Below are 65823 nucleotides of genomic sequence, written 5' to 3' on the forward strand. Positions count from 1 at the left end.
CACTGATTCACCTGTAACAGGGCTTTAAAATCTCTAAAGTCTCAGGGCACCTGGGTGGCTCAGTTAACTGCCTGACTCTTGATTTCGGCTCAGGTCATGATCTTGCGGTCATGGGATCAAGCCCCATGTCAGGCTCTGCACTGGGCATGGAGCCTGCTTGGGATTCTCTCTCTCTCTCTTCCTCTGCCTCTCCTGCACTCATTCTCTTGTACTCTCTCTCTCAAAAAATAGAATAAAAAAATAAGAAATGAAATCTCTAAAGTCTCAATGATCACAGGCTAATTAAATACTTAATCATGGGAGATGATTAGAGGAAAGGAATAAAAGTAGAAAATGTAATTCTTAGAGAAGCTCTCCCAGATGGAGAGATGAAGTTCAGCAAAGTGTTTCTATATTTAATGCTCTCAAAGTTAAGTTTAAGGTAACGGCTATTTTAAACCCCCTTTTTTTCATACAATTTAAATACAGGCTTTGGAGTCAGAACTGAGTTCAGATTCCATCTCTGCTTCTTGACTGGCTTGACAAACTGGGACAAATTATACAACCTCTCTGTACTTCAGTTTCCTCACTTGTAAAATGGGGTAATGATGTGTCTATCACATAAGGTTATTGTGAGGTTTAAATGTGAAATGCTGATCACAGATGCCCTATAGCTCAATAGTATCGGTTGTGATGATTATCCTTATAATTTTGCAAAAGTACAGTGATGATTCTTGAGCAGAGTCAACCTAAAGGCAGATTTTCTTTTCTTTCTTCCTGTTTCCTTCACTTTATTTTTGCTGTAAAGAACTGAGAAGAAAATCTACTCAGCATTTTGGAATAAAAACTTGTGTCAAGCAGTGACAAAATGTTATTTATTCAACAAGCCTTCACTAAGTAACTAGTAAATAACAAGCACTCTGTCAGGCACAGGGACAAAAATGACAATAGAGTATGGTCCCTGCCCTCAGGGAGCTGGCAGTCCAGGAGATGGATAAGGAAACGGGATCATATGCCACCTAACAAAGGCTGTCATAGGAGAATGAATACACATGGTGGGGGTATAGCTTTCACCATTTCCTCTTAGATTAATCCCTTTGTCTTTAGCCCCCAAACTGAGGAATTGGTCCTATTTTTGTCTTTAACCGGGTGTTTTAAACTGTGGAATTTTTTACATTTCTAGAGATAAAGGAAAAGCACCTAGAATTATAGAGGACACTAGAAACAGTATTTCCTACAGAGCCTGGGCTTCCTACCAGCATAGTCACTTCTAGGGTTTTCAGCCCAAAAAGTTCTTTGGCATATCTTTGCTTTGCTGTCCACGTAAAAAAAAAAAAAAAAAAAAAAAAAAAAATTTTTTTTTCTCTTTCTGTTCTCCACTTTATCGTCCAGAGAGCTGGGTAGTTCCCAAAGGAAGAGTGCTTTACAGATTCTAAGGGTGATTTATAGGCAAAGGCAGAAAATGATTAGTTTTAACCTTCCAGTTCCATACCCCCAAAATGAACATAAACTTTCATGGTAGTCATTACTGGAAATGCAGATCATTTTAATTCCATTGCATTTTTCAGAATTATCAGCCGTAACCCTCTGTCAGCTGTTGAAGATTCCTATCTTTTTAAGTTGCCAGCATTAAAATATTTGTAAGTATTGCAACAATCTCATGGCTCATGAGATGATTTCTGATCTTTTTTGTTGTCATCAAAAGATTAAGTATTTTGCGTTTTGGTTAAAAAGTCCTAATTTAAGTATTAACTGGGTTATTGAAATAAGCATTATTAGCAAAGAAAAAACGTATATGGGCAAGATAGCCTGCAGAGGAAGGCGTAGTAGTGAAGAACACATAAGAGACATGGGACTTGCAGATGTAGGTAGAAATACCATTTATCTCAAAGTGGAAAGTGGAGTAAGGTGTATATTAAAAGAAAAAAAGAGTAATCAAGAGAGGTGGATGCAATTGAGAATGAAAATGAGGATAAGAGTAAAAAGGATTGTACTGTTGAGCACCAAGGTGATTAATTTGATGATGCACATAAAATGTCTTCATTGGGAGTTTTCTGAAATTATTGTCCATAGCAAGAAAACTCTTGAGCTGACTTGACAAAGAAGCCAGAATCGAAGTAACCACATGTTGTTAAGTATCTTTTTAGGTACAGAATTTTTATCCTTGGGTTCAAATCACGCATGTTTGGGCTTTCTCCTTCAGAGACATGGGATCAACACAGGTGTCACTTACAACAGTTGAGAGCATCCTCATGATGACCCTTGAATTTGGAAACACTGTAAGTTGATTTTTCTTATGTGTATTTTCACTTAGTTGTTGATTTAGATTTGTTTTATTGTTTTCTTAAGTCAGATTTATTGAGGTATAAAATTTACTCTTTTTAAGCGTACAGTTTGATGAGTTTTGACAAACGTGTAGTTATGTAAGCACCACCACATTTGAGACGTAGACCATTTCTGTCACCCCAAAAGGCCCCTATGTGCCTTTGCAGCCAATCCCCTTTTGTCACCACCAGCCCTGGCAACCACCAACCTAATTTTTGTCCCTATAGTTTTGCCTTCTCCACAGTGTCTTATAAATGAAATCATACAAGGGGCACCTGGGTGGCTCGGGCAGTTAAGCGTCCGACTTCAGCTCAGGTCATGATCTCGCGGTTCGTGAGTTCAAGCCCTGCATCGGACTCTGTCCTGACAGCTCAGAGCCTGGAGCCTGCTTCGGATTCTGTGTCTCCCTGTCTCTCTACCCCTTCCCCATTTGCCCTCCATCTCTCTCTCTCTCTCAAAAATAAATGAACATTAAAAAAAATAAATAAATGAAATCATACAGTATGCAGTCTTCTGTGATTGGTTCCTTTCAGCATAATCCTTTTGAGATTCATCCATGTGTTTTTTTAACTTTTTTAACGTTTATTTATTTTTGAGAAACAGAGAGCATAAGCAGGAGAGGGGGAGAGAGAGAGAGAGAGAGAGAGACAGACAGACAGACACACACAGAACCCGAAGCAGGCTCCAGGCTCTGTCAGCGCAGAGCCCAATACAGGGCATGAACCTGCGGAACATGAGATCATGGCCTGAGCCAAAGTCGGTCACTTATCTGACTGAGCCACCCAGGCACCCCAGAGACTCATCCATGTGTTTGCACATGTCAGTAGTTCATTTCCTTTTTATTGCCGAGTAGTATTGCAGTTGTGAGGATATACCAGTTTGTTTATGCGTTCATCAGTTAATGGGCATTTGAGTTGTTTCTAGCTTTTTGGCCTTTATGAATAAAGTTGCTTAAAACACTTACATGCAGGTCTTCGTATGAGCATATGTTTTCATTGGGGGAGGGGGGGAGGGGGTAAAATACCTAATGGCAGGATTGCTACATCATATGCTAAGTGTATATTTAACTGTTTAAGAAACTGCTTACCTGTTTTCTAAAGTGGATGTACCATTTTGCATTCCAGCCTGCAGTATATGAGATCTTCTATCTATCCTTTCTTCTAATGTCTTGATCTATTTTTCATAAGGTGAATGTTGGCCTTAAAATTGAGTTGGGAAGTAGTCCCCTCTCTTCAATTCTCTAGTACAGTTTGTGCAGAATTGGCATTGTGTTTTCCTTAAATGTTTGCTAGAATTCACCAGTGAAGCCATGTGGGCTTGAAGCTTTCTTTGTGAGAAAGTGTTAAACTACAGATTTTATTTTTGTAATAGTGCTACTTAAATTACATACTTATTTTTTGGAGTAGTTCATGTCTTTCAGGGAATCTATTTCATCTTGAAGTTATTGACATAAAGTATTTTATAATGTTCCCTTATTATCCTTTTAGTATCTGTAGAATTGTAGTGATGTCATTCCTCTCATTTTTGATATTGATAATTTGTGTCTTCTCTTGTCTTTTCTTGATAAATCTGGCCAGAAGTTTATCAGTTTTACTTATCTTCTCTAAAAAGTGCCTTTTCATTACACTGACTTCTCTATTTTTGTTTTCCTTTTTAAAAATTTCTGCTTTGATCTTCATCATTCCATTTTCTCTCCTTACTCAGTGATGAATTTCCTTTTCTTTTTCTAGTTTCTTCAAAGTGGACACTGGGGGGGGGGGGGGCGCCTGGGTGGCGCAGTCGGTTAAGCGTCCGACTTCAGCCAGGTCACGATCTCGCGGTCCGTGAGTTTGAGCCCCGCGTCGGGCTCTGCGCTGATGGCTCGGAGCCTGGAGCCTGTTTCCGATTCTGTGTCTCCCTCTCTCTCTGCCCCTCCCCCGTTCATGCTCTGTCTCTCTCTGTCCCAAAAATAATAAATAAACGTTAAAAAAAAAAAAACTTAAAAAAAAAAAAGTGGACACTGGGGAAGATGAATACTATATGAGCAACATCCCACATGTTGACATGTGTTTTCAGTTTCAGTCGGTACAAAATCGTTTTTAATATCCATTTTGACTTATTTGACCAATAGGGTTCCTTAGGAGTGTGTTGGTTAGTTTCTAAATATTTGGAGATTTTACAGATCTGTTAATTTGTTATTTAATTCCATTGTGGTCACAGAACAATATGTTGGATGACTGAAATCCTTTTAAATTTATTGAGGCTTGTTTTATAGCCAATGAATTCTGGTAATAGATGAGAATATGGTCTATTTTGATAAATATTATGTGCCCACTTGAAAAAAAATATGTAGTCTGCTGATTTGGTGTGGAGTATTCTTAAATGTCAACTAGGTCAAGTAGGTTGGTAGTATTTTTCAAGTCTGATGTATCATTACTCATTTTCTATATATTTTTTCTGTCAATTATTGAGAGAGGGATATTGAAATCTCCAACTATAATTGTGTACTTTTGTGTCTCTCTTTCCTATTCTCCTTAATATATTTGGAAGTTCTATTATCAGATACATAAATTTTTAAGTTATGTCTTTTCTATTAGTTGACATTTCTATCACAATGGAATAACCTCATTTATCCCTGGTAATATCTTCGCTTTGAAATTGACTTTGTCCTATAGTAAATATAGCCACTCAAGGTTTCGTTTGATTAGTGTTAGCAAAGCATAATTTCTTCCATATTTTTAACCTACTTATATCTTTGTATTGAAGATGAATCTTATAGACAGCATATAGTTGGCTTTTGCTTTTTTATCCAGTATGACAACTCTATCTTTTAATTAGGTGATTGCACCATTTATAGTTAATGTAATTATTTATAGGATTACATTTAAAGCTACTGTCTACTCTTTCTATGTATCCCATCTGTTCTTTGTTTCTTTTCTTTTTCTTTTTCTTCCTGCTCTTCGGTTGATTTAGTACGTTTTATTATTTTTTGGTGGGGGGATAAATAGTTACAACTCAGGTTTTGTTATTTTAGTAGCTGTTTAATGGTTTGTAGTGTTCATGTTTAACTTATCACAGTCTATCTTCAAATGATATGATATGATTTCATGAATAGTATAAGAACCTTACAATAAATAGTGTACTTCCATTGTTCCCCTCCTGACCTTTGTGCTATTGTTTTCATACGTTTTACTTTTAGCACACCATATTATTTTTTTTGTTTAAATAGTCAATTATCTTTTTTTATTTTTTATTTTTGAGAGAGACAGAGTGCAAGTGGGGGAGGGGCAGAGAGAGAGGGAGACACAGAATCTGAAGCAGGCTCCAGGCTCTGAGCTGTAGACACAGAGCCTGATGTGGGGCCTGAAATCACAGACTATGAGATCATGACCTGAGCTGAAGTCAGATGCTTAACTGACTGAGCCACCTGGGTGCCCCTCAATTATCTCTTTTATTGAAGTATATATAGATCATGTAATATTAAATTAGTTTCAGGTGTACAACACAGTGATCTTTTATATACATTATGAAATGCTCACCACAATAAGTATATTACAGTATTATTGACGATATTCCCTATGCTGTACTTTTCATCTGGTGACTTATTTATTTTATAACTGCAAGTTTGTACCTCTTAACCCTTTTCACTCATTTTGTCCATATCCCTAGTTTGTTCTCCATATTTACAAGTGTTTTCTCTTTTTTGTTGTTGTTTATTCATTCATTTGGTTTTTTGTTTATTTTTTGTTTATTTTTTACCTTGTTTTATATTTTATTTTTTATTTATTTATTTTTTTAATATATGAAATTTATTGTCAAATTGGTTTCCATACAACACCCAGTGCTCATCCCAAAAGGTGCCCTCCTCAATACCCATCACCCACCCTCCCCTCCCTCCCACCCCCCATCAACCCTCAGTTTGTTCTCAGTTTTTAACAGTCTCTTATGCTTTGGCTCTCTCCCACTCTAACCTCTTTTTTTTTTTTTTTCCTTCCCCTCCCCCATGGGTTTCTGTTAAGTTTCTCAGGATCCACATAAGAGTGAAATCATATGGTATCTGTCTTTCTCTGTATGGCTTATTTCACTTAGCATCACACTCTCCAGTTCCATCCACGTTGCTACAAAAGGCCATATTTCATTTTTTCTCATTGCCACGTAGTATTCCATTGTGTATATAAACCACAATTTCTTTATCCATTCATCAGTTGATGGACATTTAGGCTCTTTCCATCATTTGGCTATTGTTGAGAGTGCTGCTATAAACATTGGGGTACAAGTGCCCCTATGCATCAGTACTCCTGTATCCCTTGGATAAATTCCTAGCAGTGCTATTGCTGGGTCATAGGGTAGGTCTATTTTTAATTTTCTGAGGAACCTCCACACTGCTTTCCAGAGCGGCTGCACCAATTTGCATTCCCACCAACAGTGCAAGAGGGTTCCCATTTCTCCACATCCTCTCCAGCATCTACAGTCTCCCGATTTGTTCATTTTGGCCACTCTGACTGGCGTGAGGTGATATCTGAGTGTGGTTTTGATTTGTATTTCCCTGATAAGGAGCGACGTTGAACATCTTTTCATGTGCCTGTTGGCCATCCGGATGTCTTCTTTAGAGAAGTGTCTATTCATGTTTTCTGCCCATTTCTTCACTGGGTTATTTGCTTTTCGGGTGTGGAGTTTGGTGAGCTCTTTATAGATTTTGGATACTAGCCCTTTGTCCGATATGTCATTTGCAAATATCTTTTCCCATTCCGTTGGTTGCCTTTTAGTTTTGTTGGTTGTTTCCTTTGCTGTGCAGAAGCTTTTTATCTTCATAAGGTCCCAGTAATTCACTTTTGCTTTTAATTCCCTTGCCTTTGGGGATGTGTCGAGTAAGAGATTGCTACGGCTGAGGTCAGAGAGGTCTTTTCCTGCTTTCTCCTCTAAGGTTTTGATGGTTTCCTGTCTCCCATTCAGGTCCTTTATCCATTTTAAGTTTATTTTTGTGAATGGTGTGAGAAAGTGGTCTAGTTTCATTCTTCTGCATGTTGCTGTCCAGTTCTCCCAGCACCATTTGTTAAAGAGACTGTCTTTTTTCCATTGGATGTTCTTTCCTGCTTTGTCAAAGATGAGTTGGCCATACGTTTGTGGGTCTAGTTCTGGGGTTTCTATTCTATTCCATTGGTCTATGTGTCTGTTTTTGTGCCAATACCATGCTGTCTTGATGATGACAGCTTTGTAGTAGAGGCTAAAGTCTGGGATTGTGGTGCCTCCTGCTTTGGTCTTCTTCTTCAAAATTACTTTGGCTATTCGGGGCCTTTTGTGGTTCCATATGAATTTTAGGATTGCTTGTTCTAGTTTCGAGAAGAATGCTGGTGCAATTTTGATTGGGATTGCATTGAATGTGTAGATAGCTTTGGGTAGTATGGACATTTTGACAATATTTATTCTTCCAATCCATGAGCAGGGAATGTCTTTCCATTTCTTTAAATCTTCAATTACCTTCATAAGTTTCCTATAGTTTTCAGCATGCAGATCTTTTACATCTTTGGTTAGATTTATTCCTAGGTATTTTATGCTTCTTGCTGCAATTGTGAATGGGATCAGTTTCTTTATTTGTCTCTCTGTTGCTTCATTGTTAGTGTATAAGAATGCAACTGATTTCTGTACATTGATTTTGTATCCTGCAACTTTGCTGAATTCATGTATCAGTTCTAGCAGACTTTGGTGGAGTCTATCGGATTTTCCATGTATAATATCATGTCATCTGCAAAAAGCGAAAGCTTGACTTCATCTTTGCCAATTTTGATGCCTTTGATTTCCTTTTGTTGTCTGATTGCTGATGCTAGAACTTCCAGCACTATGTTAAACAACAGCGGTGAGAGTGGGCATCCCTGTCGTGTTCCTGATCTCAGGGAAAAAGCTCTAGTTTTTCCCCGTTGAGGATGATGTTAGCTGTGGGCTTTTCATAAATGGCTTTTATGATCTTTAAGTATGTTCCTTCCATCCCGACTGTCTCAAGGGTTTTTATTAAAAAAGGGTGCTGGATTTTGTCAAAGGCCTTTTCTGCATCGATTGACAGGATCATATGGTTCTTCTCTTTTTTTTTTTTTTGTTAATGTGATGTATCACGTTGATTGATTTGCGAGTGTTGAACCAGCCCTGCACCCCAGGAATGAATCCCACTTGGTCATGGTGAATAATTCTTTTTATATGCCGTTGAATTCGATTTGCCAGTATCTTATTGAGAATTTTTGCATCCATATTCATCAGGGATATTGGCCTGTAGTTCTCTTTTTTTACTGGGTCTCTGTCTGGTTTAGGAATCAAAGTAATACTGGCTTCATAGAATGAGTCTGGAAGTTTTCCTTCCCCTTCTATTTTTTGGAATAGCTTGAGAAGGATAGGTATTATCTCTGCTTTAAACGTCTGGTAGAACTCCCCTGGGAAGCCGTCTGGTCCTGGACTCTTATTTGTTGGGAGATTTTTGATAACCGATTCAATTTCTTTGCTGGTTATGGGTCTGCTCAAGCTTTCTATTTCCTCCTGATTGAGTTTTGGAAGAGTGTGGGTGTTTAGGAATTTGTCCATTTCTTCCAGGTTGCCCAATTTGTTGGCATATAATTTTTCATAGTATTCCCTGATAATTGTTTGTATCTCTGAGGGATTGGTTGTAATAATTCCATTTTCATTCATGATTTTATCTATTTGGGTCATCTCCCTTTTCTTTTTGAGAAGCCTGGCTAGAGGTTTGTCAATTTTGTTTATTTTTTCAAAAAACCAACTCTTGGTTTCGTTGATCTGCTCTACAGTTTTTTTAGACTCTCTATTGTTTATTTCTGCTCTGATCTTTATTATTTCTCTTCTTCTGCTGGGTTTAGGCTGCCTTCGCTGTTCTGCTTCTATTTCCTTTAGGTGTGCTGTTAGATTATGTATTTGGGATTTTTCTTGTTTCTTGAGATAGGCCTGGATTGCAATGTATTTTCCTCTCAGGACTGCCTTCGCTGCGTCCCAAAGCGTTTGGATTGTTGTATTTTCATTTTCGCTTGTTTCCATATATTTTTTACTTTCTTCTCTAATTGCCTGGCTGACCCACACATTCTTTAGTAGGGTGTTCTTTAACCTCCATGCTTTTGGAGGTTTTCCAGACTTTTTCCTGTGGTTGATTTCAAGCTTCATAGCATTGTGGTCTGAAAGTATGCATGGTATAATTTCAATTCTTGTAAACTTATGAAGGGCTGTTTTGTGACCCAGTATATGATCTATCTTGGAGAATGTTGCATGTGCACTCGAGAAGAAAGTATATTCTGTTGCTTTGGGATGCAGAGTTCTAAATAATCTGTCAAGTCCATCTGATCCAATGTCTCATTCAGGGCCCTTGTTTCTTTATTGACCGTGTGTCTAGATGATCTATCCATTTCTGTAAGTGGAGTGTTAAAGTTCCCTGCAATTACCACATTCTTATCAATAAGGTTGCTTATGTTTATGAGTAATTGTTTTATATATTTGGGGGCTCCGGTATTCGGCGCATAGACATTTATAATTGTTAGCTCTTCCTGATGGATAGACCCTGTAATTATTATATAATGCCCTTCTTCATCTCTTGTTACAGCCTTTAATTTAAAGTCTAGTTTGTCTGATACAAGTATGGCTACTCCAGCTTTCTTTTGGCTTCCAGTAGCATGATAAATAGTTCTCCATCCCCTCACTCTCAATCTAAAGGTGTCCTCAGGTCTAAAATGAGTCTCTTGTAGACAGCAAATAGATGGGTCTTGTTTTTTTATCCATTCTGATACCCTATGTCTTTTGGTTGGCGCATTTAATCCATTTACATTCAGTGTTATTATAGAAAGATACGGGTTTAGAGTCATTGTGATGTCTGTATGTTTTATGCTTGTAGCGATGTCTCTGGTACTTTGTCTCACAGGGTCCCCCTTAGGATCTCTTGTAGGGCTGGTTTAGTGGTGACAAATTCCTTCAGTTTTTGTTTGTTTGGGAAGACCTTTATCTCTCCTTCTATTCTAAATGACAGACTTGCTGGATAAAGGATTCTCGGCTGCATACTTTTTCTGTTTAGCACACTGAAGATCTCGTGCCAATTCTTTCTGGCCTGCCAAGTTTCAAAAGAGAGATCAGTCACGAGTCTTATAGGTCTCCCTTTATATGTGAGGGCACGTTTATCCCTTGCTGCTTTCAGAATTTTCTCTTTATCCTTGTATTTTGCCAGTTTCACTATGATATGTCGTGCAGAAGATCGATTCAAGTTACGTCTGAAGGGAGTTCTCTGTGCCTCTTGGATTTCAATGCCTTTTTCCTTCCCCAGTTCAGGGAAGTTCTCAGTTATAATTTCTTCAAGTACCCCTTCAGCACCTTTCCCTCTCTCTTCCTCCTCTGGGATACCAATTATGCGTATATTATTTCTTTTTAGTGTATCGCTCAGTTCTCTAATTTTCCCCTCATACTCCTGGATTTTTTTATCTCTCTTTCTCTCAGCTTCCTCTTTTTCCATAACTTTATCCTCTAGTTCACCTATTCTCTCCTCTGCCTCTTCAATCCGAGCTGTCGTCGTTTCCATTTTGTTTTGCATTTCGTTTAAAGCGCTTTTCAGCTCCTCGTGACTGTTCCTTAGTCCCTTGATCTCTGTAGCAAGAGATTCTCTGCTGTCCTCCATACTGTTTGCAAGCCCAGCGATTAATTTTATGACTATTATTCTAAATTCACTTTCTGTTATATTATTTAAATCCTTTTTGATCAGTTCATTAGCTGTTGTTATTTCCTGGAGATGCTTCTGAGGGGAATTCTTCCGCTTGGTCATTTTGGGTAGTCCCTGGAGTGGTGAGGACCTGCAGGGCGCTTCCCCTGTGCTGTGGTGTATAACTGGAGTTGGTGGGCGGGGCCGCAGTCCGACCTGATGTCTGCCCCCAGCCCACCGCTGGGGCCACAGTCAGACTGGTGTGTGCCTTCTCTTCTCCTCTCCTAGGGGCGGGATTCACTGTAGGGTGGCGTGGCCCATCTGGGCTACTTGCACACTGCCAGGCTTGTGATGCTGGGGATCTGGCGTATTAGCTGGGGTGGGTAGGCAACGTGGGTAGGCGTATTAGCTGGGGTGGGCAGGAGGGGCAGGCTTAGCTCGCTTCTCCTTAGGTGATCCACTTCAGGAGGGGCCCCTCTTCTGTGGGCCTCTCATCTGCGCTTGGCTCCGGAGACTCCGTTCTGCTAATCCTCTGGCGGCTTTCTGGGTTATTTAGGCAGGTGTAGGTGGAATCTAAGTGATTAGGTCCCAAGTTTAAATGTCAAATCTTTCCAAAGAAATTGGAAACTGCCCAACCGCAGGAGAAGAGCCTAGACGAGGTTGAGAGTGTGGGGAAAAAGTTCCTGAGAGTGAACAAGGTCATCAAGGGCCCAAAGGGCATACGGAAAAGGCACTTAAAAGAACTGAGACGTCAGAACATCCAGAGGAAACAGAACGCCCAGCCGTCTGTGGAGAACATGGCCAAGGAAAGAAGGCTCAGGAGACCATCCCCAGGGGAGCTTCACGTGGCGCACAGGCCCAGCAAATTAATGGGAAGCTCCTTCAATACAGAGCCTTCGTTCGTAGAGGAGCACAAGGCAGCGGTCTCTTCTTTCCTGAAGCAATACTCTTTGGGCAGGCCTTCTGCCACCCCCGCTCCAAAATCCCCACCTGACGTGAAAAAAAAAAATCAAAAGACTTCATGTACAGCGTTTTTGTTTTAGAAGATGCAAATGCTAGAGTTAGAAATATGAAGGCTTTCGGGCCAGCCTCACACCCCAGAAAAACACACCGCTTTCATAAAAGTCGCTCCCATGTGGTCCACAGAACACCCTAGGCCAAACTGAATCGAAAGTCCAGAAAGGAAAGTTCACTCAGTAATAGACAGCTGCTTGCAAAGAGGCCTCCATCCTCTGCAGTCAGGAGCCTCATAAATTCCCCTTCACGAGAGGATTTTTCATCTCCGGGAGAACTGAGTCCTCAGAAAAATCCTTTTCCAGAATTATTTGCTCCTTCAGGAACTTACAGAGAAAACACTACTGCAGAGAACGCTACTGCCCAAAATGTTTCTGACGAAAATATTTCTACAGGAAACACTACTGTGCCAGCACAAACCCTCCCTGAATTCACAAACCGTAAGAATCTTTCCACTGCTAATTCTACTGTTACTGCAGACAACTCTATGCCGACCGTTAAACAAACCAATGATACACAATGGGAATACCACAATGCGGGCACTGGCTTGCCCCCAAAAGCCACAGGCTTCACTGTGTCAAAGGTGATCTGTTTGAAATTCCGTTAAACCAGCAGCTACAGTCCCTCATCCCCAACAATGACGTGAGAAGCCTCATTTCTCATGTTATCCGGACTTTGAAAATGGACTGCTCCGAGACCCACATGCAGCTGGCCTGTGCCAAGCTCATCTCCAGAACAGGCCTCCTGATGAAGCTTCTCAGCGAGCAGCAAGAAGTAAAGGTGTCCAAGGCAGAGTGGGATACGGACCAATGGGAAAATGAGAACTATATCAGTGAGAGCACAGAAGTCCAGAGTGAACAGAGAGGGCAGGAGTCAAGGGAGGTGAGGATAAATCCCAAAATGTGGGGTCTCGACATTTAGGTGGTTTAGGACATGGACCCAAGCACAAGGACCAGGGGCTCCTAGTCCGGGTCTTGTCTTGGCCACATAATTTTGCCTAAGGCAGTGATCTGCCACTTTGCTCATTCAGGAAAGAGTGCCGCTGTTCCCAGAGTAGACAAAAAGAGGACCTAACATACAAGATACATAAATTCTTGAAGAAAATGCTAATGATTAAGATTACATATCACATTAGATTTGGTATATTCCTTAAGAACCTATAAGCGATTCATCGGAAAGAATGGGGTTTTAGAGTCGTTAAAGAATAGTTAACTTTCATCCTATCTCTGTTTTCTAAAAACATTGTTCTTTCCCTTTTTTTAGCTCACAAAAGAAGTTCCAGGCTATGGCTATAACAACAAACTCATCTTGGCAATATCTGTGACTGTAGTAGTGATGATTTTGATCATAGTTTTCTGTCTCATTGAGGTAAGGACAACAATTAATTCAGATTCCCAGACTATATTCCTTCTTTATAATAGATTCAGAACCCACAAACTGAAAATCAAAGCCACTTTCCCACCTATCACGACCTGATATCCCTCTTCAGTCTGGAGGAAGGAGATAGGCTTTGTCCTTTCATTGCAAAGTATATTCCAGGGATTTTAAAAGGAACCCCACTGCCGGGAGACATCTGTGGATTGTAACCAAGATAACAAGCCATTAGCTTGTTCTGAGACATTAGGTCTAAGAAGGCCACAGTTGACACGATAGTAAAATTTCTTCAACTCAAAAAAATTATGTCGATTCGATGCACTCACCAGTCATCCTCCTCCTACCACTGATTTCTTTCCTCGTTGGCTAAAATGGTGAGAGAGAAATAGTCTTCACCTTCATGGAGCTATCAGTCATCTCGGAAGAAAGGGCATGGCTTAGAGATAAAAGTGTCATCTTGTTGATTAATTAGATGTACCTACAGCTCTCTCCTCCACTTCGCAAGGCATTGTGTAGACAGGTTCAGTTAAAACCCTGCAGCTAAAATCCTGCATCAGGCTACTCAAAGCTTGTCATAATTACAGTTGCCTATTCCTGGAGCTTGCCTGTTTACCTTTTATTCAATTATGTATGAATTGAATATATATTCAATATATTTATTCAAATATACATATGCTTATTATATATATATGTATATGTATATATATATATGTATATATATATATATATATATATACATATATATATATTGCCATCTGTCATGGCAACCCTCCATTTCAGCCAAAGCAGCCCCCCACCATCCCCTAGTCAGACCATGCCCATTCCTACTTTTGTTGGTGACTTTGCCCACTTGAAATTCCTTTATTTCACTCTGCTGGTGGAAGTCCCATGAGCCTTCAAAAGCCAACTCGAGTTCATCTTTCTTCACAAAGCCTTCCCCGAATACTGTAATACTCCTGGACCTAGTCCTTCTGTGAGATTGTCACCATTTCTTAGGGTCTACAGTGACGCATTCCCCTCCCCTGATAACAAAAATATGCTAAACAGTTTGTTAAAAGGCAGCTCCTCAAGAGAGAAATATCAAGGTCATGGATCAGAGCAGAGATATGTAAGGCTTCCTGGTCTCTCAGACTCGAGTAAAGCCTGACTGGATGTATTAACTGCTAAGGAGAAACATGTCTGTCTTCTGGAGGGTTGGTCAGTAGTAAAGGCATAGAAATGGTGAGGAAGAGACCAACATGGGCAGTGCCCACCTAGCCTTGCCTAAGAGTAGAGATGGCACCTCAGGCAGCAGATGAGAGTCAGGCCCACCAGCCGGGCTGTGCCCGCGGGGCAGATGGATGGATCTAGCTACCTCAGTCCTTTCCATTAAACACTGGATTCAGCTAATTACTTTTCTTCCACTTCTCTTCTCACCAAATAGCCTTCTGATTATACTTCAGCGTGCCACAGAGGCCTGTCTCCACAGGAGGTAATGCCCAATCATGTAGACACAGATGCCCTATCTATGGAACGGATGTTTTCCTTATTGTCAAGTCTTGACCTGACATTCTGATTTTGATCAATCCTGTGACATTGGTGAGGTGATATTGCCTCCATGTAGAAAGAAGTGCGTTCTCTCTTGATGAGATCAGGGTCTGATTTCTCAGCCTAAGAGCCTAGGAACTAGCGTGGGGTCAGCTTACCATGACCTCTGGGAAGAGAAATCATTGGCCATTGTCCAGTCAGTACTCTGCATCTTGAGGTGGCCTGCAGCCTTTTGCTTTTGGGGAAGTTCTATAAACTCCTATTGCTGTTTTAAATTCCTATGTGGTTTAACCTTGTGTGTATATTTTTTTATGTGGTTTCATTATTTCCTCTCCCTACTTAGATGATACACTTTTTGAGGTCAGAGACCATGCAGTTTTTTTCCTGTAGTGGACAATAATGATGTTCAAAGGAAGAGATGAGGCATTGTGTCAATTTCACAAGGAGGAATAATGCAACCTAATATTTATGTGAAGTAGCCTACAGAGTCCAGCAATAGACAGATCCGTGGGTGACTAGGACTTTTGAAATGTTACCTTTTAGAGGCGCCTGGGTGGCTCAGTTGGTTAAGCGTCCTACTTTGGCTCAGGTCATAATTTCATGGTTCAGGAGTTCGAGCCCTGTGTTGGGCTCTGTGCTGACAGCTCAGAACCTGGAGCCTGCTCTGGATTCTGTGTGTGTCTCTCTCTCTCTTTGCCCCTCTCTCACTCTTACTCTCTCTCTCTGTCACTCTCAAAAATAAATAAACATTGAAATGTTACCTTTTAGTATTCAAATCAGTGGACGAAAATAAATAAGTGGTAGTAGAACAACTGCTTAATTATTTGGGAGGAAAATAACAACAGATCCCTATTTCTCACCTTAAAAAAACATATTTCAGTCAATGTAAAAAAAGAGAAACAAGAACCCGCCCAAGTATTAGAAGAAAATAGAATCAATACTTTTATGATCTTGTGGTGAGAAAAAGCTTTGTGACCTGATACCACATGCAGAAACATTTGATAGATTTGATCGTCTTGTCTGATTTATGCTTGGAATAAACCAGACATCTGATTTAATCCCCACAGTCCTGTGAGGATGATATCACCATCCTTCTTTCATACATAGAAGGGGATCAGCTTAAGGCCCCTGTGGCAAAACCCAAAGCAGAACCCAGCTGTGCCTGCAGTCAGCCTGTCTCCTATCCCACGGTTCCGTCTCCTTCACGATAAAAACACTGACAAATATTTGAAACATTGAAATTCAGTGAAAGCCCTTGAAAGGATGAATATATCTCATATGAAGAGAGTTTTATAAATCAACAGGAAGAGGACAAACAATCCAGGGGATCAAGGGGGCAAGGACTACGATGAACAGGAGGGTGTGGACAGTCCGTCACCATATCTGCCTCATGGCTTATGGGACATGGGTCTTGTTAACAAGGCCTTTTCGCCTCATGGTATAAAAACAGTCTCTGATATTTTCTTCTGTACTCTTATAATATTTGTTGTGATTTATTTATTTTTAATCTGTATGGAATCTGTGTGGTGTTTTGGTACGGTCGAGGTAGGGGATCTAACTTTTTTCCCTTACGTAAAGATCCAGTTACTTTAAAATCTTTTATTGAATGGTTCATTCTTTCTTCATGGATCTAAAATACTATTTTTATCTGGACTCTATTCTATCAATCTGGTTTTCTTTTCCTGTATCAGTATCACGCTACATACTTAACTGCAGTTGCTCCGTAAGAACGTATTTTAATGTCTGCTCTGTGATCTTCTTTTTCATACAGTTTGTAGCTATGCTTGCACATTTTCTCTACCAAATGTCAGCTGGCCAGTTTTTGTTTAAAAAACTGTCTTGGGATTTGAATGGGATTGCCTTGACTTTGTAGGTTAATTTGAAGGGAACTGACATCTTTACACTATTCTGGGAAAATAGTGTCTCACATCATGTATTCGTTTCTTCTTAATGTCCTTCAGAAGAGCTTTAGTGTTTTCATCTCATAGGTCTTACCCATTCTTTGCTAAGTTTATTCCTAGGTACTTTATGCCTTTTTATTGATCATTGTAAATGGGATAATTCTTCCGTTTTTTGATTAATTATTTATGGAACATAGGAAAGTCATTGAGGTTTACATGTTGATCTCTTGATTTTATATCTAGCCATCTTACTGAATTCTCATATTTCTTCCAATAAAATTTTAGTTGATTCTCTTGGGCCTTTTAGTTTGTCTGTAATTTCGTATGCAAATACGTCTTAGTTCTTCCTTTCCACCACTCCATTTTTTCCCAGTGCATCAGTTAGGACCTCCTCAACACCAATGAATAGAAGCAGTGATAACACACATCCTACTCTTGTCCTTGACTTTAAAACAGTGCTGCTGTTTAGGTTTCTGGTAGACACTTTTCTTTTCCTCCTCCCAAGAATTTTTATTAGGAATTATCTGTCGAATGTTATCTGAGACAGTCAGTAAAACGTATTACCAGCTGCACACAAGTTAGGTGTTATTGAAGAGTCAAAGGACTATTAAACAAATTCCTGTCCTAGGAAAAGTTATCCTCTCACTGGGTAGAGAAGACCTAAAATGCAAAGGAATGAATAAAGATTTGGAGGGAGTGGTTATTGTGATGGGTAACTGTGATCATGTTCTCTTCCAAAACAGATTTATTCTCATAGAGCAGCAGCCAAGGAAGGTAAAGAAGGAAGCTCAAGGTAAATATTAGTCTGGCAATCGTTACAGTAGAATTTTAGAACTAGATTTTCAAACTCATCTATTTCAATCCCCTTGTTTTACAGCCAGGAAATCACCAAAGGCAGAAAGAATACATATTTGGCCTAATGCTTTGCCTGGATCCAGCAAAGTTAGCTGCCCAGCCAAACCCGAGTTAGAATGGGACTGGCACAGAGCACCTGCTCACTAGACCTTTAAAGAAAGATCATGGGGGGATGGGGGTGGAAATGTTCAGACCCGTTGCTGCTGGCGGTGGGCATCGGGCCTGGCCACAGACCTTCTCAGAGGCTCTGGAGAAGGGATAGGGAGGGCCAAAAGTCGTGGGGTGAAGGGGCTAGTCTTCAAGCATGATGGAAGGTGGAATACATGAGTCCGTCTATAGAGGGAGGGGGAAACTTCCTTCTTCCTCCTTCTGGTTTTCGAGGCCCCGCTCTCCATTCCCTTTATCCAGACCCAATAGAATTTGAACTGGGAGAGACCTTAGATAATCATTTATCTCTTCCTTTTATAATAATGAGATGGAGAAGGAGAAAAGGAAGATGTCTTGCCGGACGGTTGTATCACTAGTACCACTAGAACCAGAAAGAAGATGGTTCCTTTCCAGTTGGGCACGTCTCTGACTACACTGTTCTTGGGCTGTGAACTGCATTTTATGTCACAACTCAGTGCACACATACCGTATAGACATAAGTCCCTTCTAAAACAAACTTACCATACACTCTGATTCTTTCTGTTCTGTTTGAGTTTATTATTTATTTGGGGGGGGGGAGCAGAGAGAGGGAGAGAGAGAGAGAGAGAGGGAGAGAGAATCCCAAGCAGGTTCTACACTATCAGCACAGAGCCAGACACAGGGCTCAATGTCACAATCTGTGAGATCATCACTTGAGGCAAAATCAAGACTTGGGCTGCTCACCTGACTGAGCCACCCAGGTACCCCCTATTCCGTTTGTATGCAAAAAGAGTATTTTGTGTTTTAGCGCTAGCCGTGTGTTTTAAGGTGATTTCACGACCCACTCCCTCATCTGCCTGCAGTGTGACAGTCAGTGAGCTAGATAACTGCTGGTTGGACTCAGGCATTCACTCGGTGCGATTCATCTCGTAAGGTAAAGCAGCTAGGAAAATGGAAAACCTCCCCACCCGCCAGCAAATGATGCCTGGGAGGCTAAGCCTGGCGGGGACGGATGTAAAATGCTTCTGGAGAGAGTTAGGTGCTTCTGCCGTGTGGTCACCCAGTTTGTTGACTGCACAAGGGCACTTGGCCAAGGGCCAGAAGGGGAGCAGGGTGAAAATCCTGCCTATACTTCATGTCAAGTTACATACAAAGGTCTCCCAGGGACACTGTGGGGCCATTATGGACAGACACAGGACAATTCTGAAAGCCCAGCATGTATGGAATTATTTCTGAGATCCCAGGTCTGTGTTGATTTTGCTTGCTAATAAGACTGGAGAAATACATTGTGAGAGGCATGGAAAATGGTACGAATCACTAATTGTCTGTGTGTGTGTTTCCTTCAAGGGGCTTCTTTGGATCTCTGCTGCGTAAGAGATGCTCAAAGGAAAGTGACAGTCAGGTAAATCTGAGGAGGATAAAGTACCGTGGCTGGAGAAGGCAGGGGAAACGGACCTAACATTGTCCTTTCTGTTTTCTAGGAGGGCTTTTTCTGGAGAAGGCGGCCACTTTGGCTTAGGGACATGTACAGACCTCTCAATGCCACACGCAAGAAAAACATGGCACAGAAGCTACACGACAAGGATTCTTCTCATTAAGATGAGATTTTCCACATGGAACTAGGGTACGTGATTGGGGAAGATTTTCTCTAAAATGAGGCAATTATGAAGAGTTGAATTGTTCCTTTCGAGAGTCAAAGCCTTGGCATTCTTCTCCTTTTCCCAGGGAGCCTGGCAAAGCCACAGCAGAGAAGGCCACAGATTCCACTACTGAAGAGCTGGGTGACGAGAGTGAGACACTATGTGAGGTTGTCACAGAGTGAACGCCGTCCTGCCTCAGGCCACCTACAAAGTTTACTTTCCGATACTCGCTTCTCAGCATTGCTTATAAAATACTTTTTCTTCTCATATTGAAATGTATAAATCCATAACCAATTCTAGCCACGTGGTAAGGAAGTAAAACGTAAACAGTTCAGAATTTATCTACAGACAACAGGGGCCACGGGCGAGAGAAGCAGGACTGAAGCCAGAGTCCCTCGTGGTAGCCAGGATTTCCGCAAGACACAAATGGGCAAAGTAGGGTGAATGGGGCGTCTTTCCCTCATTTCCCTGATACAGTCAGTCTCTGGAAACCGGACAACGTATCTTCAAGGGGCTTAGACTATTAAGTTCATTCACAGCTTATTCTGGTGCTCTCTCCCCTGGCTCACCAAATACCAGTTACTCACAACGCGCTTGACCCCCTGCCCGTAGAGGATCATCTCTCTCTGGCCCCTCCGTGAGGTCTTTGGGGTTGCCAGAGTATTTGGATCGCTGAGCCTACCTCCACTGTCGGGCTGAGGCCTGTCTGTCTTCCCAAGAGCTCAAACTCAGACACAAAATGTGTAGCGGGAAGTAGGGTGTTCCTCAACCTTACAAGCTAGTAGACAATTCCCATTGGGTTTTTGTGTTTGTTTTCTTTAAAAAAAAAAAAAGTCCCCACCCTCAGAGAGCTAGCAGGGAGATGCTGGAGGGTTAGAGTAAAGAATGTGTGAGAGCAGTAATCACCCAGGACTGCCCTGCTCAGGCCTTTATTTCAGAAAACTTATTGGTGGGGGCACTTCCTGTTCACCTGTACCACACTAGCCTCTGCTGACCCCACTGAGGGTCGGATGCGTGCGGCTGGGCTCTCTCCAGTTCAGCCCAGCACCGCACCTACCACTGCTTTCCTACCCAGCTCGGATCAGGGCTGCACGATTCCAAGAGATAATGCAGCACAACGTGCAGAAGACGCAAACATCCCTCCACTTCTGCAGAGGAGGGCGTTAACCAGTCACATTTGGGATGTTGGGAGGAGTCGGGGTGCCTGGGTGGCTCCGTCCGTTGAGCATCCGACTTTGGCTCAGGTCATGACCTCATGGTGTGGGAGTTTGAGCCCTGCATTGGGCTCTCTGCTGTCAGCACAGAGCCCACTTCAGATCCTCCGTCTCCCTTTCTCTCTGTCCCTCCCCCCAGCTCACACACTGTCTCTCAAAAATAGATAAACATTAAAAATAATGAAGTCATCTATACTTTCTGAGTAAATGAATGACAGATTTTAGAAAAAGGACGTCAGAGTCAAAATACAGTAGTGAATAAAAGAAATCCTGAACGAACAAGGTTTGATCATCTCTTTTCTTAATGTCTGTTTATTTTGAAAGAGAGCAAGGGGGGAGGGGCAGAGAGAGAGGGAGAGAAAGAGCCCCAAGCGGGCTCCGTGCTCAGTGTGGAACCCGATGCGAGGGACTCGATCTTACGACCGTGAGATCACAGCCTGAGCTGAAATCAAGAGTCGGATGCTTAACCGACTGAGCCACCCAGGCGCCCCTGACAATCTCTTTACATGCCCCCAAATAAATGCTGGTGGCTTAGCGATAGGTGATGGAATATGGCACCAACCGCTGGCCACCAACAGAGTCCCCCGAGGGGACAGTAGGACTGGGGCACAGCCCAGCAGATTTGGCAGGGTTGGTAGGAACGGTTCCAAGCGGAGTGATTGGCCCATCAGTGCCTCTTCGGCTCTATTAGTTTGCTGCTGCTGGGCAAGGACACCTGTTCTCCTGGTGCCTGCTCCCGTTCCCCCAGCGTTTTAGTGAGAATGGCCCCCAAGTGTCTGTGTCGGTGTGGTGACTTCAGTGAGCCAACAAATAACTGTGTTGAAAGCACAAGACTAGAGAGTAACAGTAATCGGAAGCAGCGGCAGCAGCTAGTTCACTATTTGCTTACTTGGTGTCAAGGCCTGGGTTGGGCGTGTTGCAGTCTTAATTTCGCCCAACAGTCCGTGAAAACATACTTTATTATCCCCATCTGGCAGATAAGGGGACAGGGCTTAAAGGATGTAGGTAACCTGTTCAGGTGCCCAAAGCCGCAAATCCAAAACTGCCAGGTAGGGGTTTAATCCAGGCCGGTTAACTCCAAAGCCTGCTGACGGTTATACTGCCCTGCTGCAGGGTGCAGGGGTACAGAGACGTCTAAGCCATGGTTACCATCAAAGAATCAATAATTAGAACGATGAGGATGGTGGCAGCTACTGTTTGTTGAGCACCTGCTTTGAGCCAGGCGCAGTACCAGGCCCTGTAGTCACTCTTAGGTCACAAGGGCAGAAACTCCTCATGCCAGCCCAAACTCCTTAATGAGCTGGGTGGAGCGGGGGCTGGTGGTGACTTTTTGAATAAGAGAGGTGGACACAGAGACAGAGCTGACGAGAAACCAAGAAGACCCATCTGTGCATCGTTGGGCTTCCCAAAGTGTGGGCCGGGATTCCAGGCAACTCCATTCTCCTGTTTTGGAATATTTCCATTAGCGCAAATGTGGTTCATAGAGTGAAGCTTAGACAATGTTGTTTCTATAACACTACCTCAAATTTGCACAATACTTATTAGTCTCAAATGCTACCCTGCCATATTTCTTTTAATTTTTTTTTTTAATTTTTTTTTCAACGTTTATTTATTTTTGGGACAGAGAGAGACAGAGCATGAACGGGGGAGGGGCAGAGAGAGGGAGACACAGAATCGGAAACAGGCTCCAGGCTCTGAGCCATCAGCCCAGAGCCCGACGCGGGGCTCGAACTCACGGACCGCGAGATCGTGACCTGGCTGAAGTCGGACGCCCAACCGACTGCGCCACCCAGGCGCCCCTCTTTTAATTTTTTTAATGTTTATTTTTGAGAGAAAGAGAGAGAGCGCGTGCGGGCAGAGAGAGAGGGAGACACAGAATGTGAAGCAGGCTCCAGGCTCTGAGCTGTCAGCACAGAGCCCGATGCGGGGCTCGAACCCATGAACCACGAGATTATGACCCTCTCTGCCACTCCTCCACTCGCACTCTATGTCTCTGTCTCTTGCTCTCTCCAAAATAAACATTTAAAAAAATTTTTTTAAAACAACAATAAGCATTTATTCCTCAAAAAACATCTTTTTTAATGTTTATTTTGAAGAGAGAACAAGAGAGAGAGTACAAGCAGGGGAGGGGCAGAGAGGGAGACATAGGATCTGAAGCAGGCTCCAGGCTCTGAGCTGTCAGCACAGAGCCCAATGCGGGGCCCGAAGCCATGAATGGTGAGACCATGACCTGAGCCAAAGTCAGACGCTCAACCAACTGAGCCACCCAGGCTCCCCATTCCTCAAAAGTTTTGAGTCAAAATTTCGGGAATAGCTTGGGCACTTCTGCCCCTGGGTCTTTGGTGAGATTCTCAAGATACCACAGGGCTGCAGTCACCTGAAGGCTTGACTGAGTCGGAAGGGTCCACTTCCAAGGTGGTTCACTCACTTAACATGGCTGTCAAGGGGGTTGGAGGGAGGCCTCAGATCCTTGCCATATGAGCCTGCCCACATGCTGTTTGACTGAATGTCCTCACAGCATGATGGCTGGGTACCTCCAGAGTGAGTGAGCTGAGAAAGAGAGACAGAAATGACAGAAGGTAGCCTTCCTATGACCTCACCTCAGACGGCACAGAGCAGCATTTAGCAGTGACTTAGTCACTAAATCCAGTTCCCATTCAAGGGGTGGGAATTTAGACCCCACCTTTTAAAGAGAGAAGAGTCGGGGTGCCTGGGTGGCTCAGTTGGTTAAGCGTCTGGCTTCAACTCAGGTCACGATCTCGCGGTCCATGAGTTCGAGCCCTGCGTCAGGCTCTGGGCTGATGGCTCAGAGCCTGGAGCCTGCTTCGGATTCTGTGTCGCCCTCTCTCTCTGCCCCTCCCCCATTCATGCTCTGTCTCTGTCTCAAAAATAAATAAACGTTAAAAAAAAAATAAAAATAAAGAGAGAAGAGTCAAAGAATTTGTGAACATATTTTATTTTTTTCCAGCACTCATTCAGTAGATCTTTTTTTTTTCAATATATGAAATTTATTGTCAAATTGGTTTCCATACAACACCCAGTGCTCATCCCAAAAGGTGCCCTCCTCGATACCCATCACCCACCCTCCCCTCCCTCCCATTCCTCTTCTGCTCCTGGTCACCCCCTATGTGTCCATCTTTCCATCATTCATCTTTCGAAGCCAAGTTCAAACAGCAGCCCTCCCCGAGAAGCCCCTCCCAACATTCTATATTCCTTCCACAATTATTAACTGAGCACTTACTATGTACCGGGAACTGTTTTAGGGGCTGGGGACAGAGACATCAACAAAGCCCCTTCCTTCACAGTGTTCGCATTCTAGGGGGAGAGGCGAGTCCCAAACACACACACAAACATATGAAGCACTTCCTGGTGGTGATAAATGTTATGCAGCAGAATAAAGCCAGGGGAGTGAGAGGTAACCTTGTCCTTGAAGGGGAAGTCAAGGAATACCTCTCTGAGGCGGTGACATTGAGCAGCACTGAATGAGGCAAAGGACCGGGTCACCCAAATGTCCGGGGAAGAGCATTCCAGGCAGAGGGAGCAGGCAGTGCAAAGGCTTCGTCCTCCTCCATGGTGGGGCTAGCTTCCTTCTGCCCAGATTTTGCACACACCTGTCTTGTGCTGTCCTTCTCGTTTTATCTTGTCTTACGGTCCTTTAAGGTGTGCGTCTTCATTCTTGTACTATAGGCCCTCTGAAGGCACCAGCTGCCTTTGACCCAGCTAAATGTCCCTCACTGGGTTTTGCACGGGTCACGGCACACAGCAGGCGATCATCAAGTGCAGGAGACGCGGATGGACAGCGGGATGATGAGCGGTTGTACTGAGGGCCAGGTGGATGGACCGAAGGGCGAGGGGAGAAGCTAATGGGTGCTTCCAGCCAGCTTGCCCCATCTAGCCTCTTAGGCCTTGTTCCTTTCTTCTGCTTCCCCGTCTCCCTTTCTCCTCCGTATCCTTTGTCCCTCAGTTCAGAGCCCTCTAAAAACTTCTTCTCCCTGTTCTAAGGGCTGTGCCTGGCTTTTGTGGAGAGCAACTGCAACCTATCAAAGGTAAATGAAAATGCAGACGGCAGCTTCGACTATGGCATCTTCCAGATCAACAGCCACTACTGGCGCAGTGACTACAAGAGTCACTCGGAAAACATGTGCCACGAGGACTGCAAAGGTCTGGCCGGGGTCTCAGGGTGGGAGAGGTGAGAGGATGAGTGGGGTCTACTCTCAGGACTTCTCTTCCCACTCCAAGCCTGGGAATGCACCCAGAGGGATGGCCCGAGGAGTCCAGGAATGCCTTTGCTGAGCAGAGGATTAGACTAGTGGCTACGATGCCCCTCCGGTTAGGAGATTCTCCGGGGTGCAGGCTCCCGAAAGGCTCTGCACACCCAGTAGCAGAGGACAGCAGCGGCCAACCTTTATCGAGAGTGTGTTCTATACTAAGCACTTCCCATGCCAGCTTCTCACGCGGTGGAAACTATTATGATCCCCGCTTCACAGACGAGCAAACTGAGGCTCATAGAACCAGTGCTGAATGCCAGACTGGTGGCCCTGAAGGCTCAGCTCTAACCATCAAGTGCTGACTTTGTTTGGTTAAAGGCCTGGTTGATTGGAGGCCAAGGACAAACTCCCCACCTCAGAGCCACTCCTGGAGGCTCCACAGGTCCATGACTTTGCCCCTTACTCCCTCTTTGGTACTCTGATCGACATCCCTGCACTCTTCACCTGAAGAGCCTCTCTCATTAGGCAAGGTTTACCTTGGCCTCTGTGCTGCCTGTTTTGACATTTCCTTTCCCTAGAAACCCTCAAACGTGGCGTGAACCAGCATGTACCCTAGCTAGGATGTGTGGTGGTAAACATACATTTACTCCTGCCCCTCCTGCCCCCACCCCTAGCCACTCTTGACCTCTAGCAGCCATTGTAGGGATATCTCAGTGGGCCTCTGGGAGGGAGCCCTTGCCTAATCTGGAAGGACTCAGCCCCTGGGGGGCAGGGAGAGCCAGTGTCTGCCTCAGTCTCTGGGACTGTCCTCTGTGTTCTCACGGGTATTCTCTGTCTCCCCTTCAGAACTGCTGAGCCCCGATCTTCTCTCAACCATCAACTGTGTGAAAAAGATTGTGTCTGGACCAGGGGGAATGAAGAACTGGTGAGGAGGTCACTGTGGGACTAAGTTAGCAGGCAGAGCCCCAAGAAGGATGTAGTGACAGGAGGGGACAGGAGGCAAGGACTCGACCCCTTCTAACCATCTAGAAAAACGTGGGAGAGCGGCGGGGCTCGGAAATGGGACTTATAAGACTTGGGATCTGGGTCTTTCTCTGATGTTGTATTAAAACCGTTTTGGACACAGTAGCAAAGCAACTTGAGTTAGCTGAGCGAGATGGCTTCGGAGGGGACAAGGTGTCTCACCGAGCTTACCCAAGGGGTCTCTTCTCGGGAAGAGAACGGAGGCGGAGCTGGGAACTGTCAGTGTGGCTTTCCTGACAAGTTTCTGCCTCCTCGTGTATTTCCTTCACTACTTTCTTTGTAGAGCAGTATATTCTGCTCCACATTCCAGAGGACAGATCGTGGCTGCCCCCAAGCTAACGGGCTAATGTTCTGAGCAGTCAGGGAGGCTGGCTAGTCTCAGCCCCGGAGTCCAAGGGGCTGGGATAGAGAATCTGATTGGCTCAGCTTGGACCCATCATCCCCGAGTGGTTCAATGAGCTGTAAGTGTGGGAGCAGTTAAGCAGTACCATCATGCTGGCCACGGGTGGGGGATGGGGCTGGCCCTCTCCATAATTCGCAGCAACATTTTCTATAAAAGGTGCGTAGCTCCTCAGCTGAGCAAATACCCCCAAAGCTGTCAGCTTCCCAATGGTAGACAGTGCAATGGTTGCTTCACTTTTCTGAGCTTCAGATTGGAGATAGATGATAGATAGATAGATAGATAGATAGATAGATAGATAGATAGATAAGTTGCCTCTACAGGTGCCTGTGAGGATGGAGGGGGTTAAGTGCCTTGTCTACTCTAGGAACACCATGCGGAAGAGACGCTGACGGCTATTAGGGATGACCCTCTCTGGAGGGAGAGTCGATAGTTGCCCCTGAGATTGACGGATTGGTTATGTATGTACGTATGTATGTATGTATGTATGTATGTATGTATTTATCTTTCTGTGTGTTTAGTGACTCTCAGCCTTGTAAAATGGTGCGCTCCCCCTTCGGGGCCAGAGGAGGATTTGAAAACATGGGAGCATACTGGACGGGGGGAGGAGCCAAACACCACAGAGAAGAGAAATTTAAAGGAAGGCTCAGAGGGGCCACAGGGGGACAGACCAGAGAGCGAACAATGAAGGGGGTTCTGTGCATTGCCGTGCTGTGCTGTGCTGTGCGTTCACTAAGTGCTGGGTCATGGATGTGGAGAAGGAGCTACTAAGTAGGAAGCAAGAACCCAGCCTTCTTCTCTCCACAGGGTGGCATGGAGGTTGCACTGTGCGGGCAGGCCACTCTCCTACTGGATGACGGGGTGTCACAAGGAATGAGACAGGCGTGGAGCCATTCCAGCGTTCCTCTTCTCGCCTGGGGATCCTTCATGCCTTCTTCCTCTTGCCTCCACTTCACGTTATTTTCTTTCCTTCCCATGTTCAAAAAGGACTGACCAGAGCCCCAGGAATAAATGGTTTTCTAGGGCTTTCTCCTTGTACCCATCCAGGCCCAGGCCCCTGGTTCCTGACTGTCATTCGCAAACCAAGAGAGGACCACAGTGAAGAAGTTGTTATATCTGGGGAATTGTTAAAGCATTCCTTGTGCAAAGAATGTGTTGATTTATTCATTTTTAATTCCAGATATCTTCGAGTACCTAGTATGGCAGGAGGGTGGTAGGTACTAGAAGAAGCAAGGTAAATCATAACTATTGTTCTTGAGGTGTTCACCATCTGCCTGGAGAGGCAGAGACATACACGAATACTGGCTACAGCGAATGAGTGGATACATACAATGAATACATGGTGCTGATGTGGAGTTGAACCTGCAAAATGACAACGCAAAGACAGAAAAGGGGCAGTTGGAGGAATGTTCTACCCATGGCTACAATCGGAACTGCCTGAATAAACTGTCCCACCTGGGCCACTGCTGTCCCTACTTCTGAGCCTTAACTACTTCAGCTCTGAAGTGAGAGATTTGACATTTGAGTGGTTCCCAGACTTTTGGATTTCACAGACCTTTCTCAAAGGTTACTTTGTTTGGCCTCACAAAGGAAACACTATGGGACAAGGGTTTCTGAGGAGGCAGAGGCCTCCGGGTGCTGCCAGACCTCTGTGGCGTCTGCCTTTCCCTGTTCGGGAGCCACCACTGAAAGCTGCTTGTAGTAGACACTGTGGGGCCCCTCCAGCTGCTGTTAGGGCTGCTGATAATGGCTCACAGCTGCCCCTTCCTTGGAATTATCTTCAGCTGACAGGAGCCGTCTTGCCCTCAGACCTTGGCCAATGACTGGTGGACAAAGGTTACACAAGACCATTCCCTTTGCCTCCGGGTGGAGCGGGCTCTACTCTCCAGATATTTGGAGCTGGGGCAGCTGACCTTATGTTTACCATCCAGAAAGAAGCAGACATCTCTTTCCAAGGCAGCGAAGGTGTGTCTGAGTCTTGAATACCAGTGTATTCAAGTATAATCCAAGTATAATTCAAGTGTATTACTAGAGGATGGTGCTAGGATCACTGGCAGAGAGACTCATTGACCAAGGGCCGCTAGTCAGACCCACTGGGGTCCCTGGGGAGCAGAAGATGCCAGCTAGTGTCTGTTTGAGCCTATGCACCTCGCTCTCCTCCACCATCTTGGGGCCCATCCGCTCACACAGTGACATGATTTTCAGACCCGTTGAGGTTACTTCCCCTTGGCTCCCTGCCTTTCCTCTGATTAACAGTCAGATTTTTATTATTCATCCACTTCTTCCCGATTTGGAATCCTTGAGAATGAGTCACCTTTTCTTCTGAGTTTGGGAGAGCCAAGTTTTCAAGCCTTGTTAAGTGATTAGGGGGATGTAGCACTGAGAGTTAACACCTGCATTTAACCAATCTACCCCCCACCCCGATCTCTCTCTCCCATTCCTACATTCATGCAGTAAAGTGAGTAGGTCTTTCCTACTAGGGCTGATGGCTCTCTGCAGTACTGTGATAATACAACACAGGGCACATGCTGGTGAATGTGTGTGTGGTTCCCAGGATTTTTTGTTCTTTTTTAATGTTTATTTACTTATTTTGTGTGTGTGAGAGAGAGAGAGGGAGAGAGAGAATCCCAAGCAGGCTCCAGGCTGTCAGCCCAGAGCCTGACGCAGGGCTTGACCTCACTAACCAAACCGTGAGATCATGACCTGAGCTGAAATCAAGAGTCAGATGCTCAACCAACTGAGCCACCAGGCACCCTACCCAGGAACTTAACTAGGACATAAGCTCCATGGTAATAGGGACCTTTCCTGTCTCATTCACTGCCGAATCTCCAGTGCCCAGCGTGAGCTCAATAAATATTTGTTGCATAAATGGATAAAGAAACATTAATTGCATGCCTACTGTATTTCAGACGTTACGCTAATCCCTACCGACGGACAAATTGGTATGTCCTCTCTCACTGTGGAGCTCAAAATCTAGAAAGAGAAACAGATAGGCAAGCAAATGGGCTGGTCATGAGGGTTAAGATAGAGGTATATGTAAGTGCTGAGAGAACACGTAGTAGACAGTTAATTTGCTCTGGGGCGGTCAGAAAAAGTTATGGGGAGGAAGGAACTTTTGAGTTGAGCTTTGAAAGGTAAGTGGGAGTTTGGTAGCGATCACAGGACGAAAGGGCGTCAAGGCAGAGAGCTAGCAGCATGAGGCTAGAAGGATAGAAGGTGGTGACGCTTCCGTGGGGTGTTAATGAGTGGCCGTGGGAGGAGGGTGGATGAGGGTAAAGCTGGAGAGCAGGCTGAGCCGCGGGTTGGGGCCCCTCACCTGCTGCCCGCCCCCTCGGGCTGTGTGCTTTCAGGTCACGGCCAGTGCAGCTGTGGGGACTGTCTGTGTGACTCCGACTGCACCGGCTTCTACTGCAACTGCACCACGCGCACCGACACCTGCATGTCCAGCAACGGGCTGCTGTGCAGCGGCCGGGGCAAGTGTGAGTGCGGCAGCTGCGTGTGCATCCAGCCCGGCTCCTACGGGGACACCTGTGAGAAGTGCCCCACCTGCCCTGACGCCTGCACCTTTAAGAAGTGAGTGGGCAGAGAAGTGAGTTGGAGCCAGTCGGGTGCTAGAAGGAGGGAGGGGGCCCCCCAGGCTAGAATCCCCAACCCTCCAGGTTCTTATTCACCAAAGCTTCAGGAGGAGGCGTCCGCTGCAGCTAAGAGGCTAGCTTTCCTCTTCCCACGGAAAAGTTTGGGCAAAGGTGGAGGTAGAGCCAACCGTGCAGGGGCCAAAGTAGCACCCGCTGGACTCCAGTTGGAGAACCCCCTCTCCTGGGATGGCATCCTGAATCCCTGAGTTGGGAGGAAGGCTAAACCAGGGAACTTCTGGGGAACGTTCCCATGTTCCGATCCTGTGGGAGAGTTGGGCTGGAGTTATGAAGGATTCTGTGAAACAGGAGATGTTCGCTAGTACAAACTCCACTCATCTGGGGTCAGGGGAAGCTCCTGCCATTTCTCTTGCCACTTTAAGCAGGGCTGGGCTCATAGGCATGCGACCTGTGCATTTGTACAGAGCCCTGTGCTTAGAAGGGCCCCATGCTTGGTTTACCGCTCTGCCGGCACTGTCTTGTAATGCTTAGGGATTTTTGAACAAGGGACCTGACATCTTCTTTTGTGCTGGGTCCCCAGATTACATGACCGGTTCTGCCTTTAAGGCTCCTGGAAGTGGCACACGCCTCACCTCCTGTCACACTCTCGGATGGGACATGAAGAAGTTTAATGAGGGGACTGGGGCCTTCTGCCTGCCAGGCCCTGCCTCTGGGTGAGGAGGAACTCCCACCCCTGAACTCCAGACCCGACCCTCTGGGTCCCCCAGAATTGCCTTACAGGGGTTTTTGTTTCGGTGTTTGTTTTCCGAGGTGGGGCAGCTTTCTGGTGTGTGGAGGTCAGAGCTGGACTGACACACACGTAGGTTTGCTCCTCTCTCGTCTTTTTTGTTTATTTATTTTTGAGAGAGAGAGGGAGACAGAGTGCAACTGGGGGAGGGGCAGAGAGAGGGACACATAGAATCTCAAACAGACTCCAGACTCTGAGCTGTCAGCGCAGAGCCTGACGCGGGGCTCGAACTCGCGGGGCTCGAACTCGAAGACGGCGAGATCATGGCCTGAGCCGAAGTCGGATGCTTAACTGACTGAGCCACCCAGGCGTCCCTCTCCTCCCTTGTCTTCGTCTCTGTGTCGTCTCTCTTTTAGGGAGTGTGTGGAGTGTAAGAAATTTGACCGGGGAGACCTACGTAAAGAAAATACCTGCAGCCGTTACTGTCGTGATGAGATTGAGTCTGTGAAGGAGCTCAGTAAGTTCAGCATGTCTTAGAATCGCGCACATATGCGGCTGCTGAAGTTTTCAGTTGATCCCAGAACGTGTCTATGTCTCATCAGTAAAATGGAAGAGTAATCCCTGCCTCAAAGGCATGTTGTACAGACCTGCTGCACACGAGGCACTTAATAAAGGCCAGCTTCCCTGAGTCCTCTTGTGCCCTCTGCTAATTTGTTCCACAGTCCCTCCCCATTCTGCTGCTTCCTGGAACCCACAGACTCAGCAAGACCCTACAGACAACTTTTAAAGTATGTAGAAATCAACCCTAACTTGACCTCCCCAGGGAAAGGAAGACAATGCATCCCATTTTACGGATGAAGAAACCTAGGCTAGGTGACGTCAGTTTAGGAGGCTAGTAACCATTTACTGAGTTTACTTAACTGAGAGTGTTAAGCAATGCCCAGGCATACTGCTCTGCTGGTTTGGAGGGAAACCTTCACCCTTATGGATTTTAGCTAAAATCATAATGCTGTAGCCTTTTTTGGCTCTCTGGAGCCCTTCCTAGAATAAGACAGATAAAAATACAGTGGTGAACAAAACTCTTGCCTGCGGTCATTCTAGTTTGAATTTCACCTTGACCGAAAAGGGGATAATCTTTGTTGCTGTCAGCGCATCTGATGTGGTTATCTGGGTCAGCGAGGCATTGGTTGGTCTAGGGAGATGGCAATCTCTCCTGAGATAGCTGTCTCTCACGAAGGCAGGAAACATGTTTTCAGTGAGAGCCACAGTGAGACACAGCCAGTCAGTCGGCTTCTGGCTGGGGGTGTTACAGAAAAGGGTCAGCTCTCTGGATCCTTTGGCTAATATCAGAAGTGGGGCTGGTTGGGGGGGGGGGGGTGAGGGGCATGATTTGGGGATTGAGTTTGAAGAGACGGCTTTTCCTCCTGAGGAGAATCGGTATGCTGTGATTATCTCAGGCAGGTGAGACTGCTGAGAGAGATGTGAGATGTTATTATTACCTGGACCAGAGGGGAATCTCAGGTTAGTTGAACATATTTCTGTTACCCCCTACCCCCGTGCCATGATAATCATAAAGATAAATGCTTGTTTGTATGGAATTGTGTAACTTATAAAAGTTAGGCAAGTATCTTTTCATACACATGATCTTGTCTTTTTCTCAGCCACCTAGTAGAGTAGAACTGTGGTACTGTTGTTATCTTCATTTTGCAGATGAGCAAACTGAATCTCAGGAAAGCTACATAACTTGCCCGAACAAGTTAAGCTTAGAACTGAATCTGGAAATCCTTACTCTTTCCACTGTACTCTTATACCACTGGTTTTCGGGAGGCTTATTGAGTTCAAGTCTGGTGTGCTCTGAGACTCCTGTTTTAGTTCTGTTCCATCACATACTTGTGTTGACCTTGGTGCATTTGCTTAACGTCATCGTGTGTCAGTTTTACCTGTCTGGTTGCATCACTATAGGACGTGGTGCAAATGATAGAGGGGCACCTATAGTTTCCCTGTCAGAATAACAGGCTTCAGAATTAGAAGGGGTGAAGCCTACAAAAAAGTGATGGGAGTCAGAGAAGAGAGGCTGGCTCTGAAGAGGAACACTGGATCAGACGCAGAAACGGAAGAAATGTAAGGGCTTTGCCAACAAACTATTGAGAATAGTTGAGCCAGGAGGGAAAGGAAAGAGAGGGAAGGGAACACCCTTCTGTATTAGGTACTGTTCACTTGACGTCATTTAGTTCTCTACCAGTGTTGTGAGGTGGGTTATCCTTTTCCTTTCATAGATGAAGAAAGAGCCAGTGAGGTCAAGTAACTTCCCCAATATTACGCAGCTGACAGGTGGTAGAGCCAGGCTTTGAATCACACTGTGTCATGTGTTCTGTCATGTCCCTTCCAAGGGAAGGAATACGAACCAAAAAGGGTCTAGGAGGGACAAAAGTCAGCAGCGAGGGTCATCTAGAGGCAATTGCCAGGCACAACAGCCATCTCAAATCTAGGCATCTTGCCTAATGTCAGGCATAGGGTTTCCTGTTGCATACTTTCTCAGAAGTCCCATGACTGGGGTTTGGGGATGGCCCTGTCTTCCAGGAATTGCCTTGTTTTTCACTCTCCCATATTTTCCCCTTCCTCAGAGGATACTGGCAAGGATGCAGTGAACTGCACGTACAAGAATGAAGATGACTGTGTTGTCAGATTCCAGTACTATGGAGACTCCAGTGGAAAGTCCATTCTCTGTGTGGTAGAGGAGCCAGGTGCGTGAACCACCAGGGCCCCTGACGCTGCACCTATAGGGAGAGGGAGAGCCACGTTAGGCAGCGATTTCCACCCATTACGCCTCTTACACAGAACAGCCAAGTTAAGACTACCTTACAAGTGGTAAGTTAGGGCCTGTCATCTGGGTGTGGGAGATATTTAAATACCGATCTTAGTGAGAAAGTGACTTGCTAATTGAGGAGACAGAAAAAGAAGGTGGGTAAGGAAAGGAAGAAGGTAGATATGGATCCCACCAAGGGACAAAATACATCCTGGCATTTTTTTGAGGGGACAGTATTAAGAAGTGAGGAATTTAAAGTCTGGGACTCTTCAGCGTCCGCTCTACTTAAGGTCAGGTGGTTGCCAAGGGCAACCTGTTCGCTGCTTCAGACGAAGGCCTGATGCTTTGAGGTGTTGACCTTACCAGGGTCACCATGAGACACAGTACTGGGTTTGAGGCACCAACCCAAGGTGTTCTGAGCACTGAAAAGATAGTGCTTGCTCTCACAGCCTTCTGGAAGCAGGAGGAGCTCATCCGTCATACACAGACCAACCACAGGTTTGTCGCCATCCAGCGTAGTAGATTAGCTCGCTTCCCCTTACCACCCCCGTCTCCTTCCTTTCTCTTACGCAACAGATGAAGCTATGAATCACTAGACAATATTTTCGAGTACTTATTGTATATCAGGCGGTAGACTAGGTGCTGGGAATATAACAATAGATAAAGCAGATGTGGCACTCACAGGCCAGGGGGAGAGGGACATGTAAATTGATAGTGATACTGCTGAGGGACAAGGGCTGTGCCAAGGCGGGGGGTAGACAGGAGCTTCTGTGAGTGAAGGAACAATGTCTGAAGGCAGAGACTAAGTCAGTTGGTTGTTCGTCAGTTGATTCCCACAGCTGTAGATATTTCTTCAGGTCCTCCTTCAGACCAGGGTCCAGCAAACACTTTCTGTTCAGGGCCAGGGGTTAAATATTTTAGGCTTTGGCGGCACCTGGGTGGCTCAGTTGGTTAGGTGTCTGACTCTTGATTTCAGCTCAGGTCATGATCTCACGGTTCATCGGTTTGAGCCCCACATTGTGCTCCGCACTGACAGTGTGGAGCCTGCTTGGGATTCTCTCTCTCTCTCTCTCTCTCTCTCTCTCTCTCTCTCTCTCTCTCTGCCCCTCACCCACTTGTGCTTTCTCTGTCTCAAAATAAATATTTTAGGCTTTGTGGGCCTTGTGGTCTCTGCCATGACTACTCTGCCATTGTAACAGGAAGGCAGCCATAGTCTATATATTTTTTTTTTAATTTTTTTTTCAACGTTTATTTATTTTGGGGACAGAGAGAGACAGAGCATGAACGGGGGAGGAGCAGAGAGAGAGGGAGACACAGAATCGGAAACAGGCTCCAGGCTCTGAGCCATCAGCCCAGAGCCCGACGCGGGGCTCGAACTCACGGACCGCGAGATCGTGACCTGGCTGAAGTCGGACGCTTAACCGACTGCGCCACCCAGGCGCCCCAGCCATAGTCTATATTTAATGCACAAGCCTAAGTATATTTAGAAAGACAGGTGGCAAGCCACATTTGGCTCCCAGACAATAGCTTGCTGGCCCCTGCTTTAGGAAAGTGGGTCTCAAACTTTTCTATGTTCCCCTTGTTAAAAAATCGAGAGTCCTAAGCCCCATGCTGCTTCCATGAGCCTCTATGTTCTTTTTATTAGATTTTTTTATTACATTTTTAAATGTTTATTCATTTTTTGAGAGAAAGATGGAGCACGAGTCGAGAGAAAGATGGGAGGGGCAGAGGGAGAGGGAGACACAGAATCCGAAGCAGGCTCTAGGCTCTGAGCCCAACGCAGGGCTCGAACCCATGAACTGTGAGATCATGAGCTGAGCCAAAGTCGGACACTTAACTGACTGAGCCACCCAGGTGTCCCCAGCCTCTGTGTTCTTGAACAGTGCTCCTGGCAGTTGTGAGACGCCCCAATATTTGAGTGCCTCTGCTTTGGACACATCACTTCCCCTAGTGAGCCTTCTCAGACCTCCTCCATCATCCTTTCTTCTGATTCGGTTGGGTGCTCCTGTTTGAGTCCCAGAGCAGCTGTGTTTCCCTTAGATGGGCCTTCATCCCACCATTAACTTGCTTCTTTAATCACCCATCTCCCTCAGTAGATCACGTGCTCCACGAACACACGAACCATCTGTCTTATCTATGGTTATATCTCCATACTTGGCTCAGTCATCTACAGAGAAGATACTTAGTAAACGGGTTTTTTTTTTTTTCAACGTTTATTTATTTTTGGGACAGAGAGAGACAGAGCATGAACGGGGGAGGGGCAGAGAGAGAGGGAGACACAGAATCGGAAACAGGCTCCAGGCTCTGAGCCATCAGCCCAGAGCCTGACGCGGGGCTCGAACTCCCGGACCGCGAGATCGTCACCTGGCTGAAGTCGGACTCTTAACCGACTGCGCCACCCAGGCGCCCCAGTAAACGGGTTTTGAATGAGTTACTAGGACTGATTATTCGAGTTGACGGGCAGGCTTGCATACATGTTGATACCTGCTCGGAGAACTTTGGCTGCTTGGAGAAGGAAGCGGGTGACAGTGGAAAGAAGCTCTACTACATCCGGGTCAGCAGGGTGTTGCTGGCTGCATGGGTACCGGAGAGCATGGCGCCCCCTACCGTGATATTGTTCACCTGCCTTTCCCAGGGCTCTCACCCTTCAGAAGGGAGAAGGAAGGTAAAGGAAAGGGTATGACCTTAGTTTGATTTAGCGACTCAAGGGAAAGCTGACATGGGAAGGGGAGAGGGCAGAGTCTGGGTATGTATCTGTGGGGGAGCACATGTGGATTATTTGGCCATGACCCCTCACACTTTCCCGCCCACCTGTGTTAACGCGTTTCATGGGTTTTTCCACACCCGCCCTATTTGCACCTTTGTGCTTTCTCATTTCTGAAGGGCAGTACGTTCTTGCTTTGGGGTTTAACGTTACTTCATCTCTGCTATAACAATCCTTGCAGGTGCTTCTGCTGTAACACCAAAATCTTGTGGCTTGATATTCTTAGACTGGAATCCACTACCTGAAATTATGGGGCAGAAAGATGGTGATAACCTGAGCTTGTACAAATAACCCCCCAGGGTAGGGGGTGGAGTAGCTTTTCTGATGTAGATCCCATCCTCCACATGAGGAGATGGGACCCCAGACCCATATTCCCTATCTTGTTGCCCTGGAATTCTGAATTTGACCTCTCTTCTCACCTACCGCCCCCGACTATTTTCAGGGGTTCTGGCTTTGTGCAGAATGTGTCATCTGAGGTCCCAGAGCATAGGAGGGGATTATTCTCATTCTCTTCCCCAACTCACGCCTTTGCGGATGGTCTCCCTGAAGGGGAGGGCCACTGCAAGGCAGTAGAGACAGCACTGCCAAAGGGCTTGGCCTTGACTGGGTGGTGTTCAGCCTACTATGTGGAGTGGGCTCGGCTGAGCTGGGTCCTTATCACTCCCAGATAGAGTTGCCTCGTCGAATACAATATGTCCCATTCAACATTTAGTACCTACTTAGGCTAAAAAATTATTGTTTATCTGAAATTCAAGTTTAACTGGATTTCCCGTGCTTTTGCCAAACCTGCTAGCCCTGCCCAGTCTTTCCTGACCTTGGCTCGCCACCATGGGTCCTCATCACCGTGGCTGAGAGATCTCTCTAGAGACCAGCTGATCTCGTCATCTTCTTCCAGGAATCCTGCCATCTACTCCTTTCAGGACAAATGCTTAATAGACGTTTTTGCCTGAAGACCTCTTGACATTCTACCTGTCCCACCCATACTGACATGCAGAATTGAAGAGATTTCACTCTGAGGTTTGAGGGTCAGCCCTCTCTTCCCAAGAATTCATGATTGTTGTTCCCGGAAGAGCTGGTGCCCTTCACTCCTGGGAACTCAGACACTGGAACCTCACAGCCTCTCTCCAGATGCTCCTTTAATTATAGACAGGTTATAATTTGGTAGCTTGGGAAATAGCTAGCTTGGGTCTGCATCGGTGGTTGTTTTTGGGTCATGTGTGGTGAGCATAGGGTGTATGTTTAGAGAAGAAGGTGGGAGACAGTGTGGAAAGTGGGCATGACCACCTCTCCAGACCCATCAATACCCGTATATCCAAACACCTAATTACATAACACCTGAGAAGTTACTGGAGTGAGGTCACCAATCAGACACCTGTGGTTTATGGGAAGCAGAGCTCTGCAGAGCACAGTCCGCTTGGTCTTCAGAGGGGTGATGCACCTCTGTCTGTGTTGGTTGTTGACTAGGGTTGAACAGGAAGTCGGCTTTCAATAGGGTTAGGATTAAAGATGATGAAATATTTTGGGAAGGAACCCAAAATATTGTCTGGGTTGGCAGGCTTCCTGGTCTCTAAGTGTGCTAACAAGGACATTAGGTTCCCAGCCCTCAGAGATGTACATATCCAAACCAGAGAAACAAATACAAATGCCCAAGGAGCTAGGTAAATAAGTTAGTGAAAACAGTCAGGTGTAACAAGAACACGAGTAATAACAGTAGCTGATAGTTATTGAGCACTGAGTCTGTGCTCGGCAGAGTTCTGAGTTCTTTAAATATATTTAACTTATTTATTTTTACAGGTTTCTTTTTTTTTAAAATATTTATTTTGTGGGAGAGAGAGAGAGAGTGTGCACGAGTTGGGGAGAGGGGCAGAGAGAGAGGGAGAGAGAATCCCAAGCAGGCTTCATGATCAGCATGGAGCCTGATGCCCGGGTGGCTCAGCTGGTTAGGCATCCTACTTCAGCTCAGCTCACAATCTTGCAGTTCATGGGTTCAAGCCCCTATTGGGCTCTGTGCTGACAGCTCAGAGCCTGGATCCTGCTTCAGATTCTGTGTCTCCCTCTCTCTCTGCTCCTCCCCCACTCATGCGCTCTCTCTCTCTCTCTCTCTCTCTCTCTCTCTCTCTAAAAAATAATAATCATTAAAAAAAGAAATAAGTTGGGGTGCCTGGGTGGCGCAGTGGGTGTTCGACTTCAGCTCAGGTCATGATCTCACAGTTCGTGAGATCGAGCCCCGTGTTGGGCTCTGTGCTGACAGCTCAGAGTCCGGAGTCTGCTTTGGATTCTGTGTCTCCCTGTCTCTCTGCGCCCCCCCCCCCCCATACATGCTCTGTCTCTGTCTCTCTCAAAAATAAATAAACATTAAAAACAATTTTTAAAAGTATATATTTAACTATTCTTCATAAGTTTTGGAATTCAGTGCTATTACTTTCTCCATTTTAAACATGGAGAGATAGGAAACAGACACCCAGAAAGGTTAAATAGTTTATCAAAGGTCACATAGCAAAGTAAGTTGTCAGCCAGGATTCGAACCCTGGCGGTCTAGCTCCAGAGCCCACAGTAGCACAGCCTCCATGACAAGTTACATGTTGCCTCTGTTTAGTGGAGAAAAGAGGGTGGTGACAAGTCTGGCAAACTAGAAAATGTGTCCCATCTAAAGGGGACAGCAGCTACTCACATCTAACCAGGGCTGCCCTGTGGGTGCAGTGTTTCCAGACCTTTTTATTTATGTTAAAAAAAAAATTTTTTTTTACTTTTATTTATTTTTGAGAAACAGAGTGAGACAAAGCATGAGCAGGGGAGGGGCAGAGAGAGAAGGAGACACAGAATCTGAAGCAGGCTCCAGGCTCTGAGCAAGCAGTCAGCACAGAGCCTGATGCGGAGCTTGAACCCACGAACTGTGAGATCATGACCTGAGCTGAAGTCGGACGCTCAACCGACTGAGCCACCCAGGCGCCTCTATTTATTCATGTTTTTAAAGGGAAGAAGAAGAATCTGAAGTTTTAGGGGGATAATCTCCTGATTATTCAATGCTGCCAACAAAATAAAAATTTAATCAAGCTTTTGTTTTAAATCCAGTAGAGTTAACATAAAATCAACTTTTTAATAAACACTTGAGTAGGTTAGATTCTACCGGGGGTGACCTGCTTATGACCTCTAATTTAAACTACTCAGGACAGATTATTGCTGTCTTAAATATTGGTACTCCCCCCCCCTTTAAAAATTTTGATTTATTTTGTAAGCCCTGTTTCCCTCAGAGAGATTTCTAGTAATTTCTTACTTGGTCAAGTTGCCTTTACAACGTCCCTGCTCTGTGCTCTCTCCTGACAGAGTGTCCCAAGGGTCCTGACATCCTGGTGGTCCTACTCTCAGTGATGGGGGCCATTTTGCTCATCGGCCTTGCTACTCTGCTCATCTGGAAGCTCCTCGTCACCATCCATGACCGGAAGGAGTTTGCTAAGTTTGAGGAAGAGCGAGCCAGAGCAAAATGGGACACAGTAAGAGTCGGGGCTGGGCATTTTCTTAAGTCATTGGTTTGAGAGCCTCAACTGGAAATAGTAGGTACTTAGGGGAGCCAGGTTCAGCCAGCACCATAATTTCCCAGTTAGTCTCTGTTGTGGAAATTGGGAGATGGTCCTGTTGTCTTTATTCCTGAAAGCCACCTGAGTCTCTCCCTGCCACACAGTGACCATAGGTCCCGTCGGTGAGAACTGACTGAGTACAGGTAGGGCCCAGCTCTGCTCTGGACACTGACACAATCAAAAGGAAACATATTCTCTAATTGAGGAAGACAGGACAAATGATGGGGGGGGGGGAACGTTATTATTGCCAGTTTGTAGATAAGAAAACTGAGCACAGAGAGGTTCAATGGCTTGCCCAATTGTGGGAGGGAATCAAGTTATGATAGAAATTACTCTTTGAGCCAGACTCTTAAAACATATCCTCTCTGCAGTTTATTCTGATTGCATTCAATCAAGCATCTATCGAGAACTTTCTATATACTTAATTTTGCTCTGTTCTCCTTTGGCTCATCTTCCACATTCTGACTTTTTTTTCTGGACCTTCCAAAATGGCTGTTTGACTCCATGAATGTCTAGCGGGAGGCTGGAAGTTTGTTCTCATTTAATGGTCACCTCAGGCCTTGGTACTCAAGGGTCCCAAGACACTTGAGATGTTTCTGTTCGTACAGTGTAGAAATCTGGAATCTCAGCGGCACATGAGAATGTGTTGTATTTCTTGAAATGGGACTCCTAAAGACGGCCAGATCTTATGGGATTTATCACTTTTTGTTAGAAAATAATTTGGGCAACCCAGTGAGGGTCTTATTTTTTCCTGCTAACATGACAGTGGGTAGTGCTTGGAAGGATGAGATGAGAACAAATTAAAATGATTTTGAGTGAAAGCTATCCTCTCTGTTTCAGCTACCACCTGCTACATTTCTTGTCTCTGCCCGCATCCCTCAGCATAGTCACAATAAAAGAAAAAAAAATTGGAGAAGGGCAAAAGAGAGAGTTCAGGAGAGAAGCAGGAAATAGATACTGGCTACAAGTGGTACTGAGGTGTTTGGGGATCACCAAAAAGTAATGGGTTGCATTCAACCCCTTCGAAACAGCAGCACAATGGCATTCCACTTTCTCTCTCCTCTTATTTCCTACCCACTCCCATCTCAGGAGCGAATATGGGGTTACAATGAGCATTAAGCGATTCATGGATGGTGTAGCCCGGAGAAAGGTGTCTTGGGTAAAGTCTTCAGGCGAAATGTAATCGTTGAGGGCAGGGAAGAATTGAGGAATTCACCGTAAGACACATTTCTGTTCTCTCCGCAGGCCAACAACCCACTGTATAAAGAGGCCACATCCACCTTCACCAACATCACCTACCGGGGCACTTAATGACAAGCAGTCATCCTCAGTTCGCTGTCAGGCTGTCCCAGAATTGTGGATACCTCTGCTGTCATGTTTACAGGGAACGAAATCTGTGGGGCAGGATAGGGGGCTGGGAGTGGGGTGGGTTACAAGAATGTCAGTATGTGGAGGTGTGGGTCTCTGTGCGTGTGTACGCGTGAGTGTGCTGCATGTGGGGGAGTGTGTAATTTAAAACTTGAGGTGTGTCCAGACACGTGGAGCTCCTCAGCCTTTGTCCGCAGAATGCCTCCTTCAGGGATCCTTCCTGCTTAACCTTAGGGTGACCCACGTAGCTGAGCAGGCACTGTTCATTACCTCAGTGAGAAGCCAGCTTTCCTTTTCCGGCCATTTCTCCCGAAGAGAAGGGCAGGGCTGAGCCTCTCATTCCAGAGGAAGGGGCCTTGACTCTGCCTTGAGTTTACGGTTCTTGGGTCCGACGCTCAGCAGCTCTGATAGCAAATGCTGGGCTCTGCAGCCTTGTTGTGTCATCTGGACTTTGATCTCCTTTGCCTTCCCTCAGGCTGAAGGAGAAATCAGAAGCAAGCGGAGCCATGGGAGTTGCCTATGTCTTTCGCTATCCCCTCAATCCAGTATGGTTCTCTCACAAGGGGAGCCCTTGCCAGCAATTCTGTTGGGAGTGAGGATGGGAAGGCCACTCAGGGGTCATGCATGGCCTGGATGAACGTGCCAGAGTCCCCCAGTTCATAATCATCACCCTTCAGATTTGTCTCCTTGGCACCCCACCCTAGAAGTTCGATCGGAGGATGCGTGTTACCCTTAGAGCAGCATCACCTCTTTACCTTCTACGTCCACACTCTCACTGCTGTAGACATTTGCTACATACTGGGAATTTCTTTCATGACCGGACGCTTTTCCTCCCAGGGAGAGTGCTGTGATGAGAGCCAGAGATCTGGCCCCGCCCTTCAGGCCCTCTGCCCCTTGTCCAAGGCACCCCCCGCCCCCCGCCCCTACACCCAATCTGGTGCTTCTGTGTGCTACATCCGTCCATGGGGCTGATTGCACTTATCTACCTCTCGGCTGTCTTGTGAAGGAATCATTCCCATGGGTCTCTGAGTCTGCTGGGCATATGTGCCACATTTAGAAGGATGGGCCAGTTGGATCAGCGTGTGTGGCCTATTCTCCTATGGGCTGGGCAACCTCATTTTAACTCAGTCTTTAATCTGAGAGGCCACAAGTGCAGTTTTATTTTATTTTTCTCATTGGGTCACCTGAAACCATGATGAGGCTTGCTTAATCTAAAGGAATACGTACAGAAACACATTTGCATTTATATTTATTTGAGGAGGAGGAGCATATTTAAAAAAAAACAACAACAACCCCACACAGACTTGGGATGGATACAGACCCTCCCACTTGGCATCACTCATAGGGAGTTGCTGTCCATTTGCTGGATCTGTAGGGGCTCTCTCATCCTGGGAGCCTGTGGGGATGGCCCCCCGGGCATGCTGGGCCATTTCTGAGCAGGAGGGGTACAAGTGGTTCTTTTCTCCTAGCAGTTGCTTCCTTGGTGTTCACATTGGTCTAAACATTAACAACCACCCTCACCCCCCATTCATCAAGAAAAAGGAAAGAGCTATAGACCGTGGTCTGACGATCAGAAAATGTAAGTCCTGGCCTCATTGTTGCAGCTGAGGAAGCTTTACCCTTAATTAAGGCAAGCCTCTCTTCCTTCCCTTCGGGGCTCAGTTTTCTAGTTTGAAAAATGATAGTTTGGACCAGCCAGTCTGGAAGGTGTCTTTCAATATCGAGAATCTGAGATGCTGGGACTTACTGTGGCATCAGACATTCAGTCAAGATTCCGTGAGATGTTGATACTACTTTTTTTGTTGTTAAGTTGGGAGATCTGAGAGACCGGCTTTTGCAAGAGCGGATGTCATTCCACGTCACCTTTCTCAATGAAAAAGCCTCATTCTGGCCTCTCTTAGAGCCCCTTCTCCGATGTTTGTTAGCAGTCACATTTCCTAATGTAGCACTCAAGCTCCACTTAGTTTATTATTCCTTAGCTCACTTTGCACACGTTTGCATCCACATATAAGGGAGAGGAATCCATTAAGAAGTAGCTGAAATGTGTATTCTGTATTCGTGTGTTAACACTGAGAATAAGCCTTGGAATTAGGAGTAGGGCAAGTGACTGAGCCTTGTCTCACCCATGGATTACTCTTTACTGAAAGGGATGGTAGTACAGTAGAGGGGTAAATGGGGGAGGGGAGGGTCGATAATGAATCCAAGAAGTTTAGAACCTAACTATACCCTTTGGCTACTGAGACAAGAGTCCATTAAAGCAGTAGTTGGACCTTTTCTTTAGATAAGATGGTTTATATGAAGACACTATATCAAAGGAGGAAGAACATATATTTAAAGGATGAAAAAATCAGTAGGACTCTTCTCTGAGCTTCTGGAAGGAGACTCCTAGGCTTTAAAAAGGCGCCGGGTGGTCCAGTTAGGTGTTTGACTTTGGCTGAGGTCATGAACTCGCATTTCGTGAGTTCCAGCCCCACATCAGCCTCTGTGCTGACAGCTCAGAGCCTGGAGCCTGCTTCGGATTCTGTGTCTCCCTCTCTCTCTGTTCCTCCTCTGTTCACGCTTTCTCAAAAATAAATGAAGATTGGGGCGCCTGGGTGGCGCAGTCGGTTAAGCGTCCGACTTCAGCCAGGTCACGATCTCGCGGTCCTGTGAGTTCGAGCCCCGCGTCGGGCTCTGGGCTGATGGCTCAGAGCCTGGAGCCTGTTTCCGATTCTGTGTCTCCCTCTCTCTCTGCCCCTCGCCCGTTCATGCTCTGTCTCTCTCTGTCCGAAAAATAAATAAACGTTGAAAAAAAAAAAAATAAAAATAAATAAATGAAGATTAAAAAAAAAAAAAAGACCAATACTCTTTGTATGCGGGGAGAACCTGTAGCTGTGTTCGCGAGACAGCAAATGGCAGTCAGTTTGGGCATCACGTAGGGTGAACATCTAAATAGTATTTTGGTATCAGCACAGCCCAAAGAAGTTATTTATTTGTGCTCAGCTCATCTGGAGAGAATTTATGTTCAGTCTCAGGGTGTGTGGATAGTAATGGGAAGCTTGGGATGCTCCTGACAAGTTGTCACATAACGAATCCCATCTTTCTCTCTCAGATATTCCTAGACCATCCATGATTTCAAGATCCTTCTCTTTGTTAGGTATTCCTGGTGGAAATGACTTAAGTGCCTTCCTGACTTCCTAACCACCCCCTCTGTTTGAATTGTGCAACAGTAAATTAAATGTGCTTTCCAAAAAGAATTGACCTAAGGCTGCCCAGTTCTTCCTGTGTTGTTATTTCTGTTTTCTTTGGGTGAAAAGAGTAAATGTCATCGCCTCAAAAATGATTATTTTAGAACAAGCCTGTTTCCAAATGTAACCAAATGATGACCACCACGGGGACTGAAGTTTACTCCAGAACCCAGAGCGTTTCTTTAGACTTTCATAATGTTTTCAAACTGAGTAGGTTATTGCTGTTCTAAGAGTTGGAGTTTTTTGTCTTTTAATTGGGGATTTTTTAGGAACTTGTGCAATCTCAATAGAACAGACTGTCAGTTTAGCCTAGGTTTTGTTTGCAGGAGGCATAAATCAGTACAATAAAGGCTTGATGGCAGATTATTGACAGGATCATTTAAATGCCCAGCTTTAGGGGGAAAAATGCCCAACTTTTATTTAAGGAATTGGGTCTCAAAATGTGGTTTGAGGACCAGCAGCCTCCATATCACCTGGGAAGTTGTTAGGAATAAAAATGCACAGGCCACGCCCCAGGGCTACTAACTCAGAAAATCTGAGATGGGGCCGGGCCCAGTGTTGTGTTTCAGCAAGCCCTCCCTGTGATTCTGCTGCTGACTCAAGTTTGAGAACCATTGACTTAAGAAGTCACTTACCTGTCCTTCTGGCTTACTAAGTTTGCAGTGAAGTCATCTCAGTTCCTAAAAGATTATGAATATAGCTTGGCGGGCATATTAAGAGAACCGAATATCTACCCACACAAAATGAAAATCCACTTTTGATCCATTTTCCAAATTAAGTGATCAGAGGCTTCTGGTTCCCTCACAGCCACAAATTCCCATGAAAAACTAAAAGAAGTACTAGATCAAAATCACAGGGAAAGAAACCCAACTAACAGGATACTTGGCAGGCATCCAAGAAAACTTTATTCACAGGAGATGGGATGAATATCGGAATTATTCGCATTATCACTTTATAGGGTAAGACTCTAGAATTTGCAACTTCACTTTCTGCTATTTAAAATGTATTGAGCATTGACAGTGTGGGGTTGAAGTACTTTACAGCACACTCATCACCTTTGCCTTTGGGTCTTACATTCCTTAAATAACGTGCATGTTTAAAAAACATTGCAGTGCATGACGTCATAAAAGGATTATGTGAACACACACTGAGACCTTTTATGTTGAAATGTTGTAGGTACACTGTGTTTTATTTACTTCATGGTAACTGATGACTACATATCTGGGTAAAATGGAGGACTTTATGTGAAAATGAAATGAAAAGCTATATATCAAATCATATCTGTAATCCCCTAGCTCTTGGCCTGTGTAGTCTGAACTCTATAGTAACAGCCATGTAATGACCACTGGGATCAATTACAAGCAAGTTGTCTTGGAATTACAGTGCATTCATTTTTCACACTGATGTAAGGAAACTAACATATGCTGTGCAAGAAAACCATTTAATGCTTGTTGAAAAATAATTTCTATTTGGTTTTGTAACATATTTCTTGAAATATCTATTTCTGGTATTTTGGAGTTTGACTAAAGCACACAGGCAGTTTTAAATGCTTGTGATTGGGGTTATCTATATTGTTCAATTTTAAGGGGCGCCTGGATGGCCCAGTCGGTTAAGTGTCCGACTCTTGGTTTTGGCTTAGGTCATGATCTCACGGTTTGTGAGTTTGAGCCCCACATTGGGCTCTGTGCTGATGGTGCAGAGCCTGCTTGGGATTCTCTCTCTCTCTCCCTCTCTCTCTGCCCCTCCCCCACTTGCTCTGTCTCTTTCACAAAAATAAACTTAAAAAATTTTTTTAAAAATCCACTTAATGAGACTATCCAAGAAGAGTTAGCATGTGAAAAGAAAATTATAGGTCAGTTAACGTGATTGTGTTCCTTGCGATTGCTGCCATAGTGCTGTCTCTCTAAACTTTTGCACAGAGAAGACATTTTCCGTCAGCTGTGTATTTTCTGACAATACACGGGAGAATGCTCACAGAATAGAAGCATTTAGAAAGCAACATTTAGGAGATGTAACAGCCTTCACGCAAAATCTCCACAGTAAGTTGTTCTTTATCAGTGTCCCTGAAAACAGCTTTGTAAGAAAAAAAAATCTCGCCATTCATTGTGGGTTTTTTTTTTTTTTTCTATTAGTTGGGTTTTCCTGTGACTCATACAATTGGCATGATTTCTTTGGAGAGATCAGAGTGCTGGGTGTGTAAATATCATTCGGTGGCCAATGAAGAGATCGGTTAGGAAAAATGTTAATGGATCTATGCTCCACTTTGCTTCTCCTGACCCTTCTAATCCCCCATTGTGACAGAGGTTGCTGATTGTGCCCCCATATGTGTTTTCCTCTTCTCACATAAAGTCAGAACTCCTCATTTCCAGTTGGACACATGGCTGCCTGGAATAGATACTATGTCTCCAAGCTTCTCGTGCAGCTAGGCTGCCCTGTCCACCTTGTAGACAGATGTGAATGGAAGGGGTGCATACCACTTCCATCGCGAGCCACTTAGGAAGGGAGCGTGCCTCTCCTCTCCCCTTCCTTCTTCAGGTAGGCCGACTCTAGAGATAATAGCCAGAACTTAAGCAGACCTCACGGATCAGGATGGGACCTGAGGGACTGTGGTAGTTATCTATTGCTGCATAATAAGTTACCCCACGATTTAGCAGCTTAAAACCACAAACGCGATCTTGCAGTTTTTGCGGCATGTCAGCTGGCTTCTCCCTAAGTGCGGAAGCCAAGAGCGAGCCAGGAGGAAGCGCAGTATCTCTTGTGACGTAGTTTTGTACGTGTCACGTCAGCATTTCCACCATACTCTATTCGTCGTTAAGTAGCCCGCTACAACTAGTCCACATTCAAGAAGCGTGGAACAGATGCCACCTTTTTTTAAAACTTGTTTTAAATGTTTACGCTTTGAGAGAGAGAGAGACAGAGACAGAGTATGAGTGGGGAAGGGGCAGAAAGAGAGAGAGGGAGACACAGAATCGGAAGCAGGCTCCAGGCTCTGAGCTGTCAGCACAGAGCCCGACGCAGGGCTAGAACTCGTGAACCTAGATGCCACTTCTTGAAGGTATGAGCACCGTGGTAGATAAAATTGTTGCCCCTGCCCATCCCCCTCTCCCAAAGGCACCCATGTTCTAATCCCCAGAACCAGCGAATATGGTACCTGGCATGGAATAAAGAATTTTGCTGATGTAATTAAGGGCAGAAACAGGGAAATTTCATGGATTATGTGGATAGCCTTAACACAATCATAAGGGGGTCAGAGTGAGAATAGGAAATGTCAGGATGGAAACAGGTCAGTGTGAGGTTGCCACGAGTCAAGGGATGCAGAGGCCTCTAGAAGCGGGAAAAGGTAAGGAATAGATTTTCCTTTAGAGCCTCCAGAAATGCAGCCTTTGTAAGGCCAATTTTGGACTTCTGACCTCCAGAAATGTAATAAATTGTTGTTGAAGTTTGTGGTAAGTTGTTACAGTAACAAGAAACTAATACACCAAAGAACTTGTGGACATAGTTCAAAACTGCCACAGTCCACCCTCTGGTCACTACTTATTCATAGTTCCCTCACTTGCAACAAGTGCTCCCCCTTCCCAAGGACCCCCCGGTCTTATCTCATTATAGCATTCACTCGAAGTCCAGAGTCTTGTCCTCTAAATAGGTCCTGGGGCAGAGGAGTCTTCTTGGATATAGTTCCTTACATTTGGCCACTTGAGTATAGTGCCTCTTAATCTGAAGTCCTGTGAACTAAAGGAAAAAGCTATACGCTCTCTTCCTGCAACAACCAATTAAAATGGCAGGACAGATAGGGAGACATTCCAGTTTCAAGGGGCAGAAAACAGGTTTGCAGAAGCCCCCAGTCCATAGCAGTTCTGAAAGTCACTTGGGTATAGGCTGGCAGTTCCATATGAAAGGCCTGGGAATAATTCTCCATGGATTTTCATTCTATCTTCTAGGCTTTTGGTTTTACCCTTGAAGCCATCTTTATTCCATTAAAGGTAGCATATATTCACGTGGAAATAGTTTTCTCAGGCTGCTTCCTGCTTATAGAGCTTGAGGGTCCAAAGACCTCTTTCCTTTTCATGCTCTGACTCCTTCAGCCCAAGCTGGCAGTGTTTCTGACAATTACAATACTCTTTAAAAAAAATTATGAATCTCCTGCAAATCTTGATTGGGTTTCAGTCCCATAAAATAAAAGCCCTACCCATAAATATCTTTGAGTTAAATCTTTTGCTACCTCGGGCTTCTGCAGAAGGACAAAAGCCTTAAGCTTCTTAGAAGCCATATTATTTGAATGAGAGGATCCAAGAAGCATAACCTTAAAATCTTTTGAGAGTCTTTTGCCTGCGATATCTCCCTTAAGCCACCACTGGAATAAATGCCAGTGGAGCAGTAAAATAGAAGACTGTGTCCTTGCAACTATGGTTAGCAATATTCACCCTTGAGTGACCATCTCTGAACCTCTCGAATGTGAGAAATAAAATTCTATCTTGCTTAGGCCACTGTTATTTAGGGATTTTCTGTTAGGTGAAAGAATCTAATCCTAACTACTATACTCTTGGTGCTATTTGGTGAGCGTCTCTGAAACTGACTAATACAGTAACTAACTCATCAATAGACTCAATACTAACAAACTACAAGTGCTCAAGATTGTGCAGCGTCCACAATCTGGTGATCAGACAGACTGAAACCATTATAATCGTTACACGTTAGAAGTTGATGCCTTATGAATAGATGGCAAATGGGCTCAGCTCATTAACAGAGGTGGACTGTAAACAGTGTGTGTGGGTAGGTGGGGAAGTAGGGAATGGAGGGTGGGGTGTTTACAAAAATAAAGGACATGGTCTCAGCACTCATTACTTACAGACTGTTGAGGGACATAAAACACGTACATGTTAAAAGTACTAAAGAATGCCTACACAACAGGATTTGAGATATAAACGGGCACAAGTATCTCTGAAGTAATTAAATGTTTTAACATTTTTTGAGCACTGCATAAACATTTTTGAATTATCACAATTCTGAACGAATGAGAAAACTGAGGCTTAGAGAGCTTAGTTTGCCCCACTGCATACAGTAAATAATTAGGATAATTGACTCAATAATTGAATTTGCATAGATCCAGCTCTAAAGTCCACGCTGCTCACCACAATGTTAACAACGGAGAGCTCAGGTTGGCTCAATCACTGTGAATTTTACCTTTTTGAAAATTTACCTTTACACCTCAAATCATGAGCTTTAGGGGGAAAGTATTTGCAAAACGCTCTCCGCTTGACAGAACATTTACGACTGTAAATGTAGCAAAAACCTTAAAAATGATCAATTTCACTGTCTTGGATTCGTACAACGTTTTAGCGACATAATATTTGGGGCGAGCCGTGAAAAATCGCTTTGTGTCTTTTACCAGTAACATTTCATCTGCAGCATGCACACACACAAGAAATTGATCTTCGAAGAAACACAAAGCATCTCTTCCCAAAGTAAGCGTTAGTCCTCTGAAGGGCAGCCTGGAACCGATTTCAGCAAAGTGTCGGGACAAAGAGCTCTGCGCTGTTGTCCGGTACAGAGCGGTAGAAACCAAGAAGGATGGAATGCTTTCGAAGGCAGGGCGGGAAGTCTTCAAAGGATGGATACAGGATAAGCCTGAAAAGATGTCAGACTGGGGCGGGGCACTGCACCAGGGAAGGAAGAGAGCTGCAGGAAGGGTAGGGAGTGCGGGAAGGACGGCGAAATCCAGGTGCCGGGAGGACAGCGCGCGGGGAGGAGCTCGCGTCTGGGCCGCCGGGCGGGGCCAGGTGAGGTCACAGGCCCTTGTGAGGTGGGGTGGAGCCGCGGGGCCGCAGCGCTGTCCAGTCGGCGCGGAGGCGGCGGCGAGCTCAGCCGCTCCCCGCTGCCCCGGAGCCCCTGCGCGGTGGCGGAGGCGGTGGCGGTGGCGGTGGCGGTGCCCTGGGTCCCGCACTCTTCCAGCGCGGGCCGCTCAGTGGGCGGAGCGTCGGCCTCGGTCAGGTGACCTGGGGGCGGGGCTTCGTCGTGTGGGATCCCGGGAAGGCGGCGCAGCGAGAGCGCTGGGCCACGCGGGGGGGGCGGGGGCTGAGCGGCCTGCAGCTAGGACCTTCGGATCCCATGGGGCTAGGGCCTCGGCCCTTGAGGCGGGAGGAGGGGGACACCCTTGGGAGCCCGAGGGGTATCACGGTGGGAGCCCCCCCCCCCCCCCCCGGGGGGACACAGGTGGAGAGGCAAGACTTGCCGAGGAGCGTGCCACCCGGTGCGAGGGACAAAGTGGAACAATTACGGAGATGGACGAAGGTTCCAGAAGGGACAGCGATGTGACTGGGCGGGCGGGGCACTAAAGGGGCAGACGCGGCTGGATCCGATGGTGCCTCGGAAATGGTGGTGGTTCTAGAAGGGTGGAGGTCATGGTGGCTGGGAAGCTTCCCTGCTTCTTGAGCAAACCCTCAAACCACTAGTAGAGCACTTGTTTTCATCTGGTGAGTAGTTTAACGTGTTCACAGGTCTACTCACTTTCTTCGCCAGAAGGCTAAACGAGCAGGGCCTGTTGGAATGTTCCACAGCACAGGTTCTTCCATGAAGTGGAAGTTCAGTCAGTATTGTTAAAGGTGGTAGTTGGGGGTGGTGCCGGTCGTGTGTGAACGTTAAGGGCAACGGGTGCAGTGAAGAGGTGTCTGCAGTTGCTGTTAATGGACGTTTGCGGTCATCGCTGCAAGGGAAGTGAGGGAGGAAGTGAGGGGGCGGCTTGGAAGGGAACCCAAATGGAAAGAGTAGAAAGTACTTTGCAGAAGGCTGTCGCCCTTGGGTGATGGGAGGGAAGCAGATGAGGAGGTGGTGGTAACTCAGCAAGTGAGAAAGTGCAGTTGTGAAAGCGCAATGCAAACATCAGAGCACTGAAAACAAAACAAAGTTAGATTCTCCATATTTCTGCCTAGCTGTGCCTCTGGGTTTACTAAGCAGCAGTGTAAATTTAGTGAAAGTATCCCTGGAGTTGGGAGTCAGGGACCTGAATTTTGCTACTATTTTGTGTACGTTGTGTGAGCAAATCACAATCTTTCTGTGTATCAGCTTCCTTATATATAATTAAGGTATTAGACCAGAAAGATTTCTTTTTTTAAAATGTTTGTTTATTTTTGAGAGAAAGAGAGTACAAGTGGGGCAGGGGCAGAGAGAGAGGAAGACACAGAATCTGCAGCAGCCCCCAGACTCTGAATTGTCAGCACAGAGCCCGATGTGGGGCTCGAACCCCCCCCCCCCCATAAGATCATGAACTGAGCTGAAGTCAGAAGCTTAACCCACTGAGCCACTCAGGCACCCCTGACCAGAAAGATTTCTGAAATCATCCTAGCTCTGTTGTGGATTCTATGATTTCATGTAACAATAAGCACTCCTCCCCAACTTCATTTACGGCCTTTAAAGTTTGTTTATTTAAATTTCAATATAGTTAACATAAAGTGTTAGTTTTAGGTGTACAATATTCAGCAATTGTATACATTACTTAGTGCCCATCATGATAAGTGTACTCTTAATCCCTTCAGCTATTTGACCCATTCTCCACCCACCTCCCCTCTTGTAACCATTAGTTTATTTTCTATAGTTAAGAGTGTTTCTTGGTTTGTCCCTTTTTTTCCCTTTGTTTCTTAACATATGAGTGAAATCTTGTGGTATTTGTCTTTTCTGACACATTTCACTTAGCATTATACTGTCTAGCTCCATCCGTGCTGTTGCAAATGGCAAGATTATTCATTCTTTTTTATGGCTGAGTAATATTCCTCTGTGTGTGTGTGTGTGTGTGTGTGTGTGTGTGTGTGTGTGTGTGTGTATGTGTGTGTGTGTATGTATACCACCTCTTTATCCATCCATCTATCAATGGATAGATGGGCTGCTAACACTTGAGCTGCTTCCAAAATTTGGCTATTGTAGATAATGCTGCAGTAAACATAGGGGTGCATATAGTTTTTAAAAAAAATTTAATGTTTATTTTTGAGAGAGAGAGACCGAGCGCAAGCAGGGGAGGGGCAGAGAGAAAGGGAGACACAGAATCTGAAGCAGGCTCCAGGGTCTGAGCTGTCAGTACAGAGACCAATCAATGTGGAGCTTGAACCCACAAACCATGAGACCGTGACCTGAACCAAATTGGTTGCTTAACTGACTGAGCCGCCCAGGTACCCCCATATATCTTTTTGAATTACTGTTTTTGTATTCTTTGGGTAAATATCCAATCGTCTGATACTGGATCATATGGTAATTCTATTTTTAACTTTTTAAGGAACCTCCATACTGTTTTCCGTAGTGGCTGCACCAACTTGCATTCCCACCAACAGTGCACAAGGATTCCTTTTTCTCTATATCCTCACTAACATTTGTTTCTTGTGTTTTTGAATTTAGCCATTCTGACAGGTGTGATGTGATATCTCATTGTGCTTTTGATCTGTATTTCCCTGATGATGAGTGATGTTGAGCATCTTTTCATGTGTCTGTTGGCCATCTGTATGTCTTCCTCCCCTAATTTTAATGTGTGTATTAAATTGTAAAATTTTGAAAATTCTATATTCTGCCAAGGAATGGAAAACCCTTTAATAATAATATGACAGCTTGATCTACATGGGGACTGAATCAGTCACGATACTTAAAAAAATACTTGTGATGTATCAGACGGTTTTGAATTTCCTTCTTTTTGGGAGTTTTTGATGAATCAGATAGCGACCACCAAGATGTAAGGGAAAATGAGGAAAGACTGCGTATCTGGGAATGTGGTGGGCAGAACATAGGTATGGCTGGTGGTGGTGGTTTTCTCTCTCACTCTCCTAGTACTACCGGGACTAGAGGGTGAGTAGATGACCCCTTCTTGATTCTCATAGGTGCTTCCAGACATTTCTTCGTTCCGTTTTCAAAATGCTCAGTTTTGCACCTCGCATTATCAGATTATACCACCCACTACCACTCCTTGTTGCTTTAGTTAAATTTCAGCTCCTGGCTTTCTGCGGCTCTAACTGTACTCCTGTCATGATTCTTGTGACTTTAGCATTCGTGTAGATGATCCTTCCAGTACTCTGATCTCTCAGTTCCTGTCTTCCTACGATTATTTCACCTTTCCTCAGTCACTTGTCCCTTTTTCGTATTCTCAGTATGAAAAATTAATTCTCAATTAATTTATTAATTATTGCTAATTTCTTACTGTGCCTTATTTGGAAATTAAACTTTATTGTAGGTATTTGTGTTTAGGTAAAAACAATATATACTGGGTTTGGTACTCTGTAGTTTGAGGCTTCCACTGGGGGTCTGTGAACAGGTCTCCACGCATAAGGTGGGGGAATACTGTGTGCCATTCTCCAACCATCACATTCCTGTCTTTCAGGCTCACTCTGACTCTGATAATCCTTGGACCCCACCAGGATCTTCAGTCTACCTTTTTTTTTTTTTTTTTTTAGATGTCACTCACCGTCTCTCATACTTATTTCCCACGCACCTACTCCGTTTGTTACATGGTCAATAATTAAAACCATTCCCTTTCATTTCCCCCCGTTTCCTTATCACATTTTCAGTTCATTTTCCTTTCTTGGCTAAGTCATAATCTTAGATTAAATCTAGATCTCTGCATTGAACACAGCTAGAGAAAAAAACCACAACCATGCTTCCTGGTTTCACTTTAAGTTCACTGTCCTTTCCTCAAGGGACCCTTGAGGCTGCCCAGCAACTTTATCAGGTACCCCTGGGCTATTAATTCTTCCATTCTCCTCGATGACTGTTGTATAACAATACCTCTATCCTCAAACCTCTAGCATCTTCTCTCACATCCTTGTTCTCAGTTGATTATGCTGCTTCCTGTTTCACTAAGAAAACTAAAGCAATCGAGAGCAGCTGGCTGGCTCAGTCAGTAAAGCATATGAGTCTTGATGTCAGGGTTGTGGTTTCAAGCCCCACATTGGGTGTGGAGCCTACTTAAAAGCATATATATATACGAAATAATAAACGCTTATCTATATATCAAATAATAAAAGAGAACTCAGCAATCAGATGGTTTCCATCTTAAAATAAAAGTTTATATATATAATATAGATATTAAATAATAAAAGAAAACTCACAGCAATCAGATGATTTTCACAAGCCTCTACAACCACATCTGCTTACTTGGTCTTCATGTAATTAAGCCCAATTACTCTGTCATGTCTCCTATTCTTATAAGTATATTCTCAGCTAAGGACAGACCCTGCCCTTGTGCCCTAAATCTCATCTCCTTTATCCTACTTGAGAATATTGTTTCAGTAATTCTCCCCTCCAGTGTGATCAACTTTTGCTTCTCCACTAGATTATTCTTATCAGCGTATGAACATGCCTTTATTTTCCCCCATCTTCAACCCTCGTAACCCCTTTGCCCCTCACCTACTACCTCATTTCTTTTCCCCTTTAAAGCATACTCTTTGAAAGAGTCCTCTTCTGTTTGTCTCTGTTTTCTCTCCTCCGTTCTCTCTTGAACTCACTCCAAGGACATTATTTCCTTACCATACTACCCAAATGGCTCCTCTTAGGGTCGTTGGTGTCCTCCATGTTGGAAAACCTAATCAGCCATTCAGTACTCCTCTCACTTCACCTGTTGGCAGCATTTGTCACAGCTGATTACTCATTCTTCTTTTTTTTGAAATTTACTTTGAGAGACAGAGAGAGCGAGCAGGGTAGGGGCAGAGAGAGAGGGAAAGAGAGAATCCCAAGCACTGACAGAATCTCTGCACTGACAGTGCAGAGCCTGATGAGGGGCTGGACCTCATGAACCTTGAGATCATGACCTGAGCTGAAATCAAGAGTCAGACCCTTAACCAACTGAGCCACCCAGGCAATTGCTCATTCTTCTTTTGGAGTACTTTTTTCCACTTGGCTTTTAGGAATCTAGCCCCACCTGGTTATCCTCTTTGTGACGACTAGAGTGATCCTTTCAGAAAGGACTTTACATCATGTCATCTCCCTTCTCAAAACGGTCTCATGGCTTCCCATCTCAGAGCACAAGCCAAAGTTTTTACAATGATTTAAGGGCCCTCTATTTCTGCCCCCCTTCCTTGACCCCTCTGATCCCCACTTCTTTCACTTTGCTTTTTCTGCTTCAGCTTTGTGGGCTTTCCCACTGTTCCTTGAACAATGAAGCTGCTTCTTCCTTCTGAGCCTATGTACTTGCTTTTCTCTGGCTGAAATGCTGTCCCCTAACACATTCATTGGCTTCCTACTTTCATGCCTTCAGATCTGTATGCACAAGTCTCCCTCTAAGTAAGGTCTTTCTTGGCTACCCTATCTGTTCCCTGCTTCTCTTCCCTAACACCGTACTTCACTTTTTCCCCGTACTTTACATTTTTTTCCCTTTTAGTACTTATCACAGATAACATACTCCTTGACTAGGATGTAAGCTCCATGAGGAGCCAGATAAATAAACAGGATTTGTTTTTTCCTATTTTTTCACTGCTGTATCCCTGTTGTCTCTGTTTTCAGCCTGGAGGAGAGCCTAATACATAGTAAGCATGCAGTATATATGTGTTGAATTCATGGATGGAGAGACAAACGGATAGATTGGACAAGAGAAATACAACTTCATCTCTCTTGGTTTGTCCTTGCAAGTTCATATATGTATCATAGGATTGAAAGACTCGAGACATCTTTTGTCAGATTTATGGGGAAGGGACTTCCTGTACTATTTTTGCTCTTAGCTTGGAGAGGGTTATGTAGTATTTGATTCATCCAGCAGATGAAAACCAGTCAACTTTTTGATAGGTCAAAAATTATGAAACAATTCTTCCTTTCATGGTTTATTTAAATAAAACTCACTGTGCTTAATTAGGTACTTTGATAACTTAAGAAGCTGTTGGTGAGTAATCTCCATAAGGAAGACGTGCCTCCTTTCCTTTCCTTTCCTTTCCTTTCCTTTCCTTTCCTTTCCTTTCCTTTCCTTTCCTTTCCTTTCCTTCTTCTCTCCTCCCTCTCTTCCCCCCTCCTTCTTTCTTTCCTTCCTTTTATACATATAGCATTGTGCTTGTTATTGTGAGAAATAGTTCAAAGAATGTTAAGATACCAATCCATTCGTTTCAGTCCATCCATGAAATTTAGGTTATAGTTGATATAGGAGATGTACATGTGGCAAATAAAAATATAAGGCAAATGATTAATGCCAGTTGAGTAATGAAGACAGTTACAATGGTGGAGACCATACTATACCAACTAGTTGCTGAGTAAAGATTGAGCTCATTAGAGAAGACCTCGAAGAGGTAACATCGAGTGGGTTGCTGGGGAAATCTGCATAGCCAGCTAATGTCTTCTGAGATGGCTATTTGTCACATGGTTTCATTGGATTTTTAACATGGTTTGAATTCCAGGAATGTTGGACATACCACATTCAGCAGTAATTAGTATAACATTTCAGAAGTAAGTGATTTTAAAGTACTATCTCTGTTAAGAATATTAATACTTGCAGTTAAACTTCATGGTATGAAAATGACCCTGATCATTGTAACAATGTAATATAACTAGCAATGTAATAAATAGCACATCCACTGTAACTCAGATAGAAGTAAAAAAAACCTGTGAAAATGCGAGGAATTTTGAAAATTGGTTGGTATGTGATGTGGAAGTCTTTGATTTAAAACAGGCTGAGGCATCTTTTGTTTACAATAGTATTTTTTTGAGAGGCGATGCTATAGGGTGCTGAAGACCACGGCTCTTGAGTTAGGCTGTCTGACTTCAGATTCTGACTCTGCTATTTGTTGGTGGTTTAATCTTGGACAACTTGATCTGAGTCTTTATTTTCCTCATCTGTAAAATAAAGATAATGATAATTCCTTAAAAAATATCTGTAAGGAATAAATGAAATAATGTTAAAGTGTTCATCGTAATGTCTAGTATATAGTAAGCATTTAATAACATTGGGAATTGCTGCTATGTTAGTAGTTCTGTTTCTCTGGGTTTATTTGAATAAATAAATATAACTGGATTTCTCTGCCTTTTATGTCATTTGTTTTGGATTTCTCTACTTCTTATACCACAAAAGGTAAAATTAAGGGACGGTGTGATCTCCTGTGAATTACAATCTGCTAACTGCTTTTTCTAGTTTTTGTACACATATATGGCTTGCGGAATATCTATTTGGTATCATACTGTGTTACATTACAGGGATAACCAGGTAGGTAAGTGTAATTAAGTCTCTTAAGCAGACATATGATTTTTTTCTTATCTTTTTTTTTTTTTTTTTTTGGCAGGAAATCCTTTTGTGCTCATTCATACTTGTTCATCAAGACCTTTGAGTCCTCAAGGGCCGAACTTACCTCTAAACTGAAAAATGGAAAGTAAAGTACCTTTATTCTGCCAGGTATTTTTTTCTAAAACAGTTTCTAAAGGCGGCGGCTGCTGCTGCTGCTGCTGCTGCTTCTTCTTCTTCTTCTTCTTCTTTAAAAATAGTTTACATTAAAAAATTAGTTTATGTTTATCTCACACCCATAATCAGTAAGCAGATTCATAGAGCAATATAGTTATAGGATCTTTTAATAACTAAGGTGAGTTTTGAGTTCTTTTAGTGGGCATATAATGAACTTTCATCCCAGCAATATCAAGAGGTCTGTGGTGTATGTTGAGAGTATTTTGCGGGGTAGGGGACTGGGATAATTTTTTGGGAGAATAAAGGATTTAAACCTACATAAACGGTTGTAGGTAACATAATTAATGATGTGGGAGTCTAACCAGAAGGTAATCGAAAAGATACCAAGTGTCTCTAGCCTTCTTCCCTGTGATTCAGGGGATGTTCTTATCCATTGGCCGGTATTGTGTCAAACAAAAAACAAACCCGGACTTAGTAAGGAGAGACTTTATTTGAAAGGAGTATTCCAAGGGAGGAAAGGGACTATTTATTGAAATAGGAGAGGGAAGGCTGTGACCATAAGATCCTCAAGGAGCTCAAGGGCCAGGCAAAAATGGCTTTTCTTTCATGGAGAGGAGTCAACAAGGCTAGGAACTAGATTTGGGGAAGTGGGATGAAAGAGTGGCATGATGAGATAAACAGATCAGAGAATATTGTAGGGGCCTGGAGGAAGGAGGAAAGCTTAACCACAGTTTGGCTAATAATCCTTCTGTTCTAATTAATCAGTGGGGTTAAAACAGTTTAGCTAATCATTCGTAGAACAAAGAAAAGGAATTTTGAAGGTATTTGGCCTCGTCATAGGTAAACAAGGGGGGCATCTGTGAGTTTTATCTAAAGCTTATGGGGGGGGGGGGAAGGGTGATTCCTTGCAGCAAGCCATTTTCCAGAACACAAAGGGGTAAAGGGATTCCTTTAATCTTCACTGTTTTCCAGGAGCACAAGGCTCAGGAAAAATTCAACATTGTCAACTCAGAGTCTTAACCTTTTAAATTTATGCTTTCAATGGATCTGGTGCTACCATATGACATGTACCTACACTGTAATCCGAAAGAAATTAAAAAAAAATTTTTTTAACGTTTATTTATTTATTTTGAGAGAGAGCACATGTGCGCTAGAGAGAATATGAGTGGGAGAGGGGCAGAGAAAAGTAGAGAGAGGATCCCAAGCAGGCTCTGTGCTGTCAGCAGACAGTGTGGTGTGAGGCTGGATCTCACAAACTGTGAGATCATGACCTGAGCTGAAATCAAAAGTTAGGGGCACCTGGGCAGCTCAGTCGGTTAAGCATCCATCTTTGGTTCAGATCATGATCTCATGGTTCTTGGGTTCAAGCCCCACAACGGGCTATGTGCTGACAGCTCAGAGTCTGGAGCCTGCTTTGGATTCTGTGTCTTCCTCTCTCTCTGCCATTCTCCCACTCATCTGTGTCTCATTTTCTCTCAAAAATAAATAAACATTAAAAAAATTAAAAACAAAAGTCAGATGTTTAACCAACTGAGCCACTCAGGCGCCCCCCCACCCCCGCAAAAAAAAACAAAACAAAACAAAACAAAAAAAACAATTTCAAGGCTTCTTGCTAAGTACCAAGATGTGTGATATGTCTACTAACCTGTTCCACTTTTTTATACCTAATACTTAGTTGATTGTATCCTCATGAGCTGATTTGGAAGAGCTGATTCTTAAAAGTTAAAAGAATTAACAGTATTAATATATCATACCAGTTTGTCTTAGGCTGTGTAGTTTATACTTCACAGACGGTTCACCTTTAACCACAGAATTTCAGAGATTATTTTCTTCCTTTTCTGTATCATCAAAGTTTCTGTTCACTCTTTGACTGCTTCTGTTCATCTGGTCTTTGATAACAGGTTTTTGTGCCTCTCTGTCTGTTTAGATCTTCCTCCTTTTATTTTCCTGGTTTCTGTTTTGAGTCATTTTTCTCAACATCTCTAGGAAACTTTTCATCATCCCTAATAAATATTAGGGCAGCAAATCAGATTGCCTTTTTGAAGCAGGTTGTTAAAGGTGTGCCTCTGTTGTAAGATGAATGTATGCAGACCCTAAAAGTCACTGAAATAGTTCCCTTAATTTACATTTTGTGTAGAAATAGAGATTCTCTAAACCCCCTTAGTGATCTGCTTTATACATTGCCTTTTGTAATTTGTTCAGGGGTTAAAAACTAATGTACCTTTGATCAGCTAGATGCAGTCCAGTTGTTTTAAGCAAGCAGCCATGTGTTTTTTTTTTTTTTTAAGTTTATTTATTTTTGAGAGAGAGAGAGAGAAAGTGAGGATGAACAGTGGAGGGGCAGAGAGAGAGAAAGAGAGAGAGAATCCCAAGCAGGCTCTGCGCTGTCAGCAAGGAGCCCGATGCAGGGCTCGAATTCGTGAACTGTGAGATCATGTCCTAAGCTGAAACCAAGAGCTGGATGCTTAACCCACTGAGCTACCCAGATGACCTGCAAACAGCCACATTTCAAAAGAGTATATTTCTCACTTCGTTCCTCTTTTTCTAAACATGTTCGTTGCTCCTAGGCTCTAGTTCCTTTTTTGGAGGGGGAGGTGTCTGTTTAGAAGCAATATAGCTGCTTTATTTTTTTTCTCGATAGACTTTTATTTTTTAGAGCAGTTTTAGATTCACAGCAAAGTTGAGTGGGGAGTTCCCATATACTCCCTGCCTCTATACATGTGCAGCCTCCTCCACTATCAACATCCTACACCACCGTGGTACATTTGTTACAATCAATAAACCTACACGGACATATCTTTATCACCCAAAGTCCATACTTTACATTGGGGTTGATTCAGTATTGTGCATTCTGTGAGTTTGGACAAACGTATAGTGACATGTAGCCATTATTATAGTATATAGAATAGTTTCACTGCCCTACATATCTTCTGTGCTCTGCTTATTCGTTTTCCCCCTCCACCACTGACTACCGCTGGTCTCTGTAGTCTTCATAGGTTAACCTATTCAGAATGTCGTATAGTTGGAATCATATAGTATGTAGCCTTTGCAGATGGGCTTATTTTACTTAGCGATACGTATTTAAGTTTCCTCCGTGTCTTTTCATGGCTTGATAGTTCCTTTCTTTTTAGTGCCAGATAGTATTCCATTTTCTAGATGTACCACAGTTCCTGTACTGAATCTACTGCCATTCATCTGCTGAAGGGCACTGTTTTTCCCCCAAGTTTTGGCAATTCAGAAGAAAGCTGTTTTAAGCATCTGTGTGCAGGTTTTTGTGTGGATATATGTTTTCTACTCCTTTGGTAAATACCAATAAGGTGTAATTGCTGCCAAATATGGTATAAGTATGTTTAGTACTGTCTTTCAAAGTGGTTGTACCATTTTGCATTCCCACCAGCAATGAATAAGAGTTCCTCTTGCTCCACATCCTTGCCAGCATTTGGTTTTGTCAGTAGTTTGGATTTGGCCATTTGAACAGATGTGTAGTGGTATCTTGATGTTTTAATTTGCACTTTCCTATTGACATGATGTTGAGCAAATGATCTTTTCCTTTGCTTGTTTGCCATCTGCACGTCTTCTTTGGTAAGATGTCTGTTAGGATCTTTTGCCCACTTTTAAGTTGGGTTGTGCTTTTTCTTATTGTTAAGTGTTCTTTGTACATTTTTTTTTTTTAATTTTTTTTTTCAACGTTTATTTATTTTTGGGACAGAGAGAAACAGAGCATGAACGGGGGAGGGGCAGAGAGAGAGAGGGAGACACAGAATCGGAAACAGGCTCCAGGCTCTGAGCCATCAGCCCAGAGCCCGACGCGGGGCTTGAACTCACGGACCGCGAGATCGTGACCTGGCTGAAGTCGGACGCTTAACCGACTGCGCCACCCAGGCGCCCCAATGTCTTTTTTGACAAAATAATGTATTTAAGTCTATAATGTGAAGATTTGATATATGTTTACATTGTGAAATGATTACCACCTTTTACTCATTTCACATATTTACCTTATTACCTAACTATGTTGGTGAGAACACTTAGGTTCTACTCTCTTAGCAAATTTCCATTGTGCAATGTAGTGTTATCAACTATAGCCATAATGTTATACACTAGGCCCACAGACCTTATTTACCTTTTAACTGAAAGTTTCTACCCTTTACCAGCCTCTCCCTTTTCTTATTTCCCCCACCTCCATCCCCGGAAACCACCCTTCTACTCTCTGTTTCTATGAATTTGGCTTTTTTAGAGTCCACATATATATAAGATCATCCAGTATTTGCCTTTCTATGTCTGACCTATTTTTACTTCACATGATGCCCTCAAGGTCCATCCATGTTGCATGGCTGGGTAGCATTCCTGTGTGTGTGTGTGTGTGTGTGTGTGTGTGTGTGTGTGTGTGTGTGTGATGACACATCTTTAGCCATTTATCTGTTGATTGACATTTATATTGTTTCCATACCTTGGCTGTTGTGAATAATGCTGTGATGAATCTAGGAGTGCAGATATCTCTTTGAGAGTGTTTTCATTGCCTTCAGATATATAGCCAGAAATGGAATTGCAGTATCATATTGTAGTTATATTTTTAATTTTTTGAGGAAGCTCCACATTATTTTCCATAGCGGCTGCACCAATTTACATGCCCACCAGCAGTGCACAAGTGTTTCCTTTCCTCCACATTCTTGCCAATACTTGTTTCTTGTCTCCTTGAAAACAGCTATTCTAACAGGTGTGAGATGATACGTCATTATGGTTTTGATTTGCATTTCCCTGATGATGAGCGATTGTGAGCCATTTCATGTACCTGTCGGCCATTTGTATGTCTTTTTTTGGAAAAATGTCTATTCAAGTCCTTTTAAAATTGGATTATTTATGTTATTGAGTTGTATGAATTCCTTGTATATTTGAATATTAACTCATCAGATATATGGTTTGCAAATATTTTCTCCCATTGTATAGATTCCCTTTTCATTTTGCTGATGGTTTCCTTTGCTGTCCAGAAACTTTTTAGTTTGATGTAGTCCCGCTTGTTAATTTTGCTTTTGTTGCCTTTGCTTTTTGTGTCAAATCCAAAACATTATTGTCCAGTGTTGAAGAGCTTACTATGTTCTACAAGTGTTACTATTTCCTTTTCAAAATTGCTTTAGCTCTTTGAGGTCTCTTGTGATTCTATACAAATTTTAGGATTATTTATTCTACTTCTGTGCAAAAAATGCCAGTGGAATTTGGACAGGAATTGCATTTAATATATAAATCACTTTGGGTAGTATAAGACATTTAAAAAATATTAATTCTTCCAGTCCACAAACACAAAACATCCTGCCGTTTATTTGTGTCTTCTTCAGTGTTTTTCATTAACGTTTTATGGTTTTCGGTGTACTCATCTTTCACCTCCTTGGTTAAATCTGTTTCTAAGTATTTTGTTTTTTGATGCTATTGTAAATGGGATTGTTTTCTTAATTTATCTTTCTGATAGTTTCTTGTTAGTGTATAGAAATACAACTGATTTTTGTCTATTGATTTTGTAATCTGTTTGACTTGGGTACAGATCAGAGGTTCCCATGATCCCTACTCAGGTTTAATTAATTGCTAGAGCATCTCACAGAACTCAGGGAAACATTTATGTTCAGCAGTTTATTAAAGGACATGACTGAGTATACAGAAGAATAGTCCCATGAAGATATTCATTGGGTGAGGTTTGGGAGGGTCCCAAGCACAGGAGCTTCTGTCCCCATGGGGTTGGGGTGTGTCACCCTCCTAGTCTGTGGATGTGTTCACCAACCTAGAAGTTCTCCAGAGAGGGGAAGGGGACTGGAAATGGAATTAATAATTGATCCTACCTACATGAATAAGCCTCCATAAAAATCTCAATAATATAGGCCTGTTCAGAGACCTTCCAGGTTGGTAAACACCTCCACATACCAGGAGGCTGATGTCCTCCCAAATCCTTGGGGACAGAAGCTCCTGTGCTAAGATCCTGCCAGACATTGCCCTATGTATCCCTTCATCTGGCTATTCACCTGTATCTTTTATCATATTTAAAAAAGTAAACTGGTAAACATATGTAACTATTTTTCTAAGTTCTGTGAGCTCTTGTAGCAAATTAATCAAATCCAAGGAGAGTCTTTTGGGAGCCTCTCATTTATAGGCGATGAGTCCGAAGCACAGGTCACAATCTGGAGTTGTGATTGGCATAAGTGGGGTGGGAGCAGCCTTGTGGGACAGATCCCTTAACCTGTGGAATCTGACAGTATATCCAAGTAGATAGTGTTAGAATTGAGGTAAATTGTAGGACCCAGTTGGTGCCACACCCAGTTGGTGTGGCAGAGAATTGCTTGGTGGTGGGGAAGAATACCTCACACATCTGGTGTCAGAAGTGTTGTGAGTGTGGTAGTCGTGGAGGAGTAAAGGAGAAACACAGAAGAAGAATGGGTTTTTCCCTATCACATTTGGGGTATCACATGTGGGGTGTCACATTTACTGTTTTGCCTATGTTGAACCATCCTTGAATTCCAGAAATAAATCCCACTAGATCATGGTCTATGATCCTCTTAATGTACAATTGAAATATTAGTATATTGTACTAATACTGTACAATATTAGTATTGTACTAATTAGTATTAGTATTGTATTGTACTAATATTGTACTAATATAATGTACTATTGAAATATTGTGTTGAGAATTTTTGCATCTATGTTTATCAGGGATATTGGACGGCAGATTTCTTTCTTGTAGTGTCTTTGTCTGGTTTTGTTACCTGTAATGTTGGCCTCATAAAACAAGTTTGGAAGTGTTCCCTCCTGTTCAGTTTTTGGGAAGAGTTTGAGAAGGATTGGTGTTAATTCTTAAATGTTTAGTAGAAATCACCAGTGAAGCCATCTTGGACTTTGTGGGGAGGTCTTTGATTACTGATTCAATCTCCTTACTAATAATTGGTCTGTTCCCATTTTCTATGTCTTCATGATTCAGGCTTGTATGTTTCTAGAAATTTATAAATTTCTTTTAGGTTATCTAATTTGTTGGCATATAATTGTTCATAGTAATTTCTTATGAGCTTTAGTATTTCTGTTATCAGTTGAATGTCTCCTCTTTATTTCTGATTTTGAGACTTTTCTTTTTTTCTTAGTCTAGTAAGATTTGTCAGTTTTGGTTATTTTTTCAAAAGACAAACTCTTAGCTTCTTTTATCTTTTCTATTGTCTTTTTAGTTTATGTTTCTGAGCTTGGTTATTTCCTTCTATTAACTTTGGGCTTAGTTCCTTTTTTCCTTCCAGTTCCTTGAGGTATAAAATTAAGTTGTTTATTCGAGATCTTTCTTTTTTCTTTTTTTTAAGTTTTATTTTTTAACGTTTATTCATTTTTGAGACACAGAGACAGAGTGTGAGTGGGGGAGGGGCAGAGAGAGAGGGTGACACAGAATCCAAAGCAGGCTCCAGGCTCTGTGCTATCAGCTGTCATGTGAGATCATGACCTGAGCCGATCGGACTCTCAACCAACTGAGCCACCCAGGTGCCCCTCTTTTTTCTTGATGTAGGTGTTTATCTCTATAAACATTTTTCTTAGAACAGCTTTTGCTGCATCCAGTCAGTTTTGGTATATTGTGTTTTCATTTACTTTGTCTCCAGGTATTTTTTATTTCCCTTTTGATTTTCTCTTTGACCAATTGATTGTTCAGGAACATAGTGTTTAATCGCTACATATGTGATTTTTTCAGGTTTTTTTCTTGTAATTGATTTCTTGTTTTATACCTTTGTGGTCACAGAAGATGTTTGATATGATTTCAGTCTTCTTAAGATTTTAAAGACGTGTTTTGTGGCCTAACAAATTATCTATCCTGGAGAATGTTGCCTGTGTGCTTGAGAGAATGTATATGCTGCTGCTGTTGGATAGAATGCTCTCTATATGTCTGTTAGGTCCATTTGGTTTCCAGTATAGTTGAAGTTCAGTGTTCTCCTTCATTTTTCTCTAGTTAGTCTATCTACTGTTGAAAGTGGGGTATTTAAGTGTCCCTTACTATTGCTGCATTGCTGTCTATTTCTCCCGTCAGATCTGTTAGTATTTGTTTTATATGTTTAGATGCTCTAATATTGGATACATAAACACTGCAGTTGCTATATCCTCTTGATTAATTCACCCCTTTATCATTATGTAATGATTCTTGTTTGTCTCTTGTTATAATTTTTGGCTTAAGAACATACATTGAGGG

The 65823-nt window shown here is 43.8% G+C and overlaps 3 protein-coding genes across 3 annotated transcripts; all 3 read left to right on the plus strand.

Annotated features, from left to right (window-relative positions):
* Positions 1-11532: 11532 nt before the first annotated feature.
* Positions 11533-19657, plus strand: LOC147571460 (leucine-rich repeat-containing protein 37A2-like; the record flags this gene model as incomplete). Its single annotated transcript, XM_086696341.1, is given in 8 exon segments — positions 11533-11949; positions 11952-12540; positions 12543-12847; positions 13229-13333; positions 17511-17560; positions 19096-19150; positions 19230-19372; positions 19474-19657. Coding segments are annotated over 7 exon segments (1638 nt in total), but the record flags the coding sequence as incomplete, so codon positions are not given.
* A 4737-nt stretch (positions 19658-24394) lies between these two features.
* LOC147571461 (lysozyme-like protein 6) lies at positions 24395-27708 on the plus strand. Its single transcript, XM_086696351.1, has 4 exons — positions 24395-24449; positions 24605-24763; positions 25657-25735; positions 27041-27708. Exons 1-4 carry the CDS (start codon positions 24395-24397, stop codon positions 27108-27110), a joined length of 363 nt encoding a protein of 120 aa, XP_086552477.1. The 3' UTR covers positions 27111-27708.
* A 1311-nt stretch (positions 27709-29019) lies between these two features.
* On the plus strand, positions 29020-43649 carry LOC147571462 (integrin beta-3-like). The gene is made up of 5 exons (XM_086696340.1): positions 29020-29806; positions 30970-31070; positions 33178-33297; positions 39448-39614; positions 40944-43649. Exons 1-5 carry the CDS (start codon positions 29475-29477, stop codon positions 41007-41009), a joined length of 786 nt encoding a protein of 261 aa, XP_086552466.1. The 5' UTR covers positions 29020-29474; the 3' UTR covers positions 41010-43649.
* Positions 43650-65823: the final 22174 nt, after the last annotated feature.

Source organism: Puma concolor, unplaced genomic scaffold, assembly GCF_028749965.1.
Source record: "Puma concolor isolate L17-30 unplaced genomic scaffold, mPumCon1.1.hap2 unalloc_scaffold_26, whole genome shotgun sequence".
NCBI lineage: Eukaryota > Metazoa > Chordata > Mammalia > Carnivora > Felidae > Puma > Puma concolor.

What these genes read in the sequence shown, in the direction of transcription:
- LOC147571462 (XM_086696340.1), top strand. Translation starts at nt 29,475, where the DNA reads ATGAGTGGCCGTGGGAGGAGGGTGGATGAGGGTAAAGCTGGAGAGCAG. An exon ending in GACGCCTGCACCTTTAAGAA is followed by an intron (nt 29,807 to 30,969) that starts GTGAGTGGGCAG and finishes TCTCTCTTTTAG; the next exon opens with GGAGTGTGTGGAGTGTAAGA. An exon ending in TGAGTCTGTGAAGGAGCTCA is followed by an intron (nt 31,071 to 33,177) that starts GTAAGTTCAGCA and finishes CCCCTTCCTCAG; the next exon opens with AGGATACTGGCAAGGATGCA.
- LOC147571461 (XM_086696351.1), top strand. Translation starts at nt 24,395, where the DNA reads ATGGACAGCGGGATGATGAGCGGTTGTACTGAGGGCCAGGTGGATGGA. An exon ending in CCAGGTGGATGGACCGAAGG is followed by an intron (nt 24,450 to 24,604) that starts GCGAGGGGAGAA and finishes CCCTGTTCTAAG; the next exon opens with GGCTGTGCCTGGCTTTTGTG. An exon ending in GTGCCACGAGGACTGCAAAG is followed by an intron (nt 24,764 to 25,656) that starts GTCTGGCCGGGG and finishes TCTCCCCTTCAG; the next exon opens with AACTGCTGAGCCCCGATCTT.